Source organism: Sinohyriopsis cumingii, chromosome 18 (genome assembly GCF_028554795.1).
Source record: "Sinohyriopsis cumingii isolate HCF-2022 chromosome 18, ASM2855479v2, whole genome shotgun sequence".
NCBI classification, from domain to species: Eukaryota; Metazoa; Mollusca; class Bivalvia; order Unionida; family Unionidae; genus Sinohyriopsis; species Sinohyriopsis cumingii.
Genome location: NC_142978.1, coordinates 77,193,006 through 77,246,163, shown reverse-complemented (window position 1 = coordinate 77,246,163; position 53,158 = coordinate 77,193,006). Strand labels below are relative to the sequence as shown.

Sequence of the window (53,158 nt, the reverse complement as noted above, 5' to 3'; positions counted from 1 at the left end):
ATAGGGAATTTCCAGACAAAACAATTATTGTACACGGACAACATAGAGGATAAAAACTTATATGATGAGATAATTCAATACATAAATAATATCGTGCAAATTAGAAACGATAAAATATGGACTACCAAGCCATCCGAATAACATCCAACATGTACAAAGAACTAACACATACACACACGCATACATTGAAACAGTAGGCAGAAGGGGCAGCGGGCATAACTCTATTAAAGAGTTTATCCCAACGGAAACCCAAAACCCCATCCTGCGATCACAAACTAACTATAATCAGGACTGTCTACCATTATATAAAAAATTCACCACCAAAACCATTTATCAACCAATTACGAAATTAAACAACACAGAAACAGTACACAGAGGAGGCGGTAGGCAAAAACCCTATTAAGGAGTTTATCCCAATGGAACCCCACCATCTCCCGCTGTGACTGTCTTATTTTGTGCAAATCCAATCCCTCCACCTATACATGTACGGTAAACCTGGCCATACTACAAAAACAACTATTTCATCCCGACTAGCGAATATAGCTATAGGCATATAACAGAAACAGATGTGAGGGCTAGAGAATTAACTCTCTTCAAGAGTTTATCCCAAGGGAATCTCAGTCAACACATCTGTAACTGATACCCCCTCCCCCCTAAACACAAAATAAACAAAGACCCACCAGAATATGCAACGCTCGCTAAACAGATATGGCCTGCTGGATAAAGTCGAGGAAAGAGACTGTCTAAATAGAGTCCATGAAGGTCCTGTCTGTACAAAATCCCAACGAAAAAAAAATACAATAACCTAACCAGCCCACACACATCATTTCTATCTATAGGAACCCAACAATAAGCAGATAAGTATGCACAACAACAAAGTAAACTGCGTACATGCATACACAAACACACAAAACCACACAAAATAAAAATAAAACAAAACTAAAAAGTCCAATTTTTTAAAAGAATACATCTATTTTCATTTTTATATATAAGAAAAAACAAACAAAAAAAGGAAGAAATTATAACTAAATATGATTAACCTCCTAAACAATACATCATATAATGAACCTGAATCCAAACTATCCCAGTAAAATCCTTTCTAGCTGATGTTCACACGAATCTTGGAACAATGACTACCAATGATTAATTACACCCCAGCCGGGATATCAATCAAACAATTCTCCAAGTACAGATAGACCTACACCACAGGGACTAAAACCAAGTCTACCGTGCCACTACTGAAAACTAGATAGTTAACCCAAAACTCTTAAGATATGATCTAGATATTGCCAGTCTATACACAAAATCAAATGCAGTTACAACACAACACACACAAACAGCACCACACCGGACTTTAATGACTATGGCAAGTCACTCAAAAATAATAACGATAACGAAATGGGGATGGGAACGGAAACTTTTACCCTGAACTTTCGTAAAGGGAAAACGAGTACGATCCTAAGTTTCAAGCATGTCGGGTTCAAGGCAAGAAAACAATCACGAGAACTAGTGTTTGCAAGTATTGACCTGAGAATGGAAACCGACCTGCCTACCGAGTGGGAACGGAGTACAACTCAGAACCCGAATGCAGGGACAACTCGAGATATATGGCGAAACGAAACAAAGATCAACCCTGACGAAAAAAGAGATAAATAAATAAATAAAAAACAAAAACAAACAAAAAAAAAAGAAAAAAAGAAAATAAAAAAATATACAAATATAATAAAAAAAAATAATAAAATTAAAACTTTTATATAAAACAAAATGAATACAAAAAAAGCAATATCACATATGGAATCTACATATGGGAGGACGGGGGATACATAAATCACAAACCATGACTTTTACAAACGAAAAACAGGGTGACACCTCCAACTCTTTACCAGCATCTGCAGGAACGGAGTCATGGGGTGCCAACATAAGTTACTAAAGATTACCGTGGAGAGGAACATTTAATGAGTCTATAGACCATTCTTTGAAGCCTCACTTTGGTGAGGTACCAATTCAATTAAAGTAAACCTCTTGTTCAAATTTAGCATTTTGTTCTCTTTTCTTCTAACCAGATCCAAATGGAAGATAGTAACCGATGATTATATAATCAGGTCTCAGTACTTCCAGTTCGGTACTCACAAAGGTAGTTCTAGTCTATTGTTAGAACATTTATTCCTCTCTCATTGTCATGGTGATAGAAGAGTTATATTTATGCGATTTTGATAGGGATTTAAAGGTCATTGTTTATTCTTGAGAATATGAGCTCAGGTGTGGTTTTCCATGTGTATTTTGGCGATAGTGCATAGTCAGTAATAAGGCCATGGTGATGATCCGGAAGTGAAATATGTGTTCTGTTTACATACTGCTCTGTTGACAGTCCAGCCTCTCAAAAAAACCTTTGGCAAGAACTTCACCGTGAAGGTATTTTTAGATTAACATATGATTTGTACTGATTGTCACACAGTGGAAATGTCAGCCTCGAGAACCAAATGTAGAGAACATATAACAAAATTAATTGTGCTATGTCCTGTCAGTGCAGTATTTGAGTAAAGATTAAACTGGTATTAAATCTTTATTATTAATGAACGACACATGAAATTTCAATATGTTATGTATATTGACTTTGAAAAACAGTAGAATGAAATTAGAAATAAAAAGTTAAGTTTTATTTTGAAAAATTTAAATGAAATTTAAAAAGAAGTATAAAAAATTAAAACATTTACTCCAAAATATATAATATTTGTTGAAATGATATTAAATGATATCAGCATGTAAATATTCCTACACCATATATAAGTTCCAATGTTGGATATTTGTCAAATTTTGTCAGAGAAAATATCTTTGTAAGTCAAAATGAGACCATCATTTAAAATACACGAAGACAAAATTCCAGTTTGTATTGGTCATTCAAAGTATTTATTAGGGGTCCAAGCAGTTAATTTATGAGTTTATCATGGGGTCACTTCCTGAGTAACACATATCTGCTTGTATGGCCTTCAGTAATTTTTTACAAACATAGTTATAGGGTATTTAGTGAGAGGACAGAGATGAAAACTTTATACTAGAACCTAGTCAAGTTCTCTACTAAATCATTTTAAACTGTCCCAGAATGAAATACAATTCAAAGGGATAAAATATACTTTCCCCATGTATATTACCCTTGGATGTAAGAAAACAGCAAAATAATATAAGCTGAACACAAAATGCATTCCATTGTATTGTTCAGTTTGGTTACGATATTGATTGGTGTAGTGCAGCATTGTGGCCTATATGATGTTATGGGAATGCTGATGATCCATCTTGCTTTATGCATTATTAATTACTAATAATATTTGTTAACTGACACTCTAAAGATTGCATAAGAAATATTCAAACAGATTATTTGAATTCAACTTTGTACAACTGATTTTGCGATAGCTACATATCCCACATGAACAAATATTCATATATTTTAGAATGTTTGGGATCAAACGTTCACATTCAGTACATCATATAGGCTGACATTGTACATATAGTGAATCTGTAAGGCCCATTTCTGGCTGTGTGCGCTGAAAATATCCCAAAATGTTATTTTCATCATGAGTAGGCCTATGTATGATAACATATTTCAATTTAGTACTATGACAGTGTGCAGTATTGTAGCATCAGCTGATATCTGATTCCATTGAATCATTGAGTTTAATAATTGGTAACCAACACTCTTAATGATAAATGTTGAAACAGATCATTTGAATTTTGTTTGCACATTTGATCTTAAGAAGTACATTGTATATGTCCCACATATGTAAATGTCCATCCTGGTTTTCACGTTTTGGGGATCAGAATTTCACATTTAGTTGACGATATAGGATTTATTGGTATCTATAGTTGATCTGTGTGGCCACATTTTGCTGTATTCATCTGCAATATCCAAAATTGTTATTTCCCTCATGAATAAGATCGCTTATAGTCATATATTTTAATTTATTACATTGTCGCTTGACTTTCCTGTATACTGGTATGTACTAATGTTTGCACCAATCATCAAACCTCACAGCCCCAACATTGCCTTAAACTGTATGATACATAGTCTACCTGATTTGCTATTTAACCTGTAAATGGCTAAATATGCTTCTAGAAACCCCATATATTTTTAGGATAAATTTATCACTTTAATACATGGTCATCGCTTCACCTTTTTGAGTGTCAGTCTGTCATGTTTAATATTTTTCCCATGCTTGCAACCTTAATGTTATTTTGAAATCACCATATCGAACACATTTTAAATTCATTTACCTACATCTTACTGTTTTCTAGAATCAAGTGAGACATGTTATATCTTTTCAGGTCTAACATTGTATCTGGAACAAAATGTTAGAGTTGGATCAGTTTGGAAGCTCTCCAGTAGTCCGGTGGTGATAGCAAGGTTTCATAAGGACATGTGAAGTGTACTGTCATAAGTGACCATGATTAGTTCATATCACCACACTGATATATAGCACCACAAAGACATGGCTTAGGTCTTCATGAGAGAGAATAACACCATTTTTCAGTAAGGTAGAGCCTCCCTAGAAACTGTATTTTCCTATCCCATTGTCACCTTTTGTAGTTATTGACATTGAAATGGAATGCATTTTTGCTATACAACATGGTAGTGGTCCCATCCGAACTTTAAATCTGAGTGCGCTATTACTTATACAAACAACTGCCTACGTACCTGACACAATATGTGGAACATAGCACCTGTCACTGTTTCTTTAGTGTCTACACCTATATGCATCTGGACAGGCATATTGCGGTTTGCTGCCAAAATCACTATGAGCTGTGTTGCTTCACTAACCCTGGGAAAAATGATATCACTTGTACAGACTTAAGCTACCATTTGTTTTAAATACCATGTATTAGTCAACTTTGCTGTCTAAAATTTGTCAAACTGAATTTTAAAACTTGTAGGAAAATTTATATTTTCAATAAAATGTAGTTTTTAAAATTTAAATGTTTATTTAAATTTCCTTTATCAATAATTTCAAATTGTAAACATATTCTCAGAGAGGCCTTGTACATTCAGGTTTTCATTGCATTGAAAAATTCTTATAATTAAGGAAGATATAGCAAATTAAGTTTTGGTTTCTCAAGAGCACTTGGACCAAAACTTGCACCCTGTGGAACACCAGCACTACACACTTTCTGAAAGGTGTCACGTGTCTTGTTTGTAATAAAATTCAAAAAGACTTCATGTATAAAATTGAAATAGGTGTGGCATGCAAATATAAAAGTTTGACTAAAATTGGCCATAACAAATTGGGCCTGTCAGGAATCAGGTCACAATTAGTACATCCAGTTCAGTACCAATAGATGTAGTTCAAATCTATTTTTAGAATATTTCTTCCTCTCATTTTGGTGGTGACAGAAGAGTTATATTTATGCATTTTTTAGGGATTTAAGAAGTATTGAGAAACAAATGTAGAGAACATAGAGTAAAATTAATTGTGTTCTATGTCCTTATGGATCTGACCTTGTTCGATTTATTGACAAATGGAGTTTATCAGGAATATTATGTTCCCTGAATATTACTGGACCAGAAGTATGTTAGTTATCACGTCACTTTCTCGCATCATACCTTCTATTTTGTCCTCTTTATCTCACATGTATATGGTATGCATGTGTGTTTGGAAGTAAGTAACATTATCTTATGTTTATGAATTTAGCATTTGATGTGATCTTATTCAAATACATGTATGTAGATGCACGTTTGCTTTTTAGACCAACAAGTAGATCTCCGCCTTTTCTTCTTTTTTCTCCCCTGACATTACCGGTAGTGTCAGAAAAAAACAAAAGAAGCGATGATCTACTTGCTGGTCTAGTTTGCGTGGAATATGTATGCAAATGTATGTACAAGTATTATATTTGCATATGGTCATCCAAAGTGTATCAATTTAGCGTTCATATATATACCAATCATGTGCTGCAAAATGGCATTAAACCCAGTAAAACCAATCTGAATAATCAATCCGCTAATAAAAAGAGGCGTGATCTAACGATTGTGGACTAGATGTATCAAAGTTTTGGAAATTAAGATCTGTTAAGTGTATATTTGAAACTCGTCTGCAGTAAAAACGCCCTGTGTATATACATGCACGAGTGTGTGTGTGTGTGTGTGTGTGTGTGTGTTTTGACTGAAAATCAAAGAACCGAAGGTACTGTAATATTAATTGCATTTGAAAGATGCAAGTTGTTTTTTTCTTGTTATTGTTGGAAAATGGCGTCAAACTCACAACATCACGCTGAATATGAGTAAACAGTGTGTGTGTGTGTGTGTGTGTGTGTGTGTGTGTGTGTGTGTGTGTGTCTAATATCAACGAACCTAAAGCACCATAAGCTTACGTCCATGTGAAAGTGGCAACATGGTTGGGGTTTTTTGTTTGTTTGCTGTGATCTGTTCATTATTTTTTTCTCTACCTATGAGCATGTGCCATGGTATTTTTCATCTTCGAACTAATTCTAAGAAATTAATAAATTCTTTGGGAAAGGCTTATTACATCGGCTTTACAATTTCATTAATGATCAAAGCTGCTCAGATTTGCTCCTTGAGGCATCTAACGAAACCAAATTAAAGCAAAACAGACGAAATAACATTAAGGAAATTTTTTTGACTATGGCTGCCTAAAAATAATTCAAAAAGAACAATCTTAAAACCATTCACATGTCACAGAGTACCAGCAAGTTTTAATATACAACTTTGGAGGCCTCGTATTTCTAGCTACTTTTATGTATTTGTGATTGAAAATCTCTAACGAAATCTGAGTTGTTACTTACATAAACTTTGTATTACTATTATTTTTGATGGATAGTAACACCGGCTGCATTCATTTAAACTCAAAACATACAAATCTATGAAAACGGCATGACACGTTTCCGACAGAAAATAATTTTCAATGCTGGCGATGTATCACAGCAGGTGACATACCTTAAAAGAAATGAAGAATTTACACGTAAGTATTAAGGTTTTAAATGCTAATTTTAAACTACATGGAATTAAACGGGAACCCGGATGGCCGAGTGTTCTAAAGCGCTCGACTTTACCAATCACTGCCATCTCATCTCGATCCACGTGGTTCGGGTCTCGGGGTCGGTCTATGTGTGTATATGAGAAAGGTTGCCATTAGCCTCTCGTGAGTCGGTGGCTCTTCCCGAGGTTTTCTCCAGTTTCTTATGCCACTATTTATACTGGCCGCCATGTATAGCCTATCACGTGCTGAAAAATGGCGTTATTCCCACAACAACAACATGGGAATATGTTATGCGCCTTTTTTGCGAGTTGGATCTAACAGTTTTAGCAGTAGGAAGAGAAACTCATTGATGCTCATTTTACAAAGAGTTTTCAATTTAATTTTCCTGAAATCTATACCTCAAAAGCCGAAATCTAAGCTGCGTACCACTACCGAAACGAGAGAGGAAACAATGCTCTAAATATAGACTGGGACTACTTTTGTGGGTACTGATCCGGAAGTAATAATTGCGACTCAATTTCATTAACGGCAGCCTAAACATGTCTGAATCTTTACTTAACCATGTGTGGACCACCTATTGGAATTGTACCAAACGCAATAAAGACAGTTAATGGTCTAAGCTTGGTATAACATACCCTAGTTTGCTAGTACATATGCCAGGTTTAAGGTCTACATTGCTCTCCTCGGAGAAGACAGATGATATCCCAAACATCTGAAACATCCACACGTTGCATTAATCTAAAATGGAATTTTTTTTCTTCAAGTAAATTTTGATTTCCTATATGAATAAAACACCTGTTATTTTTTTCCAAATTAGTAATCTTTTCCTGATGTATAAATAGGTAGTTATAATCCATCTCGATAACTCGAACATCTAACGAATGTGGATTACATCCCTTTCACTGTCAAATTAACTCCCCCTGCCTTTTCCACGACAAGAAATATAGAAATATTAATTAGTATCCTTTCTACCAGTATAAAGAAAATAAATGGGTTTCACTGAAATTCAAAATAGCCAATAGCAAAATGACACTGTATATTGAAAACTATGACCCTTTTGGATCTTTGTAGACATAACCATTCCACTATCGTCTTTACAAAAGCATTTGGAAAGTTCAAACTATTTCTCTTCAAAATAAAGCGTGAAAGTATAATGATTACTCTGGTTTCTCTTCACATCGTATTAATCTTTCGCCTTTTACTGGATCTGGTTTCTCTTCACATCGTATTAATCTTTCGCCTTTTAAGACTGGATAAAAAAGGAAGGTAAGCAGTGATTCAGGAGCAAGTGGAATTCAGCTGGGAAGCCGAACCGTTTGGTGAGTCCGTTCTAATCTATCTCTTTATTCTTCCTTACACGACATTGCCACTTAAATATCACAGCCCCTTTAAGGACCCTGTCGCAACACACATCACCACTACACATTAAATTCTAACGTTTACCGTATATCAGTACAAATAAGCATACTGTTTCACTCATACAAGATGAACAGCGAAGAGGTATGTAAGCAATTCTTACCCAAGCACGCCTTCACCGAAACGGAAGAAGGCAGACTTTTCACCGCAGAAAGATGGGACTATGTCCAAGCGGTAGATCTGTCCCAAGTCCATGCGGCGGAAAGACCGGCAACCCCCGAAATCCTCGGAGCACTAGCCGCCAGGGGAGTAACCCTCGAAAACATCGATTTTATTACAAATATAGGAAGAGGGATTATGCTGATCTATCCTAAAAACAAAACCAAAATAATTAATTTTGAGAGTTTTACTATAAAAGGGAAGACAGTCCTGATCACAACACCACCACCCATAACTAGGTTTACAAAAAGAAAATTCATAGACATACACATTACCAGATACCCAAATGAGTTCCCTATGGACTTGTTTAAGGAGGGAGTTGAAGCCAGACTGGGTGTCGGAATTTGTAAGGTTAGGTGGGAGACATTGCGGGGGTTCCCGACAGTGAGAACGGGAAAGAGAATAGTGCAGATTGATGCTGCAGACGTAGATAGGGTGCCAGAGTTTTTTAAGGTACATGGTTTCGTGGTACACTCGTGGTACCCAGGGTGCAATGTCACACGCCCCTGCCTCACTTGCGGAAAAAAGGGCCACGTGAGGAGAGATTGCAGAGAGGCAAACGGACGTGGTACATATGCGGCGGCGGCGTCAAGAAGTGATGATCTGTTCGGACACATCTCCGACGATGGTGGCGATTCTGATCATGAGCCGGACCAGGAGGCTGTCAGCATGGAGCAGCCCCAGCCCCCAGCAGCTCCAGAAAAGGAGGAGGAGGAGGAGGCCATGCAGAGTGAGGAGGAGGCGGCGCTGGAGGACGAGCACGATGGTAAACGGGCGGAGTCGGGCAGTGAAAGTGTAACCGAAACAGATTACCAAACTGTAGAACCACGAAAGAAAAGAAAGAATCAGAAAACCAAGCAATCCGAATTAAATGGAACCAGGCCCCCAAAAAACAATGACAAGGAACAACAAAGAGGAAAACAACCTATATCAGACCCCACCAAAATCGTCAAAAGCAGCCTCACACGAAATCAGCGTGCAACAACCAGCAAAACTCATATGCCCGCACAAGAGCAAGAAGCAGCACCAACAACAAGAAGCAGCACTATCAACCAAGCACATAAATACAACAACCACCAAAAACAAGGATCACCCAAACACTACACCAACAAAATACAAAACAATAACTAAAACACCAACCAAAAGCCATAACCGCTAACAAGCCACCACACACAACCACTGCCAAAACTCATAATGCAGAATAAACCCTCAGTAACCCTTACATTCTTTTTCTATGGAAATGGAGCAAGATATAAGCATTCTATCTCTAAATTGTAATGGACTAAACCATGATAAAGCCAAACAACTCGTACATTTTGCAAGAAATTATCACATTATCCTATTACAGGAAATACACGACATAAACATTCAAGTAATACAATACCTGGAAAACAATTTGGATGCTACACTCATAGTACAAAAAGACCTAATTAACCCAAGATCAGGGGTAGCTGTTATATTAAATAAAAACATAAAAAATAATAAATGGAAAAACTACAACATACCCGACACACTAAAAGGTAGGGTATTACACATTTTTATTAACAGCATACACATAATTAACATATATGCACCAGGAAATAAAACACATAGGAGACACTACTACCAAACCTTACAAGAATACCTAAGAGAATTCAACCTCGAACACATGTTGATAGCTGGAGATTTTAACTGCACTATATCAGACCTGGACCGGAAGGGAGGAATGTCTGAATTTGACAAAGAACTTGCCCCCACCGTATCCAACCTGATAGAGGAACACTCACTAACAGATTCATACAGATTCAAAAATCCAAAAGGGAATCAATTTACATATCACTATAAAAACGATGGAGCCTCGAGACTAGACAGAATATATGTAGATGACCAAAACAAGGAAAATATAATAAACTCTGAAATCCTCCCTTTTAAACTAGCGGACCATAATGCTACTTCTGTAGTAATAAAAACCCGAAACCCACACAAGTGGGGAAGGGGACAATGGAAATTAAACAATCAGTTACTACAGCTGGAAACATACCAGCAGGAAATTGCCCATATTTTGACCAACCACGATATACACTGCAATAATATAATAGAAGAATGGGAACAAAAAAAAAAGGATATTAAAAATATCTCCCAATCATATGCACTCTCCATAGCAAAAAACAAAATGTACATTGAGAGGGAATGTCATTATATTATCCACCACCCTGAATCCACAAACAAAGATATACAAACGGCAAAAAGCGTCCTACATACACTGAAAGAAAAAGAAGAAATAGGAAATAGACTCAGAGCTGGTAAATTCCACTACATTTACAAAGAAGGGAGGCACCTATATAGGAAAGAGGAGATTAGAAAAGGTTTGGAACGAAGCATCACAGAATTAAAAGAAGGAGAAAAAGTCCTAAAACATAAAACAGAAATACTAGACTATATACATAAATTTTATGCAAATCTATACCAATCACAAAAAATACCAACATCAAATATAACACATTACATGGAAAATGTAAACTTTCCGAAACTAAGCCAGGAGAATACAGACCTATGCGAAAACCCCATCACGGAACAAGAAATAATAAACGCAATCAACCAACTAAACAAGGATAAATCCCCGGGATTAGACGGCCTAACCGCTGAATTCTATAAGACTTTCCAAAAACTACTAGCACCATTATTATGTAAGATCTTCAAGGAAATTTTCAAACAAAAAGAAATGTCCCCAAGCATGAAACAAGGACTAATCACGCTAATTTACAAAAACAAAGGGAATGCCAATGAATTAACAAATTGGCGACCAATCACTCTACTAAACACAGATTATAAAGTACTAAGTAAAATACTGGCCAGTAGAACCACCACTACACTCAACGATATAATCAATATAAATCAAACATGCGGAGGTGATGACAAAAATATTCTAGACAACACCTTATCAATCAAAACCATTATAGACTTTATTGAGAGCCAAAAGGATACCGGAGCGATGATCCTAATAGATCAAGAAAAGGCTTTCGATAGGGTTGAAAAAAATTACATAACTGAAATCCTAAAGCGTTTTAATTTTGGACCGATTTATAAAGAGTGGATAGAAATCCTATATAACAACATATCAGCAGTAGTACAAACTAATGGCGCGATTACAAACAAATTCCCGATAGAGAGATCGGTGAGACAGGGATGCCCTTTATCCATGTTACTCTATGTAATGGGCATCGAAGCGCTAAGAATCAAAATACAGAGCAATGAAAACATCAGAGGGATACATATTCCTAACCTAAAAGAAGAAATAAAGATGCTACAGCACGCGGATGACTGTACCAATTTTATAAAAGACACAACCTCATATAAACATCTAATGCAAGAATACTACAACTATGGAAAAGCATCCGGATCCCAGATAAACGATGGGAAAACCGAAATCTTGTTACTCGGGAACTGGCGTGGAAACTATCCAGGTTTACCACCTGACAAAATAAAGAAACACGTTAAAACACTCGGCATTATTTTTGGAAAAAACGCGAAACACTTAAACTACCTAAATGTACTAAACAAACTAAAAAGACAATTACTTTTGTGGAGCTCGCTGTATTTTAACCTTATCGACAGAGCCCACATAGCTAAAACATACCTTTTTAGTAACATATGGTATGAGTTTAGTGTTATAGACTTTGATATGCAGTACATTAGGAAATTCGAAAAGGTAATATACCAGTTCATATGGAATGGGAAAATACACAAACTAAGTAAACAGACACTGCAAAGAGAAAACAAGAAAGGGGGGCTTAACATCCCTATTCTTGCTATCAAACAAAAGGCAAACATCATTAACAGAATACAAAAATTACAAAACCTGGACGGAAGACCATGGAAAAACATATATGTTTATTTCTTTGGATATATCTTAAATAATTTCCCAGAAATATATAAAAATAACAAACTAACAAAGAAACTCAAACCCCCAAACATCGCATATAAAATAAAAAACACAATCATAGAATACAGAATTAACAAAGAAATATGGAGCTTACAGGAAGAAAAAACATACGGATACTTACATAACATTTATACAAACCAACACAAAACACAAATAGAACATCTACACCCAGACCTAAACTGGAAACCAATCTGGGAGAAATGGGGTAAAATAAAAAACACCAACACTCAAACAAGATTATATCTATACCTACACGATGCATGGTGGACAGGAGAAAAAGCCTTCTTTAGGAAAATCGTCCCATCCATACCACAATGTATCTTATGCAACACTCAATACGATAGCAAACGACATCTAATTTTATATTGTCCAAATACAAAAACACAAAGGGATGCCATTAAACAGGAAATAAAAAATTCAATAGGGAATTTCCAGACAAAACAATTATTGTACACGGACAACATAGAGGATAAAAACTTATATGATGAGATAATTCAATACATAAATAATATCGTGCAAATTAGAAACGATAAAATATGGACTACCAAGCCATCCGAATAACATCCAACATGTACAAAGAACTAACACATACACACACGCATACATTGAAACAGTAGGCAGAAGGGGCAGCGGGCATAACTCTATTAAAGAGTTTATCCCAACGGAAACCCAAAACCCCATCCTGCGATCACAAACTAACTATAATCAGGACTGTCTACCATTATATAAAAAATTCACCACCAAAACCATTTATCAACCAATTACGAAATTAAACAACACAGAAACAGTACACAGAGGAGGCGGTAGGCAAAAACCCTATTAAGGAGTTTATCCCAATGGAACCCCACCATCTCCCGCTGTGACTGTCTTATTTTGTGCAAATCCAATCCCTCCACCTATACATGTACGGTAAACCTGGCCATACTACAAAAACAACTATTTCATCCCGACTAGCGAATATAGCTATAGGCATATAACAGAAACAGATGTGAGGGCTAGAGAATTAACTCTCTTCAAGAGTTTATCCCAAGGGAATCTCAGTCAACACATCTGTAACTGATACCCCCTCCCCCCTAAACACAAAATAAACAAAGACCCACCAGAATATGCAACGCTCGCTAAACAGATATGGCCTGCTGGATAAAGTCGAGGAAAGAGACTGTCTAAATAGAGTCCATGAAGGTCCTGTCTGTACAAAATCCCAACGAAAAAAAAATACAATAACCTAACCAGCCCACACACATCATTTCTATCTATAGGAACCCAACAATAAGCAGATAAGTATGCACAACAACAAAGTAAACTGCGTACATGCATACACAAACACACAAAACCACACAAAATAAAAATAAAACAAAACTAAAAAGTCCAATTTTTTAAAAGAATACATCTATTTTCATTTTTATATATAAGAAAAAACAAACAAAAAAAGGAAGAAATTATAACTAAATATGATTAACCTCCTAAACAATACATCATATAATGAACCTGAATCCAAACTATCCCAGTAAAATCCTTTCTAGCTGATGTTCACACGAATCTTGGAACAATGACTACCAATGATTAATTACACCCCAGCCGGGATATCAATCAAACAATTCTCCAAGTACAGATAGACCTACACCACAGGGACTAAAACCAAGTCTACCGTGCCACTACTGAAAACTAGATAGTTAACCCAAAACTCTTAAGATATGATCTAGATATTGCCAGTCTATACACAAAATCAAATGCAGTTACAACACAACACACACAAACAGCACCACACCGGACTTTAATGACTATGGCAAGTCACTCAAAAATAATAACGATAACGAAATGGGGATGGGAACGGAAACTTTTACCCTGAACTTTCGTAAAGGGAAAACGAGTACGATCCTAAGTTTCAAGCATGTCGGGTTCAAGGCAAGAAAACAATCACGAGCACTAGTGTTTGCAAGTATTGACCTGAGAATGGAAACCGACCTGCCTACCGAGTGGGAACGGAGTACAACTCAGAACCCGAATGCAGGGACAACTCGAGATATATGGCGAAACGAAACAAAGATCAACCCTGACGAAAAAAGAGATAAATAAATAAATAAAAAACAAAAACAAACAAAAAAAAAAGAAAAAAAGAAAATAAAAAAATATACAAATATAATAAAAAAAAATAATAAAATTAAAACTTTTATATAAAACAAAATGAATACAAAAAAAGCAATATCACATATGGAATCTACATATGGGAGGACGGGGGATACATAAATCACAAACCATGACTTTTACAAACGAAAAACAGGGTGACACCTCCAACTCTTTACCAGCATCTGCAGGAACGGAGTCATGGGGTGCCAACATAAGTTACTAAAGATTACCGTGGAGAGGAACATTTAATGAGTCTATAGACCATTCTTTGAAGCCTCACTTTGGTGAGGTACCAATTCAATTAAAGTAAACCTCTTGTTCAAATTTAGCATTTTGTTCTCTTTTCTTCTAACCAGATCCAAATGGAAGATAGTAACCGATGATTATATAATCAGGTCTCAGTACTTCCAGTTCGGTACTCACAAAGGTAGTTCTAGTCTATTGTTAGAACATTTATTCCTCTCTCATTGTCATGGTGATAGAAGAGTTATATTTATGCGATTTTGATAGGGATTTAAAGGTCATTGTTTATTCTTGAGAATATGAGCTCAGGTGTGGTTTTCCATGTGTATTTTGGCGATAGTGCATAGTCAGTAATAAGGCCATGGTGATGATCCGGAAGTGAAATATGTGTTCTGTTTACATACTGCTCTGTTGACAGTCCAGCCTCTCAAAAAAACCTTTGGCAAGAACTTCACCGTGAAGGTATTTTTAGATTAACATATGATTTGTACTGATTGTCACACAGTGGAAATGTCAGCCTCGAGAACCAAATGTAGAGAACATATAACAAAATTAATTGTGCTATGTCCTGTCAGTGCAGTATTTGAGTAAAGATTAAACTGGTATTAAATCTTTATTATTAATGAACGACACATGAAATTTCAATATGTTATGTATATTGACTTTGAAAAACAGTAGAATGAAATTAGAAATAAAAAGTTAAGTTTTATTTTGAAAAATTTAAATGAAATTTAAAAAGAAGTATAAAAAATTAAAACATTTACTCCAAAATATATAATATTTGTTGAAATGATATTAAATGATATCAGCATGTAAATATTCCTACACCATATATAAGTTCCAATGTTGGATATTTGTCAAATTTTGTCAGAGAAAATATCTTTGTAAGTCAAAATGAGACCATCATTTAAAATACACGAAGACAAAATTCCAGTTTGTATTGGTCATTCAAAGTATTTATTAGGGGTCCAAGCAGTTAATTTATGAGTTTATCATGGGGTCACTTCCTGAGTAACACATATCTGCTTGTATGGCCTTCAGTAATTTTTTACAAACATAGTTATAGGGTATTTAGTGAGAGGACAGAGATGAAAACTTTATACTAGAACCTAGTCAAGTTCTCTACTAAATCATTTTAAACTGTCCCAGAATGAAATACAATTCAAAGGGATAAAATATACTTTCCCCATGTATATTACCCTTGGATGTAAGAAAACAGCAAAATAATATAAGCTGAACACAAAATGCATTCCATTGTATTGTTCAGTTTGGTTACGATATTGATTGGTGTAGTGCAGCATTGTGGCCTATATGATGTTATGGGAATGCTGATGATCCATCTTGCTTTATGCATTATTAATTACTAATAATATTTGTTAACTGACACTCTAAAGATTGCATAAGAAATATTCAAACAGATTATTTGAATTCAACTTTGTACAACTGATTTTGCGATAGCTACATATCCCACATGAACAAATATTCATATATTTTAGAATGTTTGGGATCAAACGTTCACATTCAGTACATCATATAGGCTGACATTGTACATATAGTGAATCTGTAAGGCCCATTTCTGGCTGTGTGCGCTGAAAATATCCCAAAATGTTATTTTCATCATGAGTAGGCCTATGTATGATAACATATTTCAATTTAGTACTATGACAGTGTGCAGTATTGTAGCATCAGCTGATATCTGATTCCATTGAATCATTGAGTTTAATAATTGGTAACCAACACTCTTAATGATAAATGTTGAAACAGATCATTTGAATTTTGTTTGCACATTTGATCTTAAGAAGTACATTGTATATGTCCCACATATGTAAATGTCCATCCTGGTTTTCACGTTTTGGGGATCAGAATTTCACATTTAGTTGACGATATAGGATTTATTGGTATCTATAGTTGATCTGTGTGGCCACATTTTGCTGTATTCATCTGCAATATCCAAAATTGTTATTTCCCTCATGAATAAGATCGCTTATAGTCATATATTTTAATTTATTACATTGTCGCTTGACTTTCCTGTATACTGGTATGTACTAATGTTTGCACCAATCATCAAACCTCACAGCCCCAACATTGCCTTAAACTGTATGATACATAGTCTACCTGATTTGCTATTTAACCTGTAAATGGCTAAATATGCTTCTAGAAACCCCATATATTTTTAGGATAAATTTATCACTTTAATACATGGTCATCGCTTCACCTTTTTGAGTGTCAGTCTGTCATGTTTAATATTTTTCCCATGCTTGCAACCTTAATGTTATTTTGAAATCACCATATCGAACACATTTTAAATTCATTTACCTACATCTTACTGTTTTCTAGAATCAAGTGAGACATGTTATATCTTTTCAGGTCTAACATTGTATCTGGAACAAAATGTTAGAGTTGGATCAGTTTGGAAGCTCTCCAGTAGTCCGGTGGTGATAGCAAGGTTTCATAAGGACATGTGAAGTGTACTGTCATAAGTGACCATGATTAGTTCATATCACCACACTGATATATAGCACCACAAAGACATGGCTTAGGTCTTCATGAGAGAGAATAACACCATTTTTCAGTAAGGTAGAGCCTCCCTAGAAACTGTATTTTCCTATCCCATTGTCACCTTTTGTAGTTATTGACATTGAAATGGAATGCATTTTTGCTATACAACATGGTAGTGGTCCCATCCGAACTTTAAATCTGAGTGCGCTATTACTTATACAAACAACTGCCTACGTACCTGACACAATATGTGGAACATAGCACCTGTCACTGTTTCTTTAGTGTCTACACCTATATGCATCTGGACAGGCATATTGCGGTTTGCTGCCAAAATCACTATGAGCTGTGTTGCTTCACTAACCCTGGGAAAAATGATATCACTTGTACAGACTTAAGCTACCATTTGTTTTAAATACCATGTATTAGTCAACTTTGCTGTCTAAAATTTGTCAAACTGAATTTTAAAACTTGTAGGAAAATTTATATTTTCAATAAAATGTAGTTTTTAAAATTTAAATGTTTATTTAAATTTCCTTTATCAATAATTTCAAATTGTAAACATATTCTCAGAGAGGCCTTGTACATTCAGGTTTTCATTGCATTGAAAAATTCTTATAATTAAGGAAGATATAGCAAATTAAGTTTTGGTTTCTCAAGAGCACTTGGACCAAAACTTGCACCCTGTGGAACACCAGCACTACACACTTTCTGAAAGGTGTCACGTGTCTTGTTTGTAATAAAATTCAAAAAGACTTCATGTATAAAATTGAAATAGGTGTGGCATGCAAATATAAAAGTTTGACTAAAATTGGCCATAACAAATTGGGCCTGTCAGGAATCAGGTCACAATTAGTACATCCAGTTCAGTACCAATAGATGTAGTTCAAATCTATTTTTAGAATATTTCTTCCTCTCATTTTGGTGGTGACAGAAGAGTTATATTTATGCATTTTTTAGGGATTTAAGAAGTATTGAGAAACAAATGTAGAGAACATAGAGTAAAATTAATTGTGTTCTATGTCCTTATGGATCTGACCTTGTTCGATTTATTGACAAATGGAGTTTATCAGGAATATTATGTTCCCTGAATATTACTGGACCAGAAGTATGTTAGTTATCACGTCACTTTCTCGCATCATACCTTCTATTTTGTCCTCTTTATCTCACATGTATATGGTATGCATGTGTGTTTGGAAGTAAGTAACATTATCTTATGTTTATGAATTTAGCATTTGATGTGATCTTATTCAAATACATGTATGTAGATGCACGTTTGCTTTTTAGACCAACAAGTAGATCTCCGCCTTTTCTTCTTTTTTCTCCCCTGACATTACCGGTAGTGTCAGAAAAAAACAAAAGAAGCGATGATCTACTTGCTGGTCTAGTTTGCGTGGAATATGTATGCAAATGTATGTACAAGTATTATATTTGCATATGGTCATCCAAAGTGTATCAATTTAGCGTTCATATATATACCAATCATGTGCTGCAAAATGGCATTAAACCCAGTAAAACCAATCTGAATAATCAATCCGCTAATAAAAAGAGGCGTGATCTAACGATTGTGGACTAGATGTATCAAAGTTTTGGAAATTAAGATCTGTTAAGTGTATATTTGAAACTCGTCTGCAGTAAAAACGCCCTGTGTATATACATGCACGAGTGTGTGTGTGTGTGTGTGTGTGTGTGTGTTTTGACTGAAAATCAAAGAACCGAAGGTACTGTAATATTAATTGCATTTGAAAGATGCAAGTTGTTTTTTTCTTGTTATTGTTGGAAAATGGCGTCAAACTCACAACATCACGCTGAATATGAGTAAACAGTGTGTGTGTGTGTGTGTGTGTGTGTGTGTGTGTGTGTGTGTCTAATATCAACGAACCTAAAGCACCATAAGCTTACGTCCATGTGAAAGTGGCAACATGGTTGGGGTTTTTTGTTTGTTTGCTGTGATCTGTTCATTATTTTTTTCTCTACCTATGAGCATGTGCCATGGTATTTTTCATCTTCGAACTAATTCTAAGAAATTAATAAATTCTTTGGGAAAGGCTTATTACATCGGCTTTACAATTTCATTAATGATCAAAGCTGCTCAGATTTGCTCCTTGAGGCATCTAACGAAACCAAATTAAAGCAAAACAGACGAAATAACATTAAGGAAATTTTTTTGACTATGGCTGCCTAAAAATAATTCAAAAAGAACAATCTTAAAACCATTCACATGTCACAGAGTACCAGCAAGTTTTAATATACAACTTTGGAGGCCTCGTATTTCTAGCTACTTTTATGTATTTGTGATTGAAAATCTCTAACGAAATCTGAGTTGTTACTTACATAAACTTTGTATTACTATTATTTTTGATGGATAGTAACACCGGCTGCATTCATTTAAACTCAAAACATACAAATCTATGAAAACGGCATGACACGTTTCCGACAGAAAATAATTTTCAATGCTGGCGATGTATCACAGCAGGTGACATACCTTAAAAGAAATGAAGAATTTACACGTAAGTATTAAGGTTTTAAATGCTAATTTTAAACTACATGGAATTAAACGGGAACCCGGATGGCCGAGTGTTCTAAAGCGCTCGACTTTACCAATCACTGCCATCTCATCTCGATCCACGTGGTTCGGGTCTCGGGGTCGGTCTATGTGTGTATATGAGAAAGGTTGCCATTAGCCTCTCGTGAGTCGGTGGCTCTTCCCGAGGTTTTCTCCAGTTTCTTATGCCACTATTTATACTGGCCGCCATGTATAGCCTATCACGTGCTGAAAAATGGCGTTATTCCCACAACAACAACATGGGAATATGTTATGCGCCTTTTTTGCGAGTTGGATCTAACAGTTTTAGCAGTAGGAAGAGAAACTCATTGATGCTCATTTTACAAAGAGTTTTCAATTTAATTTTCCTGAAATCTATACCTCAAAAGCCGAAATCTAAGCTGCGTACCACTACCGAAACGAGAGAGGAAACAATGCTCTAAATATAGACTGGGACTACTTTTGTGGGTACTGATCCGGAAGTAATAATTGCGACTCAATTTCATTAACGGCAGCCTAAACATGTCTGAATCTTTACTTAACCATGTGTGGACCACCTATTGGAATTGTACCAAACGCAATAAAGACAGTTAATGGTCTAAGCTTGGTATAACATACCCTAGTTTGCTAGTACATATGCCAGGTTTAAGGTCTACATTGCTCTCCTCGGAGAAGACAGATGATATCCCAAACATCTGAAACATCCACACGTTGCATTAATCTAAAATGGAATTTTTTTTCTTCAAGTAAATTTTGATTTCCTATATGAATAAAACACCTGTTATTTTTTTCCAAATTAGTAATCTTTTCCTGATGTATAAATAGGTAGTTATAATCCATCTCGATAACTCGAACATCTAACGAATGTGGATTACATCCCTTTCACTGTCAAATTAACTCCCCCTGCCTTTTCCACGACAAGAAATATAGAAATATTAATTAGTATCCTTTCTACCAGTATAAAGAAAATAAATGGGTTTCACTGAAATTCAAAATAGCCAATAGCAAAATGACACTGTATATTGAAAACTATGACCCTTTTGGATCTTTGTAGACATAACCATTCCACTATCGTCTTTACAAAAGCATTTGGAAAGTTCAAACTATTTCTCTTCAAAATAAAGCGTGAAAGTATAATGATTACTCTGGTTTCTCTTCACATCGTATTAATCTTTCGCCTTTTACTAAAGATTACCGTGGAGAGGAACATTTAATGAGTCTATAGACCATTCTTTGAAGCCTCACTTTGGTGAGGTACCAATTCAATTAAAGTAAACCTCTTGTTCAAATTTAGCATTTTGTTCTCTTTTCTTCTAACCAGATCCAAATGGAAGATAGTAACCGATGATTATATAATCAGGTCTCAGTACTTCCAGTTCGGTACTCACAAAGGTAGTTCTAGTCTATTGTTAGAACATTTATTCCTCTCTCATTGTCATGGTGATAGAAGAGTTATATTTATGCGATTTTGATAGGGATTTAAAGGTCATTGTTTATTCTTGAGAATATGAGCTCAGGTGTGGTTTTCCATGTGTATTTTGGCGATAGTGCATAGTCAGTAATAAGGCCATGGTGATGATCCGGAAGTGAAATATGTGTTCTGTTTACATACTGCTCTGTTGACAGTCCAGCCTCTCAAAAAAACCTTTGGCAAGAACTTCACCGTGAAGGTATTTTTAGATTAACATATGATTTGTACTGATTGTCACACAGTGGAAATGTCAGCCTCGAGAACCAAATGTAGAGAACATATAACAAAATTAATTGTGCTATGTCCTGTCAGTGCAGTATTTGAGTAAAGATTAAACTGGTATTAAATCTTTATTATTAATGAACGACACATGAAATTTCAATATGTTATGTATATTGACTTTGAAAAACAGTAGAATGAAATTAGAAATAAAAAGTTAAGTTTTATTTTGAAAAATTTAAATGAAATTTAAAAAGAAGTATAAAAAATTAAAACATTTACTCCAAAATATATAATATTTGTTGAAATGATATTAAATGATATCAGCATGTAAATATTCCTACACCATATATAAGTTCCAATGTTGGATATTTGTCAAATTTTGTCAGAGAAAATATCTTTGTAAGTCAAAATGAGACCATCATTTAAAATACACGAAGACAAAATTCCAGTTTGTATTGGTCATTCAAAGTATTTATTAGGGGTCCAAGCAGTTAATTTATGAGTTTATCATGGGGTCACTTCCTGAGTAACACATATCTGCTTGTATGGCCTTCAGTAATTTTTTACAAACATAGTTATAGGGTATTTAGTGAGAGGACAGAGATGAAAACTTTATACTAGAACCTAGTCAAGTTCTCTACTAAATCATTTTAAACTGTCCCAGAATGAAATACAATTCAAAGGGATAAAATATACTTTCCCCATGTATATTACCCTTGGATGTAAGAAAACAGCAAAATAATATAAGCTGAACACAAAATGCATTCCATTGTATTGTTCAGTTTGGTTACGATATTGATTGGTGTAGTGCAGCATTGTGGCCTATATGATGTTATGGGAATGCTGATGATCCATCTTGCTTTATGCATTATTAATTACTAATAATATTTGTTAACTGACACTCTAAAGATTGCATAAGAAATATTCAAACAGATTATTTGAATTCAACTTTGTACAACTGATTTTGCGATAGCTACATATCCCACATGAACAAATATTCATATATTTTAGAATGTTTGGGATCAAACGTTCACATTCAGTACATCATATAGGCTGACATTGTACATATAGTGAATCTGTAAGGCCCATTTCTGGCTGTGTGCGCTGAAAATATCCCAAAATGTTATTTTCATCATGAGTAGGCCTATGTATGATAACATATTTCAATTTAGTACTATGACAGTGTGCAGTATTGTAGCATCAGCTGATATCTGATTCCATTGAATCATTGAGTTTAATAATTGGTAACCAACACTCTTAATGATAAATGTTGAAACAGATCATTTGAATTTTGTTTGCACATTTGATCTTAAGAAGTACATTGTATATGTCCCACATATGTAAATGTCCATCCTGGTTTTCACGTTTTGGGGATCAGAATTTCACATTTAGTTGACGATATAGGATTTATTGGTATCTATAGTTGATCTGTGTGGCCACATTTTGCTGTATTCATCTGCAATATCCAAAATTGTTATTTCCCTCATGAATAAGATCGCTTATAGTCATATATTTTAATTTATTACATTGTCGCTTGACTTTCCTGTATACTGGTATGTACTAATGTTTGCACCAATCATCAAACCTCACAGCCCCAACATTGCCTTAAACTGTATGATACATAGTCTACCTGATTTGCTATTTAACCTGTAAATGGCTAAATATGCTTCTAGAAACCCCATATATTTTTAGGATAAATTTATCACTTTAATACATGGTCATCGCTTCACCTTTTTGAGTGTCAGTCTGTCATGTTTAATATTTTTCCCATGCTTGCAACCTTAATGTTATTTTGAAATCACCATATCGAACACATTTTAAATTCATTTACCTACATCTTACTGTTTTCTAGAATCAAGTGAGACATGTTATATCTTTTCAGGTCTAACATTGTATCTGGAACAAAATGTTAGAGTTGGATCAGTTTGGAAGCTCTCCAGTAGTCCGGTGGTGATAGCAAGGTTTCATAAGGACATGTGAAGTGTACTGTCATAAGTGACCATGATTAGTTCATATCACCACACTGATATATAGCACCACAAAGACATGGCTTAGGTCTTCATGAGAGAGAATAACACCATTTTTCAGTAAGGTAGAGCCTCCCTAGAAACTGTATTTTCCTATCCCATTGTCACCTTTTGTAGTTATTGACATTGAAATGGAATGCATTTTTGCTATACAACATGGTAGTGGTCCCATCCGAACTTTAAATCTGAGTGCGCTATTACTTATACAAACAACTGCCTACGTACCTGACACAATATGTGGAACATAGCACCTGTCACTGTTTCTTTAGTGTCTACACCTATATGCATCTGGACAGGCATATTGCGGTTTGCTGCCAAAATCACTATGAGCTGTGTTGCTTCACTAACCCTGGGAAAAATGATATCACTTGTACAGACTTAAGCTACCATTTGTTTTAAATACCATGTATTAGTCAACTTTGCTGTCTAAAATTTGTCAAACTGAATTTTAAAACTTGTAGGAAAATTTATATTTTCAATAAAATGTAGTTTTTAAAATTTAAATGTTTATTTAAATTTCCTTTATCAATAATTTCAAATTGTAAACATATTCTCAGAGAGGCCTTGTACATTCAGGTTTTCATTGCATTGAAAAATTCTTATAATTAAGGAAGATATAGCAAATTAAGTTTTGGTTTCTCAAGAGCACTTGGACCAAAACTTGCACCCTGTGGAACACCAGCACTACACACTTTCTGAAAGGTGTCACGTGTCTTGTTTGTAATAAAATTCAAAAAGACTTCATGTATAAAATTGAAATAGGTGTGGCATGCAAATATAAAAGTTTGACTAAAATTGGCCATAACAAATTGGGCCTGTCAGGAATCAGGTCACAATTAGTACATCCAGTTCAGTACCAATAGATGTAGTTCAAATCTATTTTTAGAATATTTCTTCCTCTCATTTTGGTGGTGACAGAAGAGTTATATTTATGCATTTTTTAGGGATTTAAGAAGTATTGAGAAACAAATGTAGAGAACATAGAGTAAAATTAATTGTGTTCTATGTCCTTATGGATCTGACCTTGTTCGATTTATTGACAAATGGAGTTTATCAGGAATATTATGTTCCCTGAATATTACTGGACCAGAAGTATGTTAGTTATCACGTCACTTTCTCGCATCATACCTTCTATTTTGTCCTCTTTATCTCACATGTATATGGTATGCATGTGTGTTTGGAAGTAAGTAACATTATCTTATGTTTATGAATTTAGCATTTGATGTGATCTTATTCAAATACATGTATGTAGATGCACGTTTGCTTTTTAGACCAACAAGTAGATCTCCGCCTTTTCTTCTTTTTTCTCCCCTGACATTACCGGTAGTGTCAGAAAAAAACAAAAGAAGCGATGATCTACTTGCTGGTCTAGTTTGCGTGGAATATGTATGCAAATGTATGTACAAGTATTATATTTGCATATGGTCATCCAAAGTGTATCAATTTAGCGTTCATATATATACCAATCATGTGCTGCAAAATGGCATTAAACCCAGTAAAACCAATCTGAATAATCAATCCGCTAATAAAAAGAGGCGTGATCTAACGATTGTGGACTAGATGTATCAAAGTTTTGGAAATTAAGATCTGTTAAGTGTATATTTGAAACTCGTCTGCAGTAAAAACGCCCTGTGTATATACATGCACGAGTGTGTGTGTGTGTGTGTGTGTGTGTGTGTTTTGACTGAAAATCAAAGAACCGAAGGTACTGTAATATTAATTGCATTTGAAAGATGCAAGTTGTTTTTTTCTTGTTATTGTTGGAAAATGGCGTCAAACTCACAACATCACGCTGAATATGAGTAAACAGTGTGTGTGTGTGTGTGTGTGTGTGTGTGTGTGTGTGTGTGTCTAATATCAACGAACCTAAAGCACCATAAGCTTACGTCCATGTGAAAGTGGCAACATGGTTGGGGTTTTTTGTTTGTTTGCTGTGATCTGTTCATTATTTTTTTCTCTACCTATGAGCATGTGCCATGGTATTTTTCATCTTCGAACTAATTCTAAGAAATTAATAAATTCTTTGGGAAAGGCTTATTACATCGGCTTTACAATTTCATTAATGATCAAAGCTGCTCAGATTTGCTCCTTGAGGCATCTAACGAAACCAAATTAAAGCAAAACAGACGAAATAACATTAAGGAAATTTTTTTGACTATGGCTGCCTAAAAATAATTCAAAAAGAACAATCTTAAAACCATTCACATGTCACAGAGTACCAGCAAGTTTTAATATACAACTTTGGAGGCCTCGTATTTCTAGCTACTTTTATGTATTTGTGATTGAAAATCTCTAACGAAATCTGAGTTGTTACTTACATAAACTTTGTATTACTATTATTTTTGATGGATAGTAACACCGGCTGCATTCATTTAAACTCAAAACATACAAATCTATGAAAACGGCATGACACGTTTCCGACAGAAAATAATTTTCAATGCTGGCGATGTATCACAGCAGGTGACATACCTTAAAAGAAATGAAGAATTTACACGTAAGTATTAAGGTTTTAAATGCTAATTTTAAACTACATGGAATTAAACGGGAACCCGGATGGCCGAGTGTTCTAAAGCGCTCGACTTTACCAATCACTGCCATCTCATCTCGATCCACGTGGTTCGGGTCTCGGGGTCGGTCTATGTGTGTATATGAGAAAGGTTGCCATTAGCCTCTCGTGAGTCGGTGGCTCTTCCCGAGGTTTTCTCCAGTTTCTTATGCCACTATTTATACTGGCCGCCATGTATAGCCTATCACGTGCTGAAAAATGGCGTTATTCCCACAACAACAACATGGGAATATGTTATGCGCCTTTTTTGCGAGTTGGATCTAACAGTTTTAGCAGTAGGAAGAGAAACTCATTGATGCTCATTTTACAAAGAGTTTTCAATTTAATTTTCCTGAAATCTATACCTCAAAAGCCGAAATCTAAGCTGCGTACCACTACCGAAACGAGAGAGGAAACAATGCTCTAAATATAGACTGGGACTACTTTTGTGGGTACTGATCCGGAAGTAATAATTGCGACTCAATTTCATTAACGGCAGCCTAAACATGTCTGAATCTTTACTTAACCATGTGTGGACCACCTATTGGAATTGTACCAAACGCAATAAAGACAGTTAATGGTCTAAGCTTGGTATAACATACCCTAGTTTGCTAGTACATATGCCAGGTTTAAGGTCTACATTGCTCTCCTCGGAGAAGACAGATGATATCCCAAACATCTGAAACATCCACACGTTGCATTAATCTAAAATGGAATTTTTTTTCTTCAAGTAAATTTTGATTTCCTATATGAATAAAACACCTGTTATTTTTTTCCAAATTAGTAATCTTTTCCTGATGTATAAATAGGTAGTTATAATCCATCTCGATAACTCGAACATCTAACGAATGTGGATTACATCCCTTTCACTGTCAAATTAACTCCCCCTGCCTTTTCCACGACAAGAAATATAGAAATATTAATTAGTATCCTTTCTACCAGTATAAAGAAAATAAATGGGTTTCACTGAAATTCAAAATAGCCAATAGCAAAATGACACTGTATATTGAAAACTATGACCCTTTTGGATCTTTGTAGACATAACCATTCCACTATCGTCTTTACAAAAGCATTTGGAAAGTTCAAACTATTTCTCTTCAAAATAAAGCGTGAAAGTATAATGATTACTCTGGTTTCTCTTCACATCGTATTAATCTTTCGCCTTTTACTAAAGATTACCGTGGAGAGGAACATTTAATGAGTCTATAGACCATTCTTTGAAGCCTCACTTTGGTGAGGTACCAATTCAATTAAAGTAAACCTCTTGTTCAAATTTAGCATTTTGTTCTCTTTTCTTCTAACCAGATCCAAATGGAAGATAGTAACCGATGATTATATAATCAGGTCTCAGTACTTCCAGTTCGGTACTCACAAAGGTAGTTCTAGTCTATTGTTAGAACATTTATTCCTCTCTCATTGTCATGGTGATAGAAGAGTTATATTTATGCGATTTTGATAGGGATTTAAAGGTCATTGTTTATTCTTGAGAATATGAGCTCAGGTGTGGTTTTCCATGTGTATTTTGGCGATAGTGCATAGTCAGTAATAAGGCCATGGTGATGATCCGGAAGTGAAATATGTGTTCTGTTTACATACTGCTCTGTTGACAGTCCAGCCTCTCAAAAAAACCTTTGGCAAGAACTTCACCGTGAAGGTATTTTTAGATTAACATATGATTTGTACTGATTGTCACACAGTGGAAATGTCAGCCTCGAGAACCAAATGTAGAGAACATATAACAAAATTAATTGTGCTATGTCCTGTCAGTGCAGTATTTGAGTAAAGATTAAACTGGTATTAAATCTTTATTATTAATGAACGACACATGAAATTTCAATATGTTATGTATATTGACTTTGAAAAACAGTAGAATGAAATTAGAAATAAAAAGTTAAGTTTTATTTTGAAAAATTTAAATGAAATTTAAAAAGAAGTATAAAAAATTAAAACATTTACTCCAAAATATATAATATTTGTTGAAATGATATTAAATGATATCAGCATGTAAATATTCCTACACCATATATAAGTTCCAATGTTGGATATTTGTCAAATTTTGTCAGAGAAAATATCTTTGTAAGTCAAAATGAGACCATCATTTAAAATACACGAAGACAAAATTCCAGTTTGTATTGGTCATTCAAAGTATTTATTAGGGGTCCAAGCAGTTAATTTATGAGTTTATCATGGGGTCACTTCCTGAGTAACACATATCTGCTTGTATGGCCTTCAGTAATTTTTTACAAACATAGTTATAGGGTATTTAGTGAGAGGACAGAGATGAAAACTTTATACTAGAACCTAGTCAAGTTCTCTACTAAATCATTTTAAACTGTCCCAGAATGAAATACAATTCAAAGGGATAAAATATACTTTCCCCATGTATATTACCCTTGGATGTAAGAAAACAGCAAAATAATATAAGCTGAACACAAAATGCATTCCATTGTATTGTTCAGTTTGGTTACGATATTGATTGGTGTAGTGCAGCATTGTGGCCTATATGATGTTATGGGAATGCTGATGATCCATCTTGCTTTATGCATTATTAATTACTAATAATATTTGTTAACTGACACTCTAAAGATTGCATAAGAAATATTCAAACAGATTATTTGAATTCAACTTTGTACAACTGATTTTGCGATAGCTACATATCCCACATGAACAAATATTCATATATTTTAGAATGTTTGGGATCAAACGTTCACATTCAGTACATCATATAGGCTGACATTGTACATATAGTGAATCTGTAAGGCCCATTTCTGGCTGTGTGCGCTGAAAATATCCCAAAATGTTATTTTCATCATGAGTAGGCCTATGTATGATAACATATTTCAATTTAGTACTATGACAGTGTGCAGTATTGTAGCATCAGCTGATATCTGATTCCATTGAATCATTGAGTTTAATAATTGGTAACCAACACTCTTAATGATAAATGTTGAAACAGATCATTTGAATTTTGTTTGCACATTTGATCTTAAGAAGTACATTGTATATGTCCCACATATGTAAATGTCCATCCTGGTTTTCACGTTTTGGGGATCAGAATTTCACATTTAGTTGACGATATAGGATTTATTGGTATCTATAGTTGATCTGTGTGGCCACATTTTGCTGTATTCATCTGCAATATCCAAAATTGTTATTTCCCTCATGAATAAGATCGCTTATAGTCATATATTTTAATTTATTACATTGTCGCTTGACTTTCCTGTATACTGGTATGTACTAATGTTTGCACCAATCATCAAACCTCACAGCCCCAACATTGCCTTAAACTGTATGATACATAGTCTACCTGATTTGCTATTTAACCTGTAAATGGCTAAATATGCTTCTAGAAACCCCATATATTTTTAGGATAAATTTATCACTTTAATACATGGTCATCGCTTCACCTTTTTGAGTGTCAGTCTGTCATGTTTAATATTTTTCCCATGCTTGCAACCTTAATGTTATTTTGAAATCACCATATCGAACACATTTTAAATTCATTTACCTACATCTTACTGTTTTCTAGAATCAAGTGAGACATGTTATATCTTTTCAGGTCTAACATTGTATCTGGAACAAAATGTTAGAGTTGGATCAGTTTGGAAGCTCTCCAGTAGTCCGGTGGTGATAGCAAGGTTTCATAAGGACATGTGAAGTGTACTGTCATAAGTGACCATGATTAGTTCATATCACCACACTGATATATAGCACCACAAAGACATGGCTTAGGTCTTCATGAGAGAGAATAACACCATTTTTCAGTAAGGTAGAGCCTCCCTAGAAACTGTATTTTCCTATCCCATTGTCACCTTTTGTAGTTATTGACATTGAAATGGAATGCATTTTTGCTATACAACATGGTAGTGGTCCCATCCGAACTTTAAATCTGAGTGCGCTATTACTTATACAAACAACTGCCTACGTACCTGACACAATATGTGGAACATAGCACCTGTCACTGTTTCTTTAGTGTCTACACCTATATGCATCTGGACAGGCATATTGCGGTTTGCTGCCAAAATCACTATGAGCTGTGTTGCTTCACTAACCCTGGGAAAAATGATATCACTTGTACAGACTTAAGCTACCATTTGTTTTAAATACCATGTATTAGTCAACTTTGCTGTCTAAAATTTGTCAAACTGAATTTTAAAACTTGTAGGAAAATTTATATTTTCAATAAAATGTAGTTTTTAAAATTTAAATGTTTATTTAAATTTCCTTTATCAATAATTTCAAATTGTAAACATATTCTCAGAGAGGCCTTGTACATTCAGGTTTTCATTGCATTGAAAAATTCTTATAATTAAGGAAGATATAGCAAATTAAGTTTTGGTTTCTCAAGAGCACTTGGACCAAAACTTGCACCCTGTGGAACACCAGCACTACACACTTTCTGAAAGGTGTCACGTGTCTTGTTTGTAATAAAATTCAAAAAGACTTCATGTATAAAATTGAAATAGGTGTGGCATGCAAATATAAAAGTTTGACTAAAATTGGCCATAACAAATTGGGCCTGTCAGGAATCAGGTCACAATTAGTACATCCAGTTCAGTACCAATAGATGTAGTTCAAGTCTATTTTTAGAATATTTCTTCCTCTCATTTTGGTGGTGACAGAAGAGTTATATTTATGCATTTTTTAGGGATTTAAGAAGTATTGAGAAACAAATGTAGAGAACATAGAGTAAAATTAATTGTGTTCTATGTCCTTATGGATCTGACCTTGTTCGATTTATTGACAAATGGAGTTTATCAGGAATATTATGTTCCCTGAATATTACTGGACCAGAAGTATGTTAGTTATCACGTCACTTTCTCGCATCATACCTTCTATTTTGTCCTCTTTATCTCACATGTATATGGTATGCATGTGTGTTTGGAAGTAAGTAACATTATCTTATGTTTATGAATTTAGCATTTGATGTGATCTTATTCAAATACATGTATGTAGATGCACGTTTGCTTTTTAGACCAACAAGTAGATCTCCGCCTTTTCTTCTTTTTTCTCCCCTGACATTACCGGTAGTGTCAGAAAAAAACAAAAGAAGCGATGATCTACTTGCTGGTCTAGTTTGCGTGGAATATGTATGCAAATGTATGTACAAGTATTATATTTGCATATGGTCATCCAAAGTGTATCAATTTAGCGTTCATATATATACCAATCATGTGCTGCAAAATGGCATTAAACCCAGTAAAACCAATCTGAATAATCAATCCGCTAATAAAAAGAGGCGTGATCTAACGATTGTGGACTAGATGTATCAAAGTTTTGGAAATTAAGATCTGTTAAGTGTATATTTGAAACTCGTCTGCAGTAAAAACGCCCTGTGTATATACATGCACGAGTGTGTGTGTGTGTGTGTGTGTGTGTGTGTGTGTTTTGACTGAAAATCAAAGAACCGAAGGTACTGTAATATTAATTGCATTTGAAAGATGCAAGTTGTTTTTTTCTTGTTATTGTTGGAAAATGGCGTCAAACTCACAACATCACGCTGAATATGAGTAAACAGTGTGTGTGTGTGTGTGTGTGTGTGTGTGTGTGTGTGTGTGTGTCTAATATCAACGAACCTAAAGCACCATAAGCTTACGTCCATGTGAAAGTGGCAACATGGTTGGGGTTTTTTGTTTGTTTGCTGTGATCTGTTCATTATTTTTTTCTCTACCTATGAGCATGTGCCATGGTATTTTTCATCTTCGAACTAATTCTAAGAAATTAATAAATTCTTTGGGAAAGGCTTATTACATCGGCTTTACAATTTCATTAATGATCAAAGCTGCTCAGATTTGCTCCTTGAGGCATCTAACGAAACCAAATTAAAGCAAAACAGACGAAATAACATTAAGGAAATTTTTTTGACTATGGCTGCCTAAAAATAATTCAAAAAGAACAATCTTAAAACCATTCACATGTCACAGAGTACCAGCAAGTTTTAATATACAACTTTGGAGGCCTCGTATTTCTAGCTACTTTTATGTATTTGTGATTGAAAATCTCTAACGAAATCTGAGTTGTTACTTACATAAACTTTGTATTACTATTATTTTTGATGGATAGTAACACCGGCTGCATTCATTTAAACTCAAAACATACAAATCTATGAAAACGGCATGACACGTTTCCGACAGAAAATAATTTTCAATGCTGGCGATGTATCACAGCAGGTGACATACCTTAAAAGAAATGAAGAATTTACACGTAAGTATTAAGGTTTTAAATGCTAATTTTAAACTACATGGAATTAAACGGGAACCCGGATGGCCGAGTGTTCTAAAGCGCTCGACTTTACCAATCACTGCCATCTCATCTCGATCCACGTGGTTCGGGTCTCGGGGTCGGTCTATGTGTGTATATGAGAAAGGTTGCCATTAGCCTCTCGTGAGTCGGTGGCTCTTCCCGAGGTTTTCTCCAGTTTCTTATGCCACTATTTATACTGGCCGCCATGTATAGCCTATCACGTGCTGAAAAATGGCGTTATTCCCACAACAACAACATGGGAATATGTTATGCGCCTTTTTTGCGAGTTGGATCTAACAGTTTTAGCAGTAGGAAGAGAAACTCATTGATGCTCATTTTACAAAGAGTTTTCAATTTAATTTTCCTGAAATCTATACCTCAAAAGCCGAAATCTAAGCTGCGTACCACTACCGAAACGAGAGAGGAAACAATGCTCTAAATATAGACTGGGACTACTTTTGTGGGTACTGATCCGGAAGTAATAATTGCGACTCAATTTCATTAACGGCAGCCTAAACATGTCTGAATCTTTACTTAACCATGTGTGGACCACCTATTGGAATTGTACCAAACGCAATAAAGACAGTTAATGGTCTAAGCTTGGTATAACATACCCTAGTTTGCTAGTACATATGCCAGGTTTAAGGTCTACATTGCTCTCCTCGGAGAAGACAGATGATATCCCAAACATCTGAAACATCCACACGTTGCATTAATCTAAAATGGAATTTTTTTTCTTCAAGTAAATTTTGATTTCCTATATGAATAAAACACCTGTTATTTTTTTCCAAATTAGTAATCTTTTCCTGATGTATAAATAGGTAGTTATAATCCATCTCGATAACTCGAACATCTAACGAATGTGGATTACATCCCTTTCACTGTCAAATTAACTCCCCCTGCCTTTTCCACGACAAGAAATATAGAAATATTAATTAGTATCCTTTCTACCAGTATAAAGAAAATAAATGGGTTTCACTGAAATTCAAAATAGCCAATAGCAAAATGACACTGTATATTGAAAACTATGACCCTTTTGGATCTTTGTAGACATAACCATTCCACTATCGTCTTTACAAAAGCATTTGGAAAGTTCAAACTATTTCTCTTCAAAATAAAGCGTGAAAGTATAATGATTACTCTGGTTTCTCTTCACATCGTATTAATCTTTCGCCTTTTACTAAAGATTACCGTGGAGAGGAACATTTAATGAGTCTATAGACCATTCTTTGAAGCCTCACTTTGGTGAGGTACCAATTCAATTAAAGTAAACCTCTTGTTCAAATTTAGCATTTTGTTCTCTTTTCTTCTAACCAGATCCAAATGGAAGATAGTAACCGATGATTATATAATCAGGTCTCAGTACTTCCAGTTCGGTACTCACAAAGGTAGTTCTAGTCTATTGTTAGAACATTTATTCCTCTCTCATTGTCATGGTGATAGAAGAGTTATATTTATGCGATTTTGATAGGGATTTAAAGGTCATTGTTTATTCTTGAGAATATGAGCTCAGGTGTGGTTTTCCATGTGTATTTTGGCGATAGTGCATAGTCAGTAATAAGGCCATGGTGATGATCCGGAAGTGAAATATGTGTTCTGTTTACATACTGCTCTGTTGACAGTCCAGCCTCTCAAAAAAACCTTTGGCAAGAACTTCACCGTGAAGGTATTTTTAGATTAACATATGATTTGTACTGATTGTCACACAGTGGAAATGTCAGCCTCGAGAACCAAATGTAGAGAACATATAACAAAATTAATTGTGCTATGTCCTGTCAGTGCAGTATTTGAGTAAAGATTAAACTGGTATTAAATCTTTATTATTAATGAACGACACATGAAATTTCAATATGTTATGTATATTGACTTTGAAAAACAGTAGAATGAAATTAGAAATAAAAAGTTAAGTTTTATTTTGAAAAATTTAAATGAAATTTAAAAAGAAGTATAAAAAATTAAAACATTTACTCCAAAATATATAATATTTGTTGAAATGATATTAAATGATATCAGCATGTAAATATTCCTACACCATATATAAGTTCCAATGTTGGATATTTGTCAAATTTTGTCAGAGAAAATATCTTTGTAAGTCAAAATGAGACCATCATTTAAAATACACGAAGACAAAATTCCAGTTTGTATTGGTCATTCAAAGTATTTATTAGGGGTCCAAGCAGTTAATTTATGAGTTTATCATGGGGTCACTTCCTGAGTAACACATATCTGCTTGTATGGCCTTCAGTAATTTTTTACAAACATAGTTATAGGGTATTTAGTGAGAGGACAGAGATGAAAACTTTATACTAGAACCTAGTCAAGTTCTCTACTAAATCATTTTAAACTGTCCCAGAATGAAATACAATTCAAAGGGATAAAATATACTTTCCCCATGTATATTACCCTTGGATGTAAGAAAACAGCAAAATAATATAAGCTGAACACAAAATGCATTCCATTGTATTGTTCAGTTTGGTTACGATATTGATTGGTGTAGTGCAGCATTGTGGCCTATATGATGTTATGGGAATGCTGATGATCCATCTTGCTTTATGCATTATTAATTACTAATAATATTTGTTAACTGACACTCTAAAGATTGCATAAGAAATATTCAAACAGATTATTTGAATTCAACTTTGTACAACTGATTTTGCGATAGCTACATATCCCACATGAACAAATATTCATATATTTTAGAATGTTTGGGATCAAACGTTCACATTCAGTACATCATATAGGCTGACATTGTACATATAGTGAATCTGTAAGGCCCATTTCTGGCTGTGTGCGCTGAAAATATCCCAAAATGTTATTTTCATCATGAGTAGGCCTATGTATGATAACATATTTCAATTTAGTACTATGACAGTGTGCAGTATTGTAGCATCAGCTGATATCTGATTCCATTGAATCATTGAGTTTAATAATTGGTAACCAACACTCTTAATGATAAATGTTGAAACAGATCATTTGAATTTTGTTTGCACATTTGATCTTAAGAAGTACATTGTATATGTCCCACATATGTAAATGTCCATCCTGGTTTTCACGTTTTGGGGATCAGAATTTCACATTTAGTTGACGATATAGGATTTATTGGTATCTATAGTTGATCTGTGTGGCCACATTTTGCTGTATTCATCTGCAATATCCAAAATTGTTATTTCCCTCATGAATAAGATCGCTTATAGTCATATATTTTAATTTATTACATTGTCGCTTGACTTTCCTGTATACTGGTATGTACTAATGTTTGCACCAATCATCAAACCTCACAGCCCCAACATTGCCTTAAACTGTATGATACATAGTCTACCTGATTTGCTATTTAACCTGTAAATGGCTAAATATGCTTCTAGAAACCCCATATATTTTTAGGATAAATTTATCACTTTAATACATGGTCATAGCTTCACCTTTTTGAGTGTCAGTCTGTCATGTTTAATATTTTTCCCATGCTTGCAACCTTAATGTTATTTTGAAATCACCATATCGAACACATTTTAAATTCATTTACCTACATCTTACTGTTTTCTAGAATCAAGTGAGACATGTTATATCTTTTCAGGTCTAACATTGTATCTGGAACAAAATGTTAGAGTTGGATCAGTTTGGAAGCTCTCCAGTAGTCCGGTGGTGATAGCAAGGTTTCATAAGGACATGTGAAGTGTACTGTCATAAGTGACCATGATTAGTTCATATCACCACACTGATATATAGCACCACAAAGACATGGCTTAGGTCTTCATGAGAGAGAATAACACCATTTTTCAGTAAGGTAGAGCCTCCCTAGAAACTGTATTTTCCTATCCCATTGTCACCTTTTGTAGTTATTGACATTGAAATGGAATGCATTTTTGCTATACAACATGGTAGTGGTCCCATCCGAACTTTAAATCTGAGTGCGCTATTACTTATACAAACAACTGCCTACGTACCTGACACAATATGTGGAACATAGCACCTGTCACTGTTTCTTTAGTGTCTACACCTATATGCATCTGGACAGGCATATTGCGGTTTGCTGCCAAAATCACTATGAGCTGTGTTGCTTCACTAACCCTGGGAAAAATGATATCACTTGTACAGACTTAAGCTACCATTTGTTTTAAATACCATGTATTAGTCAACTTTGCTGTCTAAAATTTGTCAAACTGAATTTTAAAACTTGTAGGAAAATTTATATTTTCAATAAAATGTAGTTTTTAAAATTTAAATGTTTATTTAAATTTCCTTTATCAATAATTTCAAATTGTAAACATATTCTCAGAGAGGCCTTGTACATTCAGGTTTTCATTGCATTGAAAAATTCTTATAATTAAGGAAGATATAGCAAATTAAGTTTTGGTTTCTCAAGAGCACTTGGACCAAAACTTGCACCCTGTGGAACACCAGCACTACACACTTTCTGAAAGGTGTCACGTGTCTTGTTTGTAATAAAATTCAAAAAGACTTCATGTATAAAATTGAAATAGGTGTGGCATGCAAATATAAAAGTTTGACTAAAATTGGCCATAACAAATTGGGCCTGTCAGGAATCAGGTCACAATTAGTACATCCAGTTCAGTACCAATAGATGTAGTTCAAGTCTATTTTTAGAATATTTCTTCCTCTCATTTTGGTGGTGACAGAAGAGTTATATTTATGCATTTTTTAGGGATTTAAGAAGTATTGAGAAACAAATGTAGAGAACATAGAGTAAAATTAATTGTGTTCTATGTCCTTATGGATCTGACCTTGTTCGATTTATTGACAAATGGAGTTTATCAGGAATATTATGTTCCCTGAATATTACTGGACCAGAAGTATGTTAGTTATCACGTCACTTTCTCGCATCATACCTTCTATTTTGTCCTCTTTATCTCACATGTATATGGTATGCATGTGTGTTTGGAAGTAAGTAACATTATCTTATGTTTATGAATTTAGCATTTGATGTGATCTTATTCAAATACATGTATGTAGATGCACGTTTGCTTTTTAGACCAACAAGTAGATCTCCGCCTTTTCTTCTTTTTTCTCCCCTGACATTACCGGTAGTGTCAGAAAAAAACAAAAGAAGCGATGATCTACTTGCTGGTCTAGTTTGCGTGGAATATGTATGCAAATGTATGTACAAGTATTATATTTGCATATGGTCATCCAAAGTGTATCAATTTAGCGTTCATATATATACCAATCATGTGCTGCAAAATGGCATTAAACCCAGTAAAACCAATCTGAATAATCAATCCGCTAATAAAAAGAGGCGTGATCTAACGATTGTGGACTAGATGTATCAAAGTTTTGGAAATTAAGATCTGTTAAGTGTATATTTGAAACTCGTCTGCAGTAAAAACGCCCTGTGTATATACATGCACGAGTGTGTGTGTGTGTGTGTGTGTGTGTGTGTGTGTTTTGACTGAAAATCAAAGAACCGAAGGTACTGTAATATTAATTGCATTTGAAAGATGCAAGTTGTTTTTTTCTTGTTATTGTTGGAAAATGGCGTCAAACTCACAACATCACGCTGAATATGAGTAAACAGTGTGTGTGTGTGTGTGTGTGTGTGTGTGTGTGTGTGTGTGTGTGTGTGTGTCTAATATCAACGAACCTAAAGCACCATAAGCTTACGTCCATGTGAAAGTGGCAACATGGTTGGGGTTTTTTGTTTGTTTGCTGTGATCTGTTCATTATTTTTTTCTCTACCTATGAGCATGTGCCATGGTATTTTTCATCTTCGAACTAATTCTAAGAAATTAATAAATTCTTTGGGAAAGGCTTATTACATCGGCTTTACAATTTCATTAATGATCAAAGCTGCTCAGATTTGCTCCTTGAGGCATCTAACGAAACCAAATTAAAGCAAAACAGACGAAATAACATTAAGGAAATTTTTTTGACTATGGCTGCCTAAAAATAATTCAAAAAGAACAATCTTAAAACCATTCACATGTCACAGAGTACCAGCAAGTTTTAATATACAACTTTGGAGGCCTCGTATTTCTAGCTACTTTTATGTATTTGTGATTGAAAATCTCTAACGAAATCTGAGTTGTTACTTACATAAACTTTGTATTACTATTATTTTTGATGGATAGTAACACCGGCTGCATTCATTTAAACTCAAAACATACAAATCTATGAAAACGGCATGACACGTTTCCGACAGAAAATAATTTTCAATGCTGGCGATGTATCACAGCAGGTGACATACCTTAAAAGACATGAAGAATTTACACGTAAGTATTAAGGTTTTAAATGCTAATTTTAAACTACATGGAATTAAACGGGAACCCGGATGGCCGAGTGTTCTAAAGCGCTCGACTTTACCAATCACTGCCATCTCATCTCGATCCACGTGGTTCGGGTCTCGGGGTCGGTCTATGTGTGTATATGAGAAAGGTTGCCATTAGCCTCTCGTGAGTCGGTGGCTCTTCCCGAGGTTTTCTCCAGTTTCTTATGCCACTATTTATACTGGCCGCCATGTATAGCCTATCACGTGCTGAAAAATGGCGTTATTCCCACAACAACAACATGGGAATATGTTATGCGCCTTTTTTGCGAGTTGGATCTAACAGTTTTAGCAGTAGGAAGAGAAACTCATTGATGCTCATTTTACAAAGAGTTTTCAATTTAATTTTCCTGAAATCTATACCTCAAAAGCCGAAATCTAAGCTGCGTACCACTACCGAAACGAGAGAGGAAACAATGCTCTAAATATAGACTGGGACTACTTTTGTGGGTACTGATCCGGAAGTAATAATTGCGACTCAATTTCATTAACGGCAGCCTAAACATGTCTGAATCTTTACTTAACCATGTGTGGACCACCTATTGGAATTGTACCAAACGCAATAAAGACAGTTAATGGTCTAAGCTTGGTATAACATACCCTAGTTTGCTAGTACATATGCCAGGTTTAAGGTCTACATTGCTCTCCTCGGAGAAGACAGATGATATCCCAAACATCTGAAACATCCACACGTTGCATTAATCTAAAATGGAATTTTTTTTCTTCAAGTAAATTTTGATTTCCTATATGAATAAAACACCTGTTATTTTTTTCCAAATTAGTAATCTTTTCCTGATGTATAAATAGGTAGTTATAATCCATCTCGATAACTCGAACATCTAACGAATGTGGATTACATCCCTTTCACTGTCAAATTAACTCCCCCTGCCTTTTCCACGACAAGAAATATAGAAATATTAATTAGTATCCTTTCTACCAGTATAAAGAAAATAAATGGGTTTCACTGAAATTCAAAATAGCCAATAGCAAAATGACACTGTATATTGAAAACTATGACCCTTTTGGATCTTTGTAGACATAACCATTCCACTATCGTCTTTACAAAAGCATTTGGAAAGTTCAAACTATTTCTCTTCAAAATAAAGCGTGAAAGTATAATGATTACTCTGGTTTCTCTTCACATCGTATTAATCTTTCGCCTTTTACTAAAGATTACCGTGGAGAGGAACATTTAATGAGTCTATAGACCATTCTTTGAAGCCTCACTTTGGTGAGGTACCAATTCAATTAAAGTAAACCTCTTGTTCAAATTTAGCATTTTGTTCTCTTTTCTTCTAACCAGATCCAAATGGAAGATAGTAACCGATGATTATATAATCAGGTCTCAGTACTTCCAGTTCGGTACTCACAAAGGTAGTTCTAGTCTATTGTTAGAACATTTATTCCTCTCTCATTGTCATGGTGATAGAAGAGTTATATTTATGCGATTTTGATAGGGATTTAAAGGTCATTGTTTATTCTTGAGAATATGAGCTCAGGTGTGGTTTTCCATGTGTATTTTGGCGATAGTGCATAGTCAGTAATAAGGCCATGGTGATGATCCGGAAGTGAAATATGTGTTCTGTTTACATACTGCTCTGTTGACAGTCCAGCCTCTCAAAAAAACCTTTGGCAAGAACTTCACCGTGAAGGTATTTTTAGATTAACATATGATTTGTACTGATTGTCACACAGTGGAAATGTCAGCCTCGAGAACCAAATGTAGAGAACATATAACAAAATTAATTGTGCTATGTCCTGTCAGTGCAGTATTTGAGTAAAGATTAAACTGGTATTAAATCTTTATTATTAATGAACGACACATGAAATTTCAATATGTTATGTATATTGACTTTGAAAAACAGTAGAATGAAATTAGAAATAAAAAGTTAAGTTTTATTTTGAAAAATTTAAATGAAATTTAAAAAGAAGTATAAAAAATTAAAACATTTACTCCAAAATATATAATATTTGTTGAAATGATATTAAATGATATCAGCATGTAAATATTCCTACACCATATATAAGTTCCAATGTTGGATATTTGTCAAATTTTGTCAGAGAAAATATCTTTGTAAGTCAAAATGAGACCATCATTTAAAATACACGAAGACAAAATTCCAGTTTGTATTGGTCATTCAAAGTATTTATTAGGGGTCCAAGCAGTTAATTTATGAGTTTATCATGGGGTCACTTCCTGAGTAACACATATCTGCTTGTATGGCCTTCAGTAATTTTTTACAAACATAGTTATAGGGTATTTAGTGAGAGGACAGAGATGAAAACTTTATACTAGAACCTAGTCAAGTTCTCTACTAAATCATTTTAAACTGTCCCAGAATGAAATACAATTCAAAGGGATAAAATATACTTTCCCCATGTATATTACCCTTGGATGTAAGAAAACAGCAAAATAATATAAGCTGAACACAAAATGCATTCCATTGTATTGTTCAGTTTGGTTACGATATTGATTGGTGTAGTGCAGCATTGTGGCCTATATGATGTTATGGGAATGCTGATGATCCATCTTGCTTTATGCATTATTAATTACTAATAATATTTGTTAACTGACACTCTAAAGATTGCATAAGAAATATTCAAACAGATTATTTGAATTCAACTTTGTACAACTGATTTTGCGATAGCTACATATCCCACATGAACAAATATTCATATATTTTAGAATGTTTGGGATCAAACGTTCACATTCAGTACATCATATAGGCTGACATTGTACATATAGTGAATCTGTAAGGCCCATTTCTGGCTGTGTGCGCTGAAAATATCCCAAAATGTTATTTTCATCATGAGTAGGCCTATGTATGATAACATATTTCAATTTAGTACTATGACAGTGTGCAGTATTGTAGCATCAGCTGATATCTGATTCCATTGAATCATTGAGTTTAATAATTGGTAACCAACACTCTTAATGATAAATGTTGAAACAGATCATTTGAATTTTGTTTGCACATTTGATCTTAAGAAGTACATTGTATATGTCCCACATATGTAAATGTCCATCCTGGTTTTCACGTTTTGGGGATCAGAATTTCACATTTAGTTGACGATATAGGATTTATTGGTATCTATAGTTGATCTGTGTGGCCACATTTTGCTGTATTCATCTGCAATATCCAAAATTGTTATTTCCCTCATGAATAAGATCGCTTATAGTCATATATTTTAATTTATTACATTGTCGCTTGACTTTCCTGTATACTGGTATGTACTAATGTTTGCACCAATCATCAAACCTCACAGCCCCAACATTGCCTTAAACTGTATGATACATAGTCTACCTGATTTGCTATTTAACCTGTAAATGGCTAAATATGCTTCTAGAAACCCCATATATTTTTAGGATAAATTTATCACTTTAATACATGGTCATCGCTTCACCTTTTTGAGTGTCAGTCTGTCATGTTTAATATTTTTCCCATGCTTGCAACCTTAATGTTATTTTGAAATCACCATATCGAACACATTTTAAATTCATTTACCTACATCTTACTGTTTTCTAGAATCAAGTGAGACATGTTATATCTTTTCAGGTCTAACATTGTATCTGGAACAAAATGTTAGAGTTGGATCAGTTTGGAAGCTCTCCAGTAGTCCGGTGGTGATAGCAAGGTTTCATAAGGACATGTGAAGTGTACTGTCATAAGTGACCATGATTAGTTCATATCACCACACTGATATATAGCACCACAAAGACATGGCTTAGGTCTTCATGAGAGAGAATAACACCATTTTTCAGTAAGGTAGAGCCTCCCTAGAAACTGTATTTTCCTATCCCATTGTCACCTTTTGTAGTTATTGACATTGAAATGGAATGCATTTTTGCTATACAACATGGTAGTGGTCCCATCCGAACTTTAAATCTGAGTGCGCTATTACTTATACAAACAACTGCCTACGTACCTGACACAATATGTGGAACATAGCACCTGTCACTGTTTCTTTAGTGTCTACACCTATATGCATCTGGACAGGCATATTGCGGTTTGCTGCCAAAATCACTATGAGCTGTGTTGCTTCACTAACCCTGGGAAAAATGATATCACTTGTACAGACTTAAGCTACCATTTGTTTTAAATACCATGTATTAGTCAACTTTGCTGTCTAAAATTTGTCAAACTGAATTTTAAAACTTGTAGGAAAATTTATATTTTCAATAAAATGTAGTTTTTAAAATTTAAATGTTTATTTAAATTTCCTTTATCAATAATTTCAAATTGTAAACATATTCTCAGAGAGGCCTTGTACATTCAGGTTTTCATTGCATTGAAAAATTCTTATAATTAAGGAAGATATAGCAAATTAAGTTTTGGTTTCTCAAGAGCACTTGGACCAAAACTTGCACCCTGTGGAACACCAGCACTACACACTTTCTGAAAGGTGTCACGTGTCTTGTTTGTAATAAAATTCAAAAAGACTTCATGTATAAAATTGAAATAGGTGTGGCATGCAAATATAAAAGTTTGACTAAAATTGGCCATAACAAATTGGGCCTGTCAGGAATCAGGTCACAATTAGTACATCCAGTTCAGTACCAATAGATGTAGTTCAAGTCTATTTTTAGAATATTTCTTCCTCTCATTTTGGTGGTGACAGAAGAGTTATATTTATGCATTTTTTAGGGATTTAAGAAGTATTGAGAAACAAATGTAGAGAACATAGAGTAAAATTAATTGTGTTCTATGTCCTTATGGATCTGACCTTGTTCGATTTATTGACAAATGGAGTTTATCAGGAATATTATGTTCCCTGAATATTACTGGACCAGAAGTATGTTAGTTATCACGTCACTTTCTCGCATCATACCTTCTATTTTGTCCTCTTTATCTCACATGTATATGGTATGCATGTGTGTTTGGAAGTAAGTAACATTATCTTATGTTTATGAATTTAGCATTTGATGTGATCTTATTCAAATACATGTATGTAGATGCACGTTTGCTTTTTAGACCAACAAGTAGATCTCCGCCTTTTCTTCTTTTTTCTCCCCTGACATTACCGGTAGTGTCAGAAAAAAACAAAAGAAGCGATGATCTACTTGCTGGTCTAGTTTGCGTGGAATATGTATGCAAATGTATGTACAAGTATTATATTTGCATATGGTCATCCAAAGTGTATCAATTTAGCGTTCATATATATACCAATCATGTGCTGCAAAATGGCATTAAACCCAGTAAAACCAATCTGAATAATCAATCCGCTAATAAAAAGAGGCGTGATCTAACGATTGTGGACTAGATGTATCAAAGTTTTGGAAATTAAGATCTGTTAAGTGTATATTTGAAACTCGTCTGCAGTAAAAACGCCCTGTGTATATACATGCACGAGTGTGTGTGTGTGTGTGTGTGTGTGTGTGTGTGTTTTGACTGAAAATCAAAGAACCGAAGGTACTGTAATATTAATTGCATTTGAAAGATGCAAGTTGTTTTTTTCTTGTTATTGTTGGAAAATGGCGTCAAACTCACAACATCACGCTGAATATGAGTAAACAGTGTGTGTGTGTGTGTGTGTGTGTGTGTGTGTGTGTGTGTCTAATATCAACGAACCTAAAGCACCATAAGCTTACGTCCATGTGAAAGTGGCAACATGGTTGGGGTTTTTTGTTTGTTTGCTGTGATCTGTTCATTATTTTTTTCTCTACCTATGAGCATGTGCCATGGTATTTTTCATCTTCGAACTAATTCTAAGAAATTAATAAATTCTTTGGGAAAGGCTTATTACATCGGCTTTACAATTTCATTAATGATCAAAGCTGCTCAGATTTGCTCCTTGAGGCATCTAACGAAACCAAATTAAAGCAAAACAGACGAAATAACATTAAGGAAATTTTTTTGACTATGGCTGCCTAAAAATAATTCAAAAAGAACAATCTTAAAACCATTCACATGTCACAGAGTACCAGCAAGTTTTAATATACAACTTTGGAGGCCTCGTATTTCTAGCTACTTTTATGTATTTGTGATTGAAAATCTCTAACGAAATCTGAGTTGTTACTTACATAAACTTTGTATTACTATTATTTTTGATGGATAGTAACACCGGCTGCATTCATTTAAACTCAAAACATACAAATCTATGAAAACGGCATGACACGTTTCCGACAGAAAATAATTTTCAATGCTGGCGATGTATCACAGCAGGTGACATACCTTAAAAGAAATGAAGAATTTACACGTAAGTATTAAGGTTTTAAATGCTAATTTTAAACTACATGGAATTAAACGGGAACCCGGATGGCCGAGTGTTCTAAAGCGCTCGACTTTACCAATCACTGCCATCTCATCTCGATCCACGTGGTTCGGGTCTCGGGGTCGGTCTATGTGTGTATATGAGAAAGGTTGCCATTAGCCTCTCGTGAGTCGGTGGCTCTTCCCGAGGTTTTCTCCAGTTTCTTATGCCACTATTTATACTGGCCGCCATGTATAGCCTATCACGTGCTGAAAAATGGCGTTATTCCCACAACAACAACATGGGAATATGTTATGCGCCTTTTCTGTTGTTGTTGTTGTTGTTGTTGTGGGGTTTAACGCCATTTTTCAGCACGATAGGCTATACATGGCGGCCAGTATTAATGGTGGAGGAAGAACCCGGAAAACCCCGGAAAGAACCACCGACCCACGAGAAGCTACTGGCAAGCTTTCTCACATGCCCACATTGGCTGAATCTTTGACTCGAACCGCCGCAGACAGACGCCTTTTTTGCGAGTTGGATCTAACAGTTTTAGCAGTAGGAAGAGAAACTCATTGATGCTCATTTTACAAAGAGTTTTCAATTTAATTTTCCTGAAATCTATACCTCAAAAGCCGAAATCTAAGCTGCGTACCACTACCGAAACGAGAGAGGAAACAATGCTCTAAATATAGACTGGGACTACTTTTGTGGGTACTGATCCGGAAGTAATAATTGCGACTCAATTTCATTAACGGCAGCCTAAACATGTCTGAATCTTTACTTAACCATGTGTGGACCACCTATTGGAATTGTACCAAACGCAATAAAGACAGTTAATGATCTAAGCTTGGTATAACATACCCTAGTTTGCTAGTACATATGCCAGGTTTAAGGTCTACATTGCTCTCCTCGGAGAAGACAGATGATATCCCAAACATCTGAAACATCCACACGTTGCATTAATCTAAAATGGAATTTTTTTTCTTCAAGTAAATTTTGATTTCCTATATGAATAAAACACCTGTTATTTTTTTCCAAATTAGTAATCTTTTCCTGATGTATAAATAGGTAGTTATAATCCATCTCGATAACTCGAACATCTAACGAATGTGGATTACATCCCTTTCACTGTCAAATTAACTCCCCCTGCCTTTTCCACGACAAGAAATATAGAAATATTAATTAGTATCCTTTCTACCAGTATAAAGAAAATAAATGGGTTTCACTGAAATTCAAAATAGCCAATAGCAAAATGACACTGTATATTGAAAACTATGACCCTTTTGGATCTTTGTAGACATAACCATTCCACTATCGTCTTTACAAAAGCATTTGGAAAGTTCAAACTATTTCTCTTCAAAATAAAGCGTGAAAGTATAATGATTACTCTGGTTTCTCTTCACATCGTATTAATCTTTCGCCTTTTACTAAAGATTACCGTGGAGAGGAACATTTAATGAGTCTATAGACCATTCTTTGAAGCCTCACTTTGGTGAGGTACCAATTCAATTAAAGTAAACCTCTTGTTCAAATTTAGCATTTTGTTCTCTTTTCTTCTAACCAGATCCAAATGGAAGATAGTAACCGATGATTATATAATCAGGTCTCAGTACTTCCAGTTCGGTACTCACAAAGGTAGTTCTAGTCTATTGTTAGAACATTTATTCCTCTCTCATTGTCATGGTGATAGAAGAGTTATATTTATGCGATTTTGATAGGGATTTAAAGGTCATTGTTTATTCTTGAGAATATGAGCTCAGGTGTGGTTTTCCATGTGTATTTTGGCGATAGTGCATAGTCAGTAATAAGGCCATGGTGATGATCCGGAAGTGAAATATGTGTTCTGTTTACATACTGCTCTGTTGACAGTCCAGCCTCTCAAAAAAACCTTTGGCAAGAACTTCACCGTGAAGGTATTTTTAGATTAACATATGATTTGTACTGATTGTCACACAGTGGAAATGTCAGCCTCGAGAACCAAATGTAGAGAACATATAACAAAATTAATTGTGCTATGTCCTGTCAGTGCAGTATTTGAGTAAAGATTAAACTGGTATTAAATCTTTATTATTAATGAACGACACATGAAATTTCAATATGTTATGTATATTGACTTTGAAAAACAGTAGAATGAAATTAGAAATAAAAAGTTAAGTTTTATTTTGAAAAATTTAAATGAAATTTAAAAAGAAGTATAAAAAATTAAAACATTTACTCCAAAATATATAATATTTGTTGAAATGATATTAAATGATATCAGCATGTAAATATTCCTACACCATATATAAGTTCCAATGTTGGATATTTGTCAAATTTTGTCAGAGAAAATATCTTTGTAAGTCAAAATGAGACCATCATTTAAAATACACGAAGACAAAATTCCAGTTTGTATTGGTCATTCAAAGTATTTATTAGGGGTCCAAGCAGTTAATTTATGAGTTTATCATGGGGTCACTTCCTGAGTAACACATATCTGCTTGTATGGCCTTCAGTAATTTTTTACAAACATAGTTATAGGGTATTTAGTGAGAGGACAGAGATGAAAACTTTATACTAGAACCTAGTCAAGTTCTCTACTAAATCATTTTAAACTGTCCCAGAATGAAATACAATTCAAAGGGATAAAATATACTTTCCCCGTGTATATTACCCTTGGATGTAAGAAAACAGCAAAATAATATAAGCTGAACACAAAATGCATTCCATTGTATTGTTCAGTTTGGTTACGATATTGATTGGTGTAGTGCAGCATTGTGGCCTATATGATGTTATGGGAATGCTGATGATCCATCTTGCTTTATGCATTATTAATTACTAATAATATTTGTTAACTGACACTCTAAAGATTGCATAAGAAATATTCAAACAGATTATTTGAATTCAACTTTGTACAACTGATTTTGCGATAGCTACATATCCCACATGAACAAATATTCATATATTTTAGAATGTTTGGGATCAAACGTTCACATTCAGTACATCATATAGGCTGACATTGTACATATAGTGAATCTGTAAGGCCCATTTCTGGCTGTGTGCGCTGAAAATATCCCAAAATGTTATTTTCATCATGAGTAGGCCTATGTATGATAACATATTTCAATTTAGTACTATGACAGTGTGCAGTATTGTAGCATCAGCTGATATCTGATTCCATTGAATCATTGAGTTTAATAATTGGTAACCAACACTCTTAATGATAAATGTTGAAACAGATCATTTGAATTTTGTTTGCACATTTGATCTTAAGAAGTACATTGTATATGTCCCACATATGTAAATGTCCATCCTGGTTTTCACGTTTTGGGGATCAGAATTTCACATTTAGTTGACGATATAGGATTTATTGGTATCTATAGTTGATCTGTGTGGCCACATTTTGCTGTATTCATCTGCAATATCCAAAATTGTTATTTCCCTCATGAATAAGATCGCTTATAGTCATATATTTTAATTTATTACATTGTCGCTTGACTTTCCTGTATACTGGTATGTACTAATGTTTGCACCAATCATCAAACCTCACAGCCCCAACATTGCCTTAAACTGTATGATACATAGTCTACCTGATTTGCTATTTAACCTGTAAATGGCTAAATATGCTTCTAGAAACCCCATATATTTTTAGGATAAATTTATCACTTTAATACATGGTCATCGCTTCACCTTTTTGAGTGTCAGTCTGTCATGTTTAATATTTTTCCCATGCTTGCAACCTTAATGTTATTTTGAAATCACCATATCGAACACATTTTAAATTCATTTACCTACATCTTACTGTTTTCTAGAATCAAGTGAGACATGTTATATCTTTTCAGGTCTAACATTGTATCTGGAACAAAATGTTAGAGTTGGATCAGTTTGGAAGCTCTCCAGTAGTCCGGTGGTGATAGCAAGGTTTCATAAGGACATGTGAAGTGTACTGTCATAAGTGACCATGATTAGTTCATATCACCACACTGATATATAGCACCACAAAGACATGGCTTAGGTCTTCATGAGAGAGAATAACACCATTTTTCAGTAAGGTAGAGCCTCCCTAGAAACTGTATTTTCCTATCCCATTGTCACCTTTTGTAGTTATTGACATTGAAATGGAATGCATTTTTGCTATACAACATGGTAGTGGTCCCATCCGAACTTTAAATCTGAGTGCGCTATTACTTATACAAACAACTGCCTACGTACCTGACACAATATGTGGAACATAGCACCTGTCACTGTTTCTTTAGTGTCTACACCTATATGCATCTGGACAGGCATATTGCGGTTTGCTGCCAAAATCACTATGAGCTGTGTTGCTTCACTAACCCTGGGAAAAATGATATCACTTGTACAGACTTAAGCTACCATTTGTTTTAAATACCATGTATTAGTCAACTTTGCTGTCTAAAATTTGTCGAACTGAATTTTAAAACTTGTAGGAAAATTTATATTTTCAATAAAATGTAGTTTTTAAAATTTAAATGTTTATTTAAATTTCCTTTATCAATAATTTCAAATTGTAAACATATTCTCAGAGAGGCCTTGTACATTCAGGTTTTCATTGCATTGAAAAATTCTTATAATTAAGGAAGATATAGCAAATTAAGTTTTGGTTTCTCAAGAGCACTTGGACCAAAACTTGCACCCTGTGGAACACCAGCACTACACACTTTCTGAAAGGTGTCACGTGTCTTGTTTGTAATAAAATTCAAAAAGACTTCATGTATAAAATTGAAATAGGTGTGGCATGCAAATATAAAAGTTTGACTAAAATTGGCCATAACAAATTGGGCCTGTCAGGAATCAGGTCACAATTAGTACATCCAGTTCAGTACCAATAGATGTAGTTCAAGTCTATTTTTAGAATATTTCTTCCTCTCATTTTGGTGGTGACAGAAGAGTTATATTTATGCATTTTTTAGGGATTTAAGAAGTATTGAGAAACAAATGTAGAGAACATAGAGTAAAATTAATTGTGTTCTATGTCCTTATGGATCTGACCTTGTTCGATTTATTGACAAATGGAGTTTATCAGGAATATTATGTTCCCTGAATATTACTGGACCAGAAGTATGTTAGTTATCACGTCACTTTCTCGCATCATACCTTCTATTTTGTCCTCTTTATCTCACATGTATATGGTATGCATGTGTGTTTGGAAGTAAGTAACATTATCTTATGTTTATGAATTTAGCATTTGATGTGATCTTATTCAAATACATGTATGTAGATGCACGTTTGCTTTTTAGACCAACAAGTAGATCTCCGCCTTTTCTTCTTTTTTCTCCCCTGACATTACCGGTAGTGTCAGAAAAAAACAAAAGAAGCGATGATCTACTTGCTGGTCTAGTTTGCGTGGAATATGTATGCAAATGTATGTACAAGTATTATATTTGCATATGGTCATCCAAAGTGTATCAATTTAGCGTTCATATATATACCAATCATGTGCTGCAAAATGGCATTAAACCCAGTAAAACCAATCTGAATAATCAATCCGCTAATAAAAAGAGGCGTGATCTAACGATTGTGGACTAGATGTATCAAAGTTTTGGAAATTAAGATCTGTTAAGTGTATATTTGAAACTCGTCTGCAGTAAAAACGCCCTGTGTATATACATGCACGAGTGTGTGTGTGTGTGTGTGTGTGTGTGTTTTGACTGAAAATCAAAGAACCGAAGGTACTGTAATATTAATTGCATTTGAAAGATGCAAGTTGTTTTTTTCTTGTTATTGTTGGAAAATGGCGTCAAACTCACAACATCACGCTGAATATGAGTAAACAGTGTGTGTGTGTGTGTGTGTGTGTGTGTGTGTGTGTGTGTGTCTAATATCAACGAACCTAAAGCACCATAAGCTTACGTCCATGTGAAAGTGGCAACATGGTTGGGGTTTTTTGTTTGTTTGCTGTGATCTGTTCATTATTTTTTTCTCTACCTATGAGCATGTGCCATGGTATTTTTCATCTTCGAACTAATTCTAAGAAATTAATAAATTCTTTGGGAAAGGCTTATTACATCGGCTTTACAATTTCATTAATGATCAAAGCTGCTCAGATTTGCTCCTTGAGGCATCTAACGAAACCAAATTAAAGCAAAACAGACGAAATAACATTAAGGAAATTTTTTTGACTATGGCTGCCTAAAAATAATTCAAAAAGAACAATCTTAAAACCATTCACATGTCACAGAGTACCAGCAAGTTTTAATATACAACTTTGGAGGCCTCGTATTTCTAGCTACTTTTATGTATTTGTGATTGAAAATCTCTAACGAAATCTGAGTTGTTACTTACATAAACTTTGTATTACTATTATTTTTGATGGATAGTAACACCGGCTGCATTCATTTAAACTCAAAACATACAAATCTATGAAAACGGCATGACACGTTTCCGACAGAAAATAATTTTCAATGCTGGCGATGTATCACAGCAGGTGACATACCTTAAAAGAAATGAAGAATTTACACGTAAGTATTAAGGTTTTAAATGCTAATTTTAAACTACATGGAATTAAACGGGAACCCGGATGGCCGAGTGTTCTAAAGCGCTCGACTTTACCAATCACTGCCATCTCATCTCGATCCACGTGGTTCGGGTCTCGGGGTCGGTCTATGTGTGTATATGAGAAAGGTTGCCATTAGCCTCTCGTGAGTCGGTGGCTCTTCCCGAGGTTTTCTCCAGTTTCTTATGCCACTATTTATACTGGCCGCCATGTATAGCCTATCACGTGCTGAAAAATGGCGTTATTCCCACAACAACAACATGGGAATATGTTATGCGCCTTTTTTGCGAGTTGGATCTAACAGTTTTAGCAGTAGGAAGAGAAACTCATTGATGCTCATTTTACAAAGAGTTTTCAATTTAATTTTCCTGAAATCTATACCTCAAAAGCCGAAATCTAAGCTGCGTACCACTACCGAAACGAGAGAGGAAACAATGCTCTAAATATAGACTGGGACTACTTTTGTGGGTACTGATCCGGAAGTAATAATTGCGACTCAATTTCATTAACGGCAGCCTAAACATGTCTGAATCTTTACTTAACCATGTGTGGACCACCTATTGGAATTGTACCAAACGCAATAAAGACAGTTAATGGTCTAAGCTTGGTATAACATACCCTAGTTTGCTAGTACATATGCCAGGTTTAAGGTCTACATTGCTCTCCTCGGAGAAGACAGATGATATCCCAAACATCTGAAACATCCACACGTTGCATTAATCTAAAATGGAATTTTTTTTCTTCAAGTAAATTTTGATTTCCTATATGAATAAAACACCTGTTATTTTTTTCCAAATTAGTAATCTTTTCCTGATGTATAAATAGGTAGTTATAATCCATCTCGATAACTCGAACATCTAACGAATGTGGATTACATCCCTTTCACTGTCAAATTAACTCCCCCTGCCTTTTCCACGACAAGAAATATAGAAATATTAATTAGTATCCTTTCTACCAGTATAAAGAAAATAAATGGGTTTCACTGAAATTCAAAATAGCCAATAGCAAAATGACACTGTATATTGAAAACTATGACCCTTTTGGATCTTTGTAGACATAACCATTCCACTATCGTCTTTACAAAAGCATTTGGAAAGCTCAAACTATTTCTCTTCAAAATAAAGCGTGAAAGTATAATGATTACTCTGGTTTCTCTTCACATCGTATTAATCTTTCGCCTTTTACTAAAGATTACCGTGGAGAGGAACATTTAATGAGTCTATAGACCATTCTTTGAAGCCTCACTTTGGTGAGGTACCAATTCAATTAAAGTAAACCTCTTGTTCAAATTTAGCATTTTGTTCTCTTTTCTTCTAACCAGATCCAAATGGAAGATAGTAACCGATGATTATATAATCAGGTCTCAGTACTTCCAGTTCGGTACTCACAAAGGTAGTTCTAGTCTATTGTTAGAACATTTATTCCTCTCTCATTGTCATGGTGATAGAAGAGTTATATTTATGCGATTTTGATAGGGATTTAAAGGTCATTGTTTATTCTTGAGAATATGAGCTCAGGTGTGGTTTTCCATGTGTATTTTGGCGATAGTGCATAGTCAGTAATAAGGCCATGGTGATGATCCGGAAGTGAAATATGTGTTCTGTTTACATACTGCTCTGTTGACAGTCCAGCCTCTCAAAAAAACCTTTGGCAAGAACTTCACCGTGAAGGTATTTTTAGATTAACATATGATTTGTACTGATTGTCACACAGTGGAAATGTCAGCCTCGAGAACCAAATGTAGAGAACATATAACAAAATTAATTGTGCTATGTCCTGTCAGTGCAGTATTTGAGTAAA

The 53,158-nt window shown here is 34.6% G+C and overlaps 6 non-coding genes across 6 annotated transcripts; all 6 read left to right on the top strand.

Annotated features, from left to right (window-relative positions):
• Positions 1 to 21,028: 21,028 nt before the first annotated feature.
• On the top strand, positions 21,029 to 21,144 carry LOC149777038 (U5 spliceosomal RNA). Its single transcript, XR_016416312.1, has one exon. It is a non-coding gene; the product is annotated as a U5 spliceosomal RNA (small nuclear RNA).
• A 6,133-nt stretch (positions 21,145 to 27,277) lies between these two features.
• Positions 27,278 to 27,393, top strand: LOC149777037 (U5 spliceosomal RNA). Its single transcript, XR_016416311.1, has one exon. It is a non-coding gene; the product is annotated as a U5 spliceosomal RNA (small nuclear RNA).
• Positions 27,394 to 33,532: 6,139 nt separating this feature from the next.
• On the top strand, positions 33,533 to 33,648 carry LOC149777036 (U5 spliceosomal RNA). The gene has a single exon (XR_016416310.1). It is a non-coding gene; the product is annotated as a U5 spliceosomal RNA (small nuclear RNA).
• Positions 33,649 to 39,795: 6,147 nt separating this feature from the next.
• On the top strand, positions 39,796 to 39,911 carry LOC149777035 (U5 spliceosomal RNA). Its single transcript, XR_016416309.1, has one exon. It is a non-coding gene; the product is annotated as a U5 spliceosomal RNA (small nuclear RNA).
• Positions 39,912 to 46,251: 6,340 nt separating this feature from the next.
• On the top strand, positions 46,252 to 46,367 carry LOC149777034 (U5 spliceosomal RNA). Its single transcript, XR_016416308.1, has one exon. It is a non-coding gene; the product is annotated as a U5 spliceosomal RNA (small nuclear RNA).
• A 6,131-nt stretch (positions 46,368 to 52,498) lies between these two features.
• LOC149777033 (U5 spliceosomal RNA) lies at positions 52,499 to 52,614 on the top strand. Its single transcript, XR_016416433.1, has one exon. It is a non-coding gene; the product is annotated as a U5 spliceosomal RNA (small nuclear RNA).
• Positions 52,615 to 53,158: the final 544 nt, after the last annotated feature.